Source organism: Thermobia domestica, chromosome 14 (assembly GCF_964235325.1).
Source record: "Thermobia domestica chromosome 14, izTheDome1.hap1.1, whole genome shotgun sequence".
NCBI lineage: Eukaryota > Metazoa > Arthropoda > Insecta > Zygentoma > Lepismatidae > Thermobia > Thermobia domestica.
This window is the reverse complement of record NC_137467.1, coordinates 37,093,984-37,166,072: the sequence shown is the minus strand read 5'-3', so window position 1 is coordinate 37,166,072 and position 72,089 is coordinate 37,093,984. Positions and strand designations below refer to the sequence as shown.

At 38.9% G+C, this 72,089-nt stretch overlaps 1 protein-coding gene across 1 annotated transcript; it reads right to left on the bottom strand.

The window, feature by feature from the left end:
* Positions 1–47,909: 47,909 nt before the first annotated feature.
* LOC145669785 (uncharacterized) lies at positions 47,910–63,558 on the bottom strand. The gene is made up of 2 exons (XM_081738127.1): positions 62,196–63,558; positions 47,910–48,103 (listed from the first exon to the last, which is right to left on the bottom strand). The coding sequence occupies exons 1-2, from the start codon at positions 63,556–63,558 to the stop codon at positions 47,910–47,912; spliced, it is 1,557 nt and encodes a 518-aa protein (XP_081594253.1).
* Between the last annotated feature and the right edge of the window lie 8,531 nt (positions 63,559–72,089).

Genomic DNA, 72,089 nt, shown 5'->3' with positions numbered 1-72,089 from the left:
CTCTAGCCCGACCCTGAGTTTACGTAACGATCTGATTTTTTGTTTTTTTAAAAAAGCTACGTAATTAATGTGCGTATATAATACTTCAAAAATTAACTGCGTCATTACTGTTTGGCCTAGAGTCATGATTTAAAACGTTGTCTTCTTTAGAATAACGAGCGCTTTTCAACTCTATCACTCACATATCCAGACCACACATCTGAACCCGGAAAATCGGGAATTTTTCTGAAAAAGTCATTTCCGAGAACACTTGCACCCCTCGGGCCCGGTCCTAGTTTCACGTAGGGATCTAAAAAAATGATAAATGATACAGAGGTACACACAATGCGTATGCAAAGTTTCAATTTGTTATCTTGAAAACTAAGAGCGTGAAAAATTTTTGAAATTTGCCTTAGGAAAAAAAGTCACGCCTCTCCGCGCCATTAAGTTGACCATTTGCTTCCAAAACGCACCTGGGTTGTTCTTTCGTCCATACTTGATTTGATCAATAAAGAATGGCTTAAATACCTGGTACAGAAACTAAATAAGTGGCCAAACACGATACTACGACATGATATATAAATATACCATATATCCTAAAAGGGCTAAACGAGTCGGAGCAGGAGCGCAGCAGGGAGGCCAGGTAGCGAAGGGGTTAGTCCGTAGGGATTAGGAGCGTGAGCGACGGAGCTATACGCATAAACGATAAGTAATTACTGTCAGTGCACAGCATATTGAAATGAATTTTATTTGGTAGATCCGTCGGCAGTGGTGGATCTAGGCCAGGGCAACCTAGGATCCCCCAGTTTTTTGTGATAAACATAATTTTAGCTATTATTTATATATTTTTGGAAGCTTGTAGTCATATCATGATATAGCTACCATAGTCTTCGATTCTGGCTGTCCCCCCTGCTTTCACCTTCTAGATCCGCCCCTGACCATCGTCTTATATATAGCAGAAGAAGAAGTTCAGCAATTATTTGTAAAAATATTACAATTTTAGTAATTTGTCTTCACATTATGTTAGTTTAGTTTAGTTTATTTAATGTTAGGTTATGGTAGTGTAGAGGTCTAGCATAATTTTCGAAAAAATGATAGAATTTCGGGTAAGTGATTTTGCAGAACAAGTGATTTTGGGTATATTTTAGTTTCTCTCCCAATCTTGCAAATATAAGATCTGAAGTGTTACTTACTTCACAAAACATAGCAGAGCGAGCGAAGGGGGTTAGAAGCCCCGTAGGGGTGTTTAGCTATAGTTCCTACGAGCGTTCTGCACAAAGTGCACTCTTACAGAATTTTGCTTACTTCTACTAACGTTAGGGTAGTTTCGGATAGTTCAGGTTAGCTTACATTAGATTTGAGGCATTACTCGAACAGACGGTTCTACCAAATTTTGAGATATTTCTTACATTTTCAGGTTATGTCAAATCTTTACATTTATTTTAGCAAAGCATGCACGAAATGATGCCGTTACCACTTACAAAGTGACTTCAGGAGGGCTTAGTATAAATACAATTTGGACATGCAGCATAAAAACTACAGTACATAAAACACGTACGAATATGTGCTAGGATTCCATTAAAAAGCACGAATGCAATCTAACCGAGTCAAGGCAGGAGCGCAGTAGGGAGGCACGAGTGTCAGTGAGGGGGTGTATCCGCAGGGAGCAGGCGCGTCAGCGATGAAGAGTATACGCATAAATGAGTTTAGTGGAATAGCATACTTTTCATTTGAGTATGCTGTGCACTGACATTAACTACTTATATTTATACTCTCATTTATTCACAAAAGGTGTTTCACATCGTATTTTACCTATAGATTTTCTATCTGGTAGAACCGTCTGCTCGCGTGAACCCAGATTTGGTTACGTTATTTTGGTCTAACTACTTGCATTTCTCCTGTAAATGTTGTGTTTTTTACGTGCTTCTGGACCCTTCTGCTAAACATAACCCGAACTGTCGGTTCGAGTGAACCTAAAACTAATAACATTATGAGTGTTTACGTCTCGCGGCCCCCCCAATGTCCCGCCCCCCAACATTGGAATTGGAGGCTCTCCAATAATCCGATTTGAAAAGTTCTTTTTGCAGATAAGTGTGATTATTTGTGTCCGACTGCCACAAAGGAAAGTGAGATGAAATTAGTTTCTCTTGTTTTTTTCCATTTTTAATGAAAATCAAGATGTGCGACTGTGTGTGACGAAACCTGATGTGAAATCTTATTTTCTCCTCTCCCCTAGGCCCTAGCACACGAAGAGTATATAGACTATCCAATGTCAGAAGAACCCATCTTTTCAGAAAATGCGCATTTCATCTATTTGTAGCATCAGCCTAGACATCTACTCATGCTTCGTAAGCCAACTCTATGGCCTATGGAACCCGAAGGTTCAATGCCGTGTTCACAAAAGCTCTCCATTGACTTCTATCCTTAGCCAACTGGATCCAGTTTCTACTTTGCATTCCATTTTTGCGAGATCCATCTTAATATTGTCTTCCCATCTGCGCATACGTCTTCCTAATGGTCGTTTTCCGACTGGTCTTAACGCTAACACTTTGAAAGCGTTCATACTTTCTTCCATCCTGTCTGTATGTCCTGCCCACCTAAGCCTCCTAGACTTGATGACCCTAACAATGTTTGGTAAGCCGTATAATTTATGTAGTTCCTCGTTATGAAGTTTTCGCCATTCCCCATTTCCGTTTCTCTTGGATCCGAATATTCGTCTGAGGAGTTTGTTCTTAAATACTTTCAGTCTATGTCCCTCAGAGTAAGCTACCATGTTTCGAAACCGTACAGAACAACAGGCATGATTATAGTTTTATATATTTTAAGCTTCAAGTTCCTCGACAGAATTCACCACGTCAAGAGATTTTGAACCGAATAATAACACGAATTCAATATTTATAGTCGATATTTAATTTCTTTGTAAATATGATTTTCGTCTGTTAATATTGATCCTAGATTTTTAAAAGTGTCCACTTTATCAAAAGTATTATTTAATATTTTAACGCATTCATAATTTGCCGTGTTACGGTCCCGACGCACTTCCATGTATTTAGTTTTCTCTGCATTTCTTTCTATTGTTCTCATATCATCCCCTATTAAATTTATATCATCAGCGTACGCATAACCTGGTGAACTCCATTCAACTCTAGACGCTGGTTGTTATCTTTGATTTTCCTTATAGCGTATTCCAGGGCAAAGCTGAATAATAATGGCGATAACGCATCTCCTTGTTTCAGGCTATTTTTGACGTGAAAGCTCGTGGCTAAATATTTTCCTAACCGGACTTTACTTCGGGATTCATTTAAACATGCCTTAATTAATCTAATTAACTTTTTCGGTATTCCAAATTCTGTAAGAACGTTGTACAATAAGTAAGTCCTAACCGAGTCGTAAGCCTTTCTAAAATCAATAAATATTTAATGTACCGGGCTACTGTATTCCCACTTCTTTTCGAGTATTTGGCGGATGGTAAATATTTGGTCGATAGTTGATCGATTTCGTCTAGATCTGCACTCATAATCTCCAATAATTTCATCTGCGCATGGGGCCAATCTTGCTAATAGAATGTTTGAAAGGATTTTATAGGATGTTGACAGAAGAGAGATGCCTTGGTAATTATTACAATCAGTTGTGTCGCCTTTCTTGTGGATTGGAACAATGATTGATTCTTTCCACACTTGTGGCAATTCTTCCTTGTTGTAGATAAGAAGGATGAGTTTGTGTATCTTCTTCCACAATTTTTCGCCCCCAGCTAAAATTAACTCAGCCGGAATTTCGTTCACAATCGGAGATTTGTGTTTCTTTAATTTCTTTATAGCGATTTCTACTTCTATTTGGTTGGGTTCTGGAATATACGATTCTGTGGTACGTATCTCCCTTTCTCCCCGCACATTAGTTTTTGGCTGCGTGTTAAGCAAATCGTCAAAGAAATCTTTCCATCTATTTAAAATGCTATCTGTATCAGTGATAACTGTTAAATGAGCTTTCTTTAATATAAGCACGAAATTGATAGCCTTTCTTAAATTCGTTGATCCCTTTACACATGTCCCGAATTTTTTTTAATTTTTACTATTATCTTCAAGTTGCTTAATTTTGACTCTCAAAAAATTGCCTTTCTTTGTTCTAAAAGTTTTAGAAGTTTCCGCCTGATGTCTATGAAATTTTGTGTAGATGTCATTCGTATTTTATAGCAAACGTAATTTTGCCTGTTTTCTCTTCTTTGCTAGTTCGAACCATGGTTTGTTCCTACGAATTTCCACGTTTCCCAATTTTTCTTTTGAGAGAGGATGCTTCGTAAGCAAAGAAAATAATTCAATTGCTGGAATATTTTTCTCCATAATCTTAAGGTTACATCTGTTAACTAAAGAGTATATGACATGCGTCAGTTTTCTGTAACGATCCCTGTAATGTTATTGAGATTATCATTATTTTGCTCAAATACGAGTATTGTTGCGTCATACATAATTGACACTTTTTCTTCATAGTTTTGGAGAAGTCATTATTTATATTATTATATTAGTCTAAAACAATTTTGACGTTGATCTTTGTGGATGCCTAATTAGAAACATACAAATTATAAATATGCATGTATTCAGATTTAAGAATGTGTTCACGGCAGCGATATGTAGTACTTATATGTACTACTATTTCATCTACATCGTCTAATATATAATATACTCTATAGCAGAAATCAGAAATCACCTCAGAAATCAGATTCATCTACCGTAACATGACTTTCATCTCCCTTCTCTAGAATAAGCCTCAAATCTATGTCCATCATCCAATGTTGAAGACAACGAATGGCGTATTTAGGATTTTGTTTCGAGGGGCTATGTCCAACACAAGGAAAGAAGTGGGCAATTGCCCACCTGAGTTTAAGAATTACATATATTTTAATTTGTGCATAAATATGCAGACCGATAAATCCTATATATATGATACAAAAATTCAGGAGTGAATCTAACCCTTTATTCTATTTACACAAGAAAAAGGAAGCATGCTCTTGGCCTTCCTAATTTCCCGGGCTAATTATTCCCCCGTTTTGATTTTTTTAAATTCAAACATTTCCTTCTTTTAAAAATAACTAAACGATATAATTTTTCCTTTGTTATAATAACTAAAGTCCTGTCATGTTGATATCCGCGGAAGTTGGTGTGGAACACCAGTTTCGGTGTCAACTCCTCTTAGTTTTGGTGTTACTCATGACGGCCGACTTCAGTCACAACTGACAACGGTCGATAATGTATAATAAGCGAAATGAAAGAAAGTAACATCAAGAAAAAGAAACAGAAAAGTAGAAAGGACGAAAGAAAGAAAAATGGACGCAGTTTTTACATGAAATGAAATTTGACAAATGCAGTGTTATTTCTGAACAAAGAGCATAAGAAAATGGGAAGTCAATGACATTCTTAGAAATGGTAAGAAGGATTATTGTTGTGCGTGGAATCTGAAAAACAAACAAATTTATCTCAGGGTGAGTTTGAGCCCAGTCTGATAATCCCCTAAATATGCCACTGAAGACAATTCTGTTCCCCTGATTCTCCACAGCATTGTTTCTCAACTTCATAAATATTTTGAGTATCGCTTGGGAACGGTCTCCCCCCCCTCCCATGTTGAAGACAGATTTGCGCCGATGGTCCTTAGGATACAAAATAAAAGCAAAAATCACTAAAACTATTGAATACTAGTCCACTAATAAATTCGGCTTCGTACGATTCTTTGATGATGTCTACTTTACTTTCTTTGGTGCCAAGAGGAGGGGCAGAAAAATGGTTTATTTCTGTTTGTTATTTTGAATTTCATAAATATATCTGGACCAAAATCTTTTAAGTGTTTAAGGCCCCTAAGGACCTTAATCTAACTCTGTTGTGTTGTATCAACATTTTTTTCGGTATACACGTGTAGATCTCTCTCGTGCCTCTAGCCCGTGAATACAGCTATAACCGCTACCAGGTTATATAAGTATTTTTGTGGATGCTCTGTATATTTCGTAAAGATAGTGATTATTATTTTCGATTTATACTTTATTCTGCGACGCATACAAGTTCTTTTTTCAGTGGGAATTGCTTCTTTCCCACACAACTGGACAAAGAAGTCTTTCATTGCTTTTTCATATATATATTTAAAACATTGCTTTTGGTGAGAACATTTTAGTTAGTGACGAACCATTTCAGTTTTTCTCCCTGAGTTATTATATGCACAGTATATATTCTATAGTTATTGGGAACTGAATTAAGTGCTTTCTTTAATCGCTTATGAAACATTGCAATAGTTTAGAGAAATACTGGCTTACCAGATGTTCAAGTGACCAAAGTGACGCCAGTCACATTGGTTTTGCAGTACCTTATCTGTACTTTCTCACGCCCGAGTTATCAGTGCCTCGTGCATCGTAGCCGGTGGACTAAAATTAACATAAATTGTTTTCTATATTCTGATTGTATGTGCATACAGGTGAATTAACTAAGTGATTTTTGGAATGTACTGCCAACACTCTTCAGTCGAACATTGCAACCAGTACCTTGAGCTTTGGTGCTCAGGGAGTTTGACTCCGGTATTGTTTGCAGCCACCACGCACGTTGCGTCGGGAATCAAGTATGATTTTGTGTTAAGGGGCATAAGCTATTAGCCGGCGAAGGACGTTTTATTACGGCTAGCCCCAACTAGTGAAGTCCCAGGTCCGCAGATCTTGTGCGTACGTGTCAGTTATATACGCGTCCTCCAACATCAGCATTCTACTTTCTTTTTTTTTTTAATTTGCTGAAAACTCATCTTTAAGCTTCAGGAATGTTTGGCGCAGCAAATGGATTCCTATGTGGAATTATCCAGGCAACTTTTCCCCCAGTGCTAATCCCCCAAGTGCGTCAATGGTGTGAGAGAAGCATTCGCAGTGAAATCTGAATTATAATCTTTTATATATATATATATATATATATATATATATATATATATAAAGGGCTACAGTGCATTAGAAAGGCAAAGTGTGGTTTTAGTGATGAAAATTATTATACATATTCAGTGTTCAGTGTTGTGTTCCTTCCTCTTCGTCATTTTTTCATATAATAATATTCTAATAAATAAGTATAGTGTTATTTAATCCAGTGTGTTTTCGTTGTTTGTATGAGTGATGTTTGTGTGCGTTATGGTCTGGATGATCGTCTGATCGTTCGTGGGGTTTTCGAGATATCCGAACCTCTCGGCGCCTAATGCTCGTCTCATCATTGAGACCGACGAGCGATTTGGGAACAGTTTGTAACTCTTCTTGGAGAGGTCCTTCATCGTCCTATCCACATAAGTTCAGATATCAGGAAAATACTTATTGGTAGGACCACGAACAACGAACAGCGACCAGATTACACGGAGTGGTTACAAATAAATGTCTGCCCAAACAGAGACCTCGAACTCAAATTGGTTACACAGCCTGGGACGAAGAACTGGATTAGTTTCCGGTGAGAGGCCATGTACTTTGAATGCTATCTGAAGCTGGAGGGTTACGTTTGGTATAGCCTCGGTATAGCTGAAAACAACGTTAATTTACGAACAAATCAACCAGAGACTAACGTGGAATGGTCAATGTAGAGCAGGGGTGTAGCCAGCAGGTTTGTGTAGGGGGTCCGTCGTTTTTTAGGGGGGGCCAGCTACAATGTACAAAGCCAAAAAAATGTTGCTGCTAGTGTTTTCGAGGCCTGAAAGAAAGGAAAATTTTGGTTTTCTTCTGGAAAACTAAAAACACTATTTTAGCTTATTATTATTATTATTATTATTATTATTATTATTATTATTATTATTATTAATATCCATAAATTATATTCAAGATAGTTTTTATTATGCTTAATCAAGAACTACTGCCCGGGACCAAACGCTATACTTTTGTGCATAACTATAAAGGTAACCAAAAAAGTTCTGTCTTTTTTCGTGGAAGTTTTGTGTTCAATTGGACCTCACACCGTAAGTTGAATGTGAGTGGAGATAAGGCGAACGTCAGTTGTTGGTGTGGGTATATCCAACATACTAAATGGTTGTGGGAATTCAGATACACAGTGAACTTACATAAAGTCAGAGGGAACATGGGACATCCACAGAGCGTCATAAGAGCATGTATGCTAAACGAGTTCAAATGGAGGTCAAACGCCGCTGTAGCGGGACAGAAGATATTCCAGGCCTTTGTTGAGGATGTCGTGACGACGCGGACATTGCAGCGATGGTTTAACAAGTTTAAGGACGATGACGAAACACCCGAAAAAATCACGTGCCGGAAGACCAACACATGTACAAAGAGGAACTGGGACTACAATTCAGTGTGTGGAGAAACCATTCGGTACGGTAGCACATCCATCAACTTGTGAAGCACTACAAGTTGGGTCAATGGGTCTCACATATTTTGACTCCGGGCCAGAAGGAAACGCGGCAGTCGACTGTGTTTATTTACTGTTTCGGAGCCATTTCTGAATAGGGCGTTGACATGTGATAAAAAGTGTGTCCTATACGAAGCTCCACGGCGCCGTCATCACTGGTTAGCATCCCATGAACCGATTTCAAAACAGCAGAAACCAGCACTGTGCCAGAATAAGGTCCTTCTGTGTGTTTGGTGTATCGTGCATCGGGAACTGCTACCAGCTGGTCAGAGTATCAATGCAACTGTGTAGTGTCAGCAGTTGAGCTGTGCTCAACAAAAACTCAAAACTCTGGAGCCATCGCTACTGAATTGTAAATTGGTCCTCGTTTACGGGACAACGCTAAGTCCCACGTGGTTAAGATGACTCAGGACACCATTTTCCGCCTTGGATGGGAAGCAATATTGCAACCACTATATTCCCCGGGTATTGTACCGTCCGATTATCACCTGTTCCATTCTTTGAACAATCACCTTAAAGGGCGCCAGTTCAAATCCCTAGTAAAAGTCCAAAATGCACCTGATACTTTCTTCGTTTCACGACCCACCAAATTCTACCGCGATGGATTCCATGGCCTTCCAGAACGTTTTCAGAAGGTCGTCGATGCTGATGGGGACTATTTTTGATCTTCCAGGTTAGGTGGCATATCAATGTTCGAAGGTGGTGGGTGAAAAAGCGACAAAACTTTTTTTTGGTTACCTTTAAATTTAAGACCTTGTATACAGAACCTATCTACACAAAATTGATTTTCTTTGAAATTTCACTTAATTTCTTTACGGCTTCCTGACAAAAATATTTATTATTCGTGAAAAAAAAAGTATATTTTATTACACTAAGTAGAAATAAAAGAGAGAGCGAGTGAAATCCAAATTGAATAAAAGCATTGTTTCTCACCAAATTTTCCATCCTCTATGTCTTTTAAAACACTTGTTAAAACATATAAAAATATACTTGTTAAAGCATATAAATCGCAGTAAATTATGTAATCTGCTGTCACAAAAAAAGTATCCTATTTTTCGATCGGTATAAGGAAGAGATACTATACTATTTTTCGATCGGTATGGAAAAAAACAATATTTCTCCTTACTATTTTACCATAAATTATTAATTGTCAATAAAATTTGTTACTTTTAAATGAATGAAGCGAGAGAATTTTACTATGATGTTTAAAAGCTGATCATTTGGGGGGAGGGCAGGAAACCATTTGGGGGGGTCCGGCCCCGATGGCCCCCCCTTGGCTACACCCCTGATGTAGAGGCTACCATCTCTCCAAGCACCTGGGTGCAACCTTTTCTTCCCCTTCAAATTTATCATCCTATTCTCTCAATTAATCATTCCCCCACCTTTTTTGTATACGACGTCGATCCAATGCCGAAAAAGCGAATGTGCTAACTTTGACTTTGAGTAATAAGCATTTTAATATTCAAGTTACCATCGGCGCAAATCTGTCTTCAACATTGTGGGGGGACGGGTAAGACCGTTCTCATATTATAACGCGAAGAAAACTGACTGTAATAATTATCGAGGCATCTCTCTTCTGTCAACATCCTATAAAATCCTTTCAAACATTCTATTAGCAAGATTTACCCCATACGAAGATGAAATTATTGGGGATTATCAGTGCGGATTTAGACGAAATCGATCAACTACCGACCAAATATTTACCATTCGCCAAATACTCGAAAAGAAGTGGGAATACAATACCCCGGTACATCAACTATTTATTGATTTTAGAAACACTTACGACTCGGTTAGGAGAGAAACATTGTACAACATTCTTACAGAATTTGGAATACCGAAAAAGCTAATTAGAATTAAAGCATGTTTAAATGAATCCCAAAGTGGAGTCCGGGTAGGAAAATTTTTGTCCACGAGCTTTCACGTCGAGAATGGCCTGAAACAAGGAGATGCGTTGTCGCCATTATTATTCAACTTTGTCCTGGAATACGCTATAAGGAAAATCAAAGATAGCAACCAGGGCCTACAGTTGAACGGTATTCTCCAGGTTATGGCATATGCTGATGATGTAAATTTAATAGGGGATGATAAGAGAACAATAGAAGGAAATGCAGAGGTCTTATTAAACGCTTGCAGGGACATGGGTTTAGAAGTAAATGCAGAGAAAACTATATACATGGAAGTGCGTCGGGACCGTAATACGGCAAATTATGAATGCATTAAAATATTAAATAATACTTTTGATAAAGTGGATAGTTTCAAATATCTAGGATCAATATTAACAGACAAAAATCATATTCACGAAGAAATTAAAAGTCGACTAAAAGGAGAGAATTCGTGTTATTATTCACTTCAAAATCTCTTGTCGTCGCAAATTCTGTAAAATATATAAAATGATAATCATGCCTGTTGTTCTGTATGGTTCCGAAACATTGTCGCTTACTCTGAGGGAAGAACATAGACTGAAAGTATTTGAGAACAAGGTCCTGAGATAAATATTCGGACCCAACAGGAACGGGAATGTGGAATGGCGGAAATTTCACAACGAGGAACTACCCCAGACAGCATGTTTGCTTACCGCAAGCTTGCCTGTCGCTTTTATTTGATTTTATTTCGCTTTGGCTTATACACAAAAGCTTATTTCTGCTTAGCGCAAACTGTAGTGCGGGCAACCCACGCTTCACTTGCGAGACGCTTTTCTTTAGATTGAAGTAAAAAGCCAGCGCGCGTTCGATTTTCAGTTGTTCTCAAAAACCACGTGGCGCTGACCTCTTAACTTTCGGCGACAAGGTAGTGTTCGCGTTGTTTATCGTCTTGTTAGCATTCAGCTTGAATAAAGGACAAACTTAATTATTTTTTTTTTAATTGTGCCGTCTAGTACTCTAGTACTCTAGTCCCACGTACCTATAATGTCGCTCTTTATTTCCTCATATTTCGGTAACCATGAGGCATAACGAATTACCGGTATAGTATTTATGTATAAAGCATAAATGTGAACATAGATGGCAGCAGATTTGAGCCTACTTATTTCGCGAAAGAATACAGAACTGTTGCAGATATTTTAATATAAACTTCAAGTTTAACTTACAGTATAAACTTTATCTGAACGCTGTGTTTTAAGTATAAACGTTTTTCTGCGTTTTTATATAAAAAGGTAGCAATTTCAAGTACTCGCGGCTAATATAACAATGTATTAATATTTGTAAGAAGCAACGGCGCATTGCTTGCATAGGAACTGGCCACCTGGAATCTCTAACCAGGTAAAAAAATAGGGTATCCGTAGCTAGCGGAGAAAAATAAGCAAGTCCTTTAGTGTGTCCATCCCTATTGGTTTATTTTAGTCGCGAACATCTATTACGGTTGGATTACTTGGCTCTTTGAGTTCAAGGAAACAACCGTCGAATTGATTATAAGCCTCCACGGAGGTAAACAGACGTGATTGATCCTAAATTGACGACCTTGCATTTCCTTTGGCTTTTCGAGTTTTTTGATTCTCTCCTCTTCGGAGGTAGAGCCACCGAAAATCAGTTGACGACCTTGGCATCTCTACCGGCTAAAGAATATATTTCTACTTACTCTTTCATTGCAAAGAAATAGGTCCTTTCTATGATGGCCACGGGACTCCACCCAGGTTTACCTGCTCAGGTTCTCGATCCACCAGCTAGTGAGAAACGCAAAGCTCGCAGAAGAAATTCTACTGCATCAAATTCTTCCTGCAACACCGAATCGTGTTCGGTACGCTCGCGTTCTCGATCACCACTTGTGTGCGATACTTTTGTGCAACCAGGTACACCTCCATCAAAACGCCATCACACAAATCGAGACACCGATGATGTCCATAGCGATAACGATCAGGACTTCCCAACCCTTGAGTCTACTCTGAAACCGAAGTGGTATCCATTCAAACTCACAAACTATGATACTAAATTCGAAAATCCAAAACTTTTGCTCCAGCAGATCACTAAATATCTTCGAAGGGAAGCTGTATCGGAAATTATCAAAACCCGGAATGGCATTATTATTCGATCTACTGATCCTCGATTTGCAACCATCATTCGCAATAAGTTCTCTTACGAGATTTTCGGCAAGCAAGCCAAGCTTGAAAAGCTACAACCACCAACTGCTAAACGACCTCCGCCGCCCAGGAAAGCACCTTTCTTATCTGTAGTTATCCGTGGCGTCGACCCTATCATCCAAGACGGCGAAGTCGAGGAAGAACTAAAGCTAGAAGGCATTGACATCCATAAGTGCATGCGTATTCGCAATAACCAAGGCCCGACTTACATGGTGAGAGTCCTAACGAATTCGCAAGATGCGATTGACACACTACTCTCCAACGGCGCATACATCTTTAAGAAACGCCACCGTGTAGAACCTTCTCGAACTGCACAACCCTTACCGATTCGATGTGAGAGGTGTCAAACATATAACGACCATCCTACAGCTAATCGTAAGACAGCTTTGAAATGTGGCTATTGCTCTGGTCCCCATGCTACTAATCAGTGTACAAATTTGAAAACGCCACCTGTTTGCTCTGCCTGTCCTGAGAGTCATCCGACATACAGCTTTAAATGTAAATCACGCCCAGCACCTGACACCACAAAACCAAGTCTAGTTGTTCCAGTTCGGCTTCATACAGCACAACAAACTCAAATGCCTCCTACACAAACGCAACAAACTGTAACTGTAGCTCAGCTACTCTCCTTCATAACCATCGCTCTTCAAAACATACATCCCTTTGATAGGCCACATGTTCTTCAACAAATCCAATATGCTGCCAGAAATGTTTTTCATATTAACCTCAATGCTACATACACCGGACAATCTGTTTATTTCCACGCTGCCCCCTTCGAAACAGCAGTCTAAGCATAAAGTGATCATGGAACTTGTGTTTATATTTCTTAATATCCGATCGCTACTAACGCACAAGCTTTTGTTCGAGCATCTTCTTCTTGAAGAAAAAGCTAACGCATTTTTATTGAATGAAACGTATCTTACATCCAAGCAAAGCTGTAAGATACCACAGTATCAACTTCTACGTCAGGATAACACTGTTCCAGCACAACGCGCAAATGGCGGCGTAGCTATTGGGTATCCTGTTACTCTTGCCATCCGACAACATTTTCTCACATTTCGACTTCCGGAATACCTTATAGTCACGACCTATTTTCGCCAACTGTATGTCACTCTTGCAACCATCTATATACGTCCAGGTCACCCTATCCCACTTAACTTCTTTCATTATATCTCCAATAACTTCCGTAACTATATCATTATGGCAGATATTAACATTCATAGTCGGCCAGAGCGAGAGAAACAACAGTTCATTAACTTCATTGAAACAAACACGACAGGCATCATTCATCAACTTCCAGCACACACACGACCCATCTCACAAACCACCCCAGACATTGTGATTTCCTCTGCCTCTATTCATAATCGCTGTAATGTTACAGTTCTGGGGAATCTGGGTAGCGATCATTTACCAATCAAGTTAACAATCACATGTTTAAAATCTTCTCAAACCCTATCCAGTCATACTGCTCGACGTATCCTGCGTTTCGATAAAGCAAACTGGGAAGCTTATAGAACTGATATAGCTACTGCGTTGGCGGAAACTCCTAGTCCAGAAACCGAAGAAGCACTTTATACTACACTAGATACTATCAACACAGCACTTCAAAATGCCGGGAATAAACACATCCCTACTACCAAGCTTACTTCTCCAAGCCGTCCTCCGTTACCTCCGCAATACTTACCTCTCATACGACGTTCCAGAGCCCTTTACAAAGAATATATCCATACCAGAAACGAAGAAGCTCTTCGTCATCATCGTCAACTTCAACGCACCGTCTCCAATTACCTTAAAGCTTATAAATTACGCAACTGGGTAAAAGCCTGTAATTCCTTAGCCGAAACAGCTCATCCAACACAATACTGGAAGCGCTTCCGTCAGCTCACAGGACAATCCACTCGTACTTCATATCCGTTAATAGATAAAGATTCCCCACTACAAGGTGACAAGGATAAAGCCGACGCTTTTGCAACGTATCTCCAGGGAATCTTTACTCCATTACCACCTGCATACTCTCAGCGTCTTCATCCGGTTGAGAAACTTAATTTTGACACCTTTTGTCTTCAACCTGACATCTCTCATACTTTCCCGCACAAGACTGCTCTTACAAAACCAATTACAGTAACGGATATAACTCGAACTGTCCAGAACAAGAAAAATACTGCACCTGGTTTCGATGGGATCACTTATCGCCATATTAAAGAAGCGCCTTATCAGCTGCTTTGCCTCCTTTCTCTCATTTATACATTCATCCTGCGGACAGGCTTTGTTCCTTGTGAGTGGAAGACTTCCAAAACACTGATGTTCCTAAAACCACACAAACCACCAAATACTGTTTCTTCTTACCGGCCCATTCAACTTACTTCTGTGTATTGCAAAATTCTTGAAAGAATACTTGTTCGACGCCTTCATTCTTATCTAACAGAACGTAATATAATCCCTCTGCATCAAGCTGGTTTCCGGCCCGGTTTTAGTATCAATGATCAGTTACTTCGTCTGTCTAATATTATTACCAATCAGTTTAATACACAATTTCCATCTTGTCTAGTGCTCTTCGACCTGGAAAAGGCATTCGATAAGGTATGGCATGCAGCTCTCATATATAAACTTATCCGTCTGACACTTCCCATATCATATATCAGGTTTATCTATAATTTTCTTCACAACCGTATTGCTTATGTTGCTCTTAATGACACTCTCTCGCACCCGATATTTATTCTTTCTGGAGTACCACAAGGGTCTGCCTTATCACCTTTGCTGTATCTTCTATATGTAGCAGATATGCCACCATTGCCACCAAACACACATATCTTTCAGTATGCAGACGACACTGCATTTCTTACATTAGGCCGGACTATTCACCGTATAAGTACTGAAATTAATGCAGCAATTCAAACTTTTCTCACCTGGTGTACGAAGTGGCGTCTGAAACTCAACCCAGATAAAACACAAGCAATAGTCTTTCTCCCGCCAAAACGCAGATCACGGGTACATCGAAATCCTTCACTACTGAATATCCAAGTAGATAACATGCGGGTTCATCCAGCTAAACAGGTAACGTATCTGGGAATTATTTTTGACCACCACCTCACTTGGCGCCCTCACCTTCAGAATGTAATACAGAAAGCATATAACAGGATTAACCTCCTCAAACGCCTCACGGGTACTACTTGGGGACCACGAGCAAATACCATTCTTAATACCTACAAAGTTTTCTTACGACCAGTCCTGACCTACGGATTCACTGCATGGATAGCCGCACTCCAGCGTCATTATGAAAAACTGACGATACTAGAACGACATGCCATACGAATAGCCTACAGAATAAAACTTCCTAGTCCTACTCAAGATCTTTACGACATTATGCCTTTTCCACATCTTCTGTTCCATCTTGAAGCTTTACGGACGAAGTATATTACTAACCGATTCGAGTCCCGGCATCCGTTACTCCTCACCACAATGCAAGCAGACATCCCGTTCAATCCACCTCGCAAATTACAGGATACACCTTTGTCGCTACTCTTTGCACTTTACCGCTATACCCTACCTCCTGATCATCCGGATTTAGACGCAGTTGCAGCATTTTCATCATCCGTCGTTCCTCATTACATAGCCCCTTCACCCTCTGCACAATAACAACCTTATATCTTACCAGGGCACCGTTGGTCTTCATCACGTCCACAGTTGGACAGAACATAGCATTCATTTGGTACACTATCACATCTGTGTTGTGTTGAGACAATGCACTTCATGCTCCTCTTTTCATTTACTTCTTCTACTTTTCTTGTTTTACCATGAACAAATAAAATAGAACCTGAATAAAATGATGATTAACTCCCCGTGTAACCAAATTGCACTTAGACCGTCTATTGTACTTGTATTAGCAGCACCAATACGTATTATAACCTATGCCAAAGAGAGGGCGTAACCCTCTAATGGCTGGGAGTAGGAACTTATTTTATAAGGATGAAGCAATTAGATGAATAACAATTTCAAATGTTACCCTATTCCCGTACCCAAAAAAAAAATGCTTGCATACTGGCCACCTGGAATCTCTAACCAGGTAAAAAAATAGGGTATCCGTAGCTGGCGGAGAAAAATAAGCAAGTCATTTAGTGTGTCCATCCCCATTGATTAAATCGCGAACTTCATTAATACGGTTGGATTACTTACCTCTCTGAGGATTAAGGAAACAACCGTCCAATTGGTTTTAAGCCTCTACGGAGGCTAATACTCCTAATTGATTATTACTGTTGACGAACTTGCTATTCTCTTGGTTAACGATTTGTTTTCGATATTCTCCTCTTCGGAGGCTGATAACACTAAAACTAGTTGACGACTTTGGCATATCTACCGGATAACGATTTATATTAGAGCTTCCTCTTCGGAGGAGTAGGCACCTTAAATAAATTCACCCTTAGAGTCCTCATATTATGTTGTCTAAGCTCTAAGCACGGGCGTTCTGTCGTAAGCGAATTTAATGCTCGTTTGCTTTTTACAGTTAATAGTTTTAACGCTATTAAATTTACAGTATTAATCTTGACACTTTAAGAGATCTAGTGAAGTATGAACTTTTTAGATTGTCAATATATTTTGAAAATGACTCAAAGAATAAAGTATGGAAGGGGACTCGTTTGAGAAACCGAGTCCCTTGCAGCAAAGCGATGGCGCAAGCAGTGATATTACTTCAATTGGTACAGGAGACAGTAGGGGTGGGGATCGGCCGTTTCAGTGTTGTATTCTGGACCAATTATTCATGCTATCATTTGGATTCCTTAATTTTCAAGAAAAGCAACAAATAATAACCAGTGGTAGAACAACTCCAAGCATTTCCATTTAGACAAAAATGAAAGATTATATACATAATATCAAAACGGATTATTTTGCTTTTTCGAAATAGTTAACTGCATGTAAGACAAGTAATAAACTGTATTGCTGGCCTTGTATTCTGTTCCACATAGAAAAGGACGTGTGGAATAATGATGGCTTTTGTGACATGAACAATTTTCACAAACCCAAGTTGCTCCAAGAAAAATGTTATTCACACCTGTCCACAATAACTAAATTGAAAACTTTCGGGAAACCAGAATTGATTTTCAATTGCGCAAGCAATGCAGAAGTTGATTCAAACCGAGAACTAATGAACCGATTGATTTATTCCTCTTGTTTTATGGCTAAACAAGAGCTATCATTTAGAAGTCATGACAAACAGAAAGATTCTGTCAATTAGGGAAATTATATTGAAGTAATTCAGTTACTTTCTAAGTACGACATTAAACGGACTTGCAGGGGCGCCTGAAGAAAATTTTCTAGGGAGGGGCCCATCTCCATGGTTGCTATGTTGCGTCTGGTGTTTCTGGTATTTAATATACGTGGTTTGCTATATTACGTATACATTTCCGTGAGCCAGAGGAAGGTCCGGGCCCCACCCTGCCCTCTCGTTCGGGCGCCCATGTTGACTTGTCATATTCACAGCATGAGAGTGTTTAAAGGAACATCAAACAGAATTCAGAATTATATTATTAAATGTGTTGGTGAGTAATTCTGGATAAAATTAAGTCAGAAATAAACAATACACTTCATACAGCAATAATGTTCGACAAAACTACGGACATCGCAAAGATCTCTCAACATTCAATCGATACGTGAAAGACGGCAATTAATGAAAGATTTATTTGTTTTGCAGATGTTACTAGTGATTGCACTGCGACTGCTTTAAGTGAGCATGCTTTCCAAATTCTCTCTCATTTTAATTGTAAGCAAAAGCTTGTAGCACTAGGCTATGGATGGAGCTGCCACATTTTCTGGACATTTGAACGGTTTACGATCTTTTGTGAAAAGGTGTTTGAGTGCACTCACCATACACTGCTATCATCACAGACTCAATCTCGTTGTTCCACAGTCTGTTAATCACACCAAGAAATGTAAAATATTTTTTAGAATAAGTGGCATTCCAAATTTCTTTTCATATTCATCGAAACGCTGTAACGCGCTTGCTGAATCAGAAGTAACTAAGCGATTTCCAACGGTTGCCACTATAAGACGGAATTACAATTCCAAAATTGTGAATGCAGTAAATGAAAATCAAATAGAACTCTTACGGTGTTCTGAGAACATTGTAGAAGATTCAGATAATTGCGACATCGAAGCTTTCATGACTACAAAAAAGAAAAAAAGAAAAAATGTGTGTTATCATTGAAGGATTTCATTTTGCATTTCTACTAAAAGTTTTCAGTCATTTTTTTCTTTTCGCGCACGGATATACTATTCAACATTCTTTAAAGTAAAACCTTGGATGTGAAATATTGCATCCAAAAAGTACAAAAGATGGTATCTCAACTTAGAAATGCAAGAAACGATTTTGAAGACTTATAGAAAAATAGAATTGGATGACAACGGAAACCTTCTAATAAAAGACGTAAAGTAGGTGACTTAACAGATTCAGAAATTAAATACGTGCGTCTCTTCAATGACATTATTGATACTGTGATTTCAAGATCTCAGTGATTTACAATTTCTTGAGCTGTTAGATTTAAAGAATTTTCAGTGCTTGAAATCTCGATTTCCTGATTGCTTGTTTTTGACCCTTAAATCAATTTACGGGAGTTTTTTTTTTTTTTTTAATTTTAACAATTTGCGGAGTGAATTAATATAGGTTTATAGACTCTTAGATTTTTCAAATAAAACTGTGACTGAAATTATCCATTGTTTGAAAGAAAGAGGCTTGGTTGAAGAAGCGTTTACAGAAACATATGAATTGTGTTATTTGGTGTCAACAATACTACTCAGGACCTCCACTCTACAGCACACATTCTCTTCGAACCTAGTCCCCTGTGAGAAAAGTCACGGCACGCCACTGCTGGCGCCATCTCCCAGCTTAGTTATTAAGATGGCTTCTCAGAAGCCAGCAGCAAAGTCAGATAAAAAAGTACAATCACCCCGGATTCCAGGTCTCAGGGGCAAAATAGCAAAACCAACTTACAAACCAGAAGATTTTCTAGTGCCTTTAGGCAAAAAGAAGCAAGTAGCCGCCCCAGCGAAATTGAAATCCACTACACTTAAGCAGCCCAGTGCTTCACAACCATCCACTTCGAGTAAGCCTGAAGACATGGACTTCACGGTAGTAGGAACGCTGAAGCGACGTAGGTCTTCTTTAGCAAACATCAAGACAGAACACCTCACTAATAGTGTCTCCGACTATCCACCTCTTCCACTCAGTAATAAGTTCGAGGTCTTGTCCCCAGCACAATCAGATAATGCTAGTACAAGCACTAAAGCTGCCACGACCAAACAGCCACCCAGTTTCAAGCCTCCTCCGATTTTCATTTACGGAATTACCAACACCTATACATTTATTAAGACTTTGTCACGAGCATTGAAGGAGCCCCCTCTAGCTCAGTCAACTAAGGAGCGCATTCGGATTCAAACGGCAAACAATGACGACTACAATTCTATCAAGGCTTACTGTGATCAAACGAAAACTGAGTATGCCACAGGGGTAGCAAAAAATGAAAGGCCTATTAAGGTGGTTGTCCGAAAACTGCCTATTGACACTGACTTAGACGATCTGAAGGATGAATTCATCCGACTGGGCTACAAACCAACAAGCGTTCATCAAATGTCTCGCAAAAGCAAGACAGATAACAAGAAAATTATGATGCCACTGTTTTTGATTGTTCTGGAACGAAGTGCAGCTATTAAAGAGATCTATGCTATCAACAACCTACTTCATTACAAAGTCCAAATAGAACCATATAAGCCTCCCTCGGTGCTACAGTGTTACAGATGCCAACGCTCGGGGCATTCACAGGACACCTGCCAAGCGTATCCGCGCTGTCTCAAATGTGGTCAATTTCATTTTACCCAGTCCTGCAGTAAATCCGACTCCTCCAAACCCGCCACTTGCGCAAATTGTCAGGGACATCACCCGGCAAATTACCGTGGATGTCCAGTATTCAAATCCTATTCTGAGGCTCTTAAATTGCCGGCACAGCAGCCGAGAAAACTTCAAGATAAAGCGGAGAAAACTGTCAACAAACCAGCAGCAGAGACAATTCCCGATCCCCCTATTATTAATGTCCAACCTATGGCTACGGACAATGAAGACGCTGCAGCCCCTCCTGCTTCCCACATCCAATCAGCTTCTGCCGAAAAACAGGAGAGCCCCAAAGAAGACCTGGACCTAAAGTCTATTCTTTCATTCCTTAAGGGGTTACATTTCCACAAAATCATAACACATATTAAACGTGGTATTACCCGTTTCCGTCAAGCAGCAGACTCAGCTTCCAAGGCTGCAGCAGTAATAGAAACAATAGCAGAAATGGTTGACGATGGCTGTTCCTAACTCCAGCGTCCTACATCATACACTTATCCTTGCTACATGGAATGCAGATGGTCTCGAGGGGCAGAAACAAACGCTAATTAGATTTCTCACACACCATAGAGTTGATGTCATGTTTGTGCAAGAAACACACTTTACTGCTCGGATCACTACTTGGCGACTACCCAATTACATTGTCTATCGGCAGGATAGAGTGGGCAGACAGAAAGGAGGATTACTACTTATAATCAAAAAGGCTTTCCCAGTCAGGTTGGTTACAATACCACCCCTACTTACTTTGGAGGCACTTGCCGTTGAACTAATAACTCCAGGCGTTCCATTAATATTGGTTACCGGGTACAGGTCCCCGGCCACACAACTACAGCCCACAGACTTCGATGTCATCGCAAACTTAGGGCCAAAGGTCATTTTAGCTGGAGATCTTAATGCTAAACATGGAGAATGGAACTCGATTACTTCAAACAGTGCTGGAGACGATTCACAGCAATACCTCCTCACGTCCAACTTCAACATCAGTGCTCCGCCAGACCAAACTCATCATCCAAAGTTCGGCGGACAACCCGATGTGCTTGACGTCGCTCTTTGTAAAGACGTATCCTTTACTGTCCATCCTTATGTCATCTCAGACTTAGACTCTGACCATGATCCAGTCATTTTTCACATCTCACACCGCAGCATTGCCCATTGTGCCCCTATTTTTAAGCAAATAGAAACCGATTGGGATATCTTTAAACAAAAACTAAACACTATGATCGATCTCCGAGATCGGCCAGCTACTATTGAGGACATCGATCAAGCGGTTTCTCACATCACATTAGCACTTCGAACAGCAGAGGCAGCGAGCTCCACTACCAAAATCTCTCCAACGCACACAGGACAATGTGACAGTCTACATCTGCAGATCTATCTCCATTTAAAACGTTGGGCTAGACGCCGATGGCAGCACACACTACATCCAGCATACAAAACATTATGGAATAAACTGCGTGCGAAGCTCAAGATGCTCACACAGCGACAAAATCAACAGTACTGGGAAAATACTTTTCGAAATATCACAGCAAATGATCGAAAAATTTGGACATTCTCTAAATCCTTTCAGCGTGCTACAAATGCTTCCAGAGCTAGAGTCCTTCAAGGCCCACAAGGACTGACTCAAGACCCACAGTCGCAAGCGGACATTTTCGCTGACTCCCTGGAAGAACAGTTCCAGCCTAACAGATCACGTCTTGATCCCTATCTCAAACAGCACATCCGAACCACACTACATAGCCTAACTACACAAAACCCTATACATGACATCATCTTAGTTACACCTCGAGAAATAGAAAGACACATCAAATGTCTGCCAGCGAAGACAGCATCCGGGCCCGACAGGATTCGATCTGATATCCTAAAACATCCAACCAGAAAACTACTGGTCTTCCTAACCTATTTATTCAATGCCATCTTTCACTTATGCTATTTCCCGAAGACCTGGAAGGAAGCTCGTATTATCACAATCCCCAAGCCCGGGAAGAATCCACTTCTCCCGGAAAACTATAGGCCAATAAGTCTTCTGTCACACCTAAGTAAACTCTTTGAACGTGTGTTTCTTTGGAGGCTGAAACAGCATGTAGCTACTAGGGACCTTTTACCATTTCATCAGTTCGGGTTTCGTGCACAACATAGCACTACTACACAACTCGTGCGAGTAGTGGATCATTTAACAGTGGCTTTCAACAGAAAACAACACACCCTTGGAGTCTACCTGGATGTCTCAAAAGCCTTTGATAAAGTATGGTTAGCTGGACTTTTATATAAACTATACACGCAAGGTTTTTCAGATCGTCTTCTGCATTTACTGCGTTCCTACCTCATTGGCAGAAAATTCCATGTGTCTGTTGACGGTGTTAAATCCACGTCTAGACCTATCAAAGCAGGTGTTCCACAAGGCGCTGTACTTTCACCGCTTTTATATAATCTGTACACAGCAGATATCATGAGCTTACCCCATTGCTTTATTGCAACATACGCCGACGATACTGCCTTTTTCACGACCAGTAGCTCACTTGCACAGTGTTACATATACATGCAACGACAACTCATAGCTTTTCAAGAATGGGCAAGACGTTGGAGAATCAAAATTAATGCAGACAAAAGCTGTGCTGTCATCCACAGTCGGAGACGCATCCGGGTCCATCGAAATCTAAACTATGAGAACACACGCATTCCTCATGCTACGCACGCCAAATATTTGGGTGTAACTTTAGATCGTAGTCTAACGTTCGCCGCACACATTAGAGACATAAAACAGAGAGCATTACGGAAAATCTCAGCGTTGTACCCCATCTTGCGCTGTAGCTCCCTTTCTCATGAGGTCCGAGTTCACATCTTCAAAATGATAATCCTGTCTACCATCTCTTATGCATGCCCTGCCTGGCAACATGCTTCCCATAGTCAAGTACAAACTCTCGAAAGTGTGCAAACTCGAGCTGGTCGTATAATCACTGGTCACGACAGATATACACGAAACAGCCAGATCCTGGAAGACTTAGAGCTACCCACTGTCAGAGACGTTCTACGGCATCTCCACAATAAGTTCTGGCGTACTTTACCTAGACATATAAATCCAGCTATAGCTAATATCGGCACCGAATGCGCACTGCGGAACGTCCATCGAACACCACGCATTTAAAATCTCTCCAGAACTGGTAAAGAAGTCATAATCAGCTACTCTGCGACAGTTGCAGATGTAGTCTCCCATACATACCAAAACAATAGTAACATCCAACAAACCACCAGCACATCTTGGTATATTCTTTATAACATATTACTCATGGAGTCAGGGGCTCCGGCCCGATACTCTACACATAACCACAAAATTACCGTGACCGTGAATTACCGTGACCGTGACCGTTGCTTGCATACTGGCCACCTGGAATCTCTAACCAGGTAAAAAAAATAGGGTATCCGTTGCTGGCGGAGAAAAATAAGCAAGTCACTAGTATTTCCATCCCATTGGTTGAATCGCGAACTTCTAAATACGGTTGGATTACTTGCCTCCTTGAGGTTCAAGGATACAACCGTCGAGTTGATTTTAAGCCTCCACGGAGGCTAACACACCAAACTGGTCTTACCTATTGACGACGCTGCTATTGTTATTGGTTTTTCGGTTTATTTGGTATCTCCTGATCGGGCTTAGCCCACCAGACGGCTTTCACTATGGCGGACTCTGGCGTAGACACTGGCAAATCCATAACCGGTCGACACAAGTTACCTGGCCTCATTTCAGGACCTTCCGTGTTCGACTAAGGTGGAAAAACGAAAAGAGCGTTCAAAAGACCTAACTGCTCGTACCAGGAGCGCATCTCAAAGTTCCATTAACTCTGTTGCATCACTCTCTTCAAGAATCCAAGGTAGCTATGCTACTCATTTGCAGCTTTCACCACCTAGTAAAAAACCACATAAGACTTTGGATATTGAGATAGGTACCAACAACATGGAAACCGAACCATCTGCTGCTTCTGATTATTCCAGTCCACCATCTGCAACAACTTATTCATTTCTTTTGACGAAATTCGACACTAAATTTGCGAACGAGAAACATATCGCCATACAACTTCGCAAATATCTCCCTCGAGCTTCGTTAAAAGAAATTATCAAGACTAGAAATGGATACATCTTTAAAACAGAGGATCCTAATTTACTCAGCACTATTAAGAACAAAGTGCCTATTGATACGTTTGGCAAAGATGCTCAACTTAGCAGCCTTAATGCATCTAAACAAAAACAAATGCCTCCTCCAAGACGTACACCACTGCTATCAGTGGTTATTCGGGGTGTCGATCCTTCCTACACCGATGAGGAGATTCAAGAAGAACTAACCTACGAAGGACACACTCTCCAGAAAGTTCTGAGAATCCGTAACGCTTCAGGCCCTACATTCATGGTTCGAGTTTTAACATCATCGCAAAACACCATAGATAGTCTGCTGACAAATGGCGCATATATATATAACAGGAAGCATCGTGTCGAACCCTCTCGCTCCTCTGCACCAATGCCTGTTCGTTGTGAAAAATGTCAGGCTTACAATCAGCACACTACCGCCAACTGTACTAACACCAACGTCTGTGGTTACTGCACTGGCGAGCATTTAACACGTGCCTGTCCAAATCTAGAACGGCCACCTACTTGTTCTACTTGTCACGAAGCACATCCGACATAAGTTATCAATGCAAAGGGAAACCTGCTCCTGAAGTAAATCACCCAGAATATGTAGTACCATTGCGCACACATAATTATTCCGGAATGTTCCTCCTACTATGGACTCACCTATAACAGTGCGAAATCTTCTTTCTTTCCTCACGCTTACCTTACAAAATATCCAACCATTTCATCGCTCTCACGTCTTACAGCAAATTACTCACGCAGCAAGAGAGATTTTTCATGTTAACTTCTATGCAACTTATTCAGGACAAAATGTATACTTTCATACCTCTCGCTTGGAAACCACTGTTTAGCTTTGTCTGTTTCATCATGGCTTTAACGTTTATATTCCTTAACATTCGTTCACTTCACAAAAACAAACCTTTATTCGAAGCGTTACTACTAGAGGAAAGAGCCACAGTCTTTATTCTTAATGAAACCTTCCTTACTCCATCCATCTCTTGCCAGTTTCCTGGCTACACACTGATCAGACAGGATAGCTCCCTTCCGCTCAAACGAGCCAATGGGGGAAAAGCTGTGGGTTTTCCACATCGTGTTCCATCTCGCAGACATAATTGCAATTTACCTGGTCTTCCTGAGTACCTACTACTTACATTATACTTCCGTAAGGTAGCCATCACTGTAGCCACTATTTACATCAGACCCGGCCATCCACTACCTACATCCTTTGTTCGGTATATTTCCGATAACTATAAACGTTTTATAATCATGGCCGATTTCAACATGCATAGTAGATCAGAGCGAGACAGAACTACATTCCGAAACTTCATTACAACTCATACGCTTGGTATCATTCACAATCTGCCTAAACATACAAGACCTATCTCACAAACTACCCCGGACATCGTCATTACTTCAGCTAATCTAGTCTCCCAAGTACATATTGATATTCTTGATCCAGTCGGCAGTGACCATGTTCCAGTTAAACTTCAGCTTCGTATAACTACTATCAATTCCTGTAATCATTTCCAGCGCACTAGTCTCCGCTTTGACAAGGCAAACTGGGTTCAGTATCAAGCTCATCTAATGACAGCAATAGAGCCATTAGAAACACCCACCACGGAAGATGAACTCTATGCTCGTATCGACACTATCACAACTTCAATCCAGGAGGCAAGTTCTCTCTTCATACCAGTTTCTACCTCCATACCGTACCAGCCTGCATTACCTCCGCAATACCTTACATTCGTTACCCGCTCTCGACAATTTTATCGAGATTATCGAAGGACTGGCAATCCTGAATCATTTCGTTATTATCAACAACTTCAGCGGATGGTCAGAAACTACATATGTGCTTACAAACTACGCTGTTGGGTTAAAACATGCAATTCATTATCTGATACCAATCATCCCACAAAGTATTGGAAACGTTTTAACACTCTTTGTGGAAAGTACACAAAAACACCTTACCCACTATTACAAGGGGAATCTCGAATTCAATCAGATACAGACAAAGCCAACGCTTTCGCTGATTTTCTTCAAACAATATTCACACCTAACAGGTCTCCTCCTACTTATCGCCATCCATCAGACGCAGTCAATACGTCATCTCCTTCCTTACAGCCTCATCTACACCATAATCTTCCACTTAATCAACCTTTGACAGAACCAATTACAGTTCAGGACATCATCACTGTTGTTCGAAATAAACGTAATAGTGCACCAGGATTCGATAATATCACTTACCGACATATCAAAGAAAGTCCGCTTTCATTGCTTATTCTGCTTGCCAGCATCTTTACCTTCATACTTCGAACAGGCTATTTCCCTATCCAGTGGAAGACTTCAAAGACGTTAATGTTTCCAAAACCTCACAAACCACCTGAAAGTGTATCATCGTATCGTCCAATACAATTAACGTCTACCTTCAGTAAAATCTTAGAACGCATACTTGTCCGACGTCTACATACATACATCGACAGACGCCACCTTCTTCCCATCCATCAAGCAGGATTTAGACCAGGCTATTCTATCAACGACCAACTGCTTCGCTTATCCACTATGGTCACACATCATTATAATTCCGTCAAGCCATCATGTCTTGTACTGTTTGATCTAGAGAAAGCGTTTGACAAAGTTTGGCACTTAGCACTTATCTATAAATTAATACGGCACCGTTTTCCTCTCACATATATCCGTCTGATTTACAACTTCTTAGTGGGACGCCTTTCCTATGTTTCTATTAACAACTGCCTATCACACCCTATTTTTCTGCTATCCGGAGTTCCTCAAGGATTGGCTTTATCGCCACTTCTATACATTCTCTACGTTGCTGATATGCCTCCACTACCAGATAAAGTCCATCTTTTTCAGTACGCCGATGACACTGCATTCCTTGCTTTGGGATCGACTATCCAATCAATAAACAAATCTTTGCAAACAGCTATTGACGATTTCCTCCGCTGGTGTGATAAATGGCAACTTACAATTAATGCCACGAAAACCCAGGCGATTGTATTCATTCCCTCTAAGAAAACCTCACGAGTCCGTCGAAATCCCAACCGCCTCACACTTCATGTCAACCATACACCTATACAGGCACGCTCAACAGTGACCTATCTGGGCATTACGTTCGATAGACATCTAACATGGAAACCACATCTTCAAACAGTCACCACCAAGGCTTACAATAGACTAAATCTTCTAAAGAGGTTAACCGGAACAACATGGGGTTTGAAACCTACTACAGTATTAAATACCTACAAAGCTTTCCTACGACCGACTCTAACATACGGTCACACTGCTTGGATAGCTGCTGCACGCTCTTTCTACGAAAAGCTCTTAATCTTAGAAAGACATGCACTACGTATTGCATTTCGCATTAAGTTACCTAGCCCAACAGCAGAATTATACAACCGCATTGAGTTTCCATCTCTACAGTTTCATCTTGAAAAGTTACGTCTCACCTACATACACAATCGTTATGAAGCACACCATCCTCTACTTCTGACTACTATGCATCATATGGCACTCCACCCATCAGCATTTCGATATTTCCATCCACCGCTATCACTCCTGTATACTCTGTACTGCTACAGTCTCAGCTACCTCCTGCTACCTCCTGATGCAGTAGACCTGGAGTTACTTGCTGGCTATCAAATTCCTGACCATCTTCCGCTCATCTTTCCATCCTATATTGCACAATAACTCCATCCACAACTCCATATAACCTATATAATGACAACTAAGTTGCATCTTGTACATCATGTAATTGCTCTGCCACCCTTTCCCTGCCTGATGTTAAGGCCCGCACAGGTACTAAGTCTTTGATCGCTGTAACAAGCTTTAATAAAGAACTCTGAGACCCTCTCAAAGTCATGCACATCTACTGTTGTCATACTTCAGTTCCCTAAGAGAGGGCATAACCCTCTAACAGGGTTCTAGCCGAAACGGCTAGTCACTTACCAAAAAAAAAGCGTTGCTTGTAAACAAACGCAACACTGCTCCTGGACTGGACAGCATTACCTATCGCTAGATCAAAGAGAGTCCGTTCTCCCTTCTATACCTTTTGTCGGCCATCTATACGTTCATCCTACGTACTGGTTACTTTCCCGCTCAATGGAAAACCTCCAAGACGCTAATGTTTCTGAAACCACAGAAACCTACCGCCGACACAAAGTCATACCGTCCAATCCAACTCACATCTACATTTAGTAAAATACTCGAACGCATCATAGTTAAACGCTTGCATATCTTTCTGTTATCTAGAAACATACTCCCCTTTCAACAAGCTGGCTTTCGTCCATATTATAGTATCAACGATCAACTTCTCAGGCTCAGTAATTACATTACCAATCACTACAATACTTCACGCCCTTCCTGCTTAGTTCTCTTTGATCTCGAAAAGGCATTCGATAAGGTATGGCATCCTGCACTGATCTACAAACTCAATAAGCTTAAACTTCCCATATCTTACATCCGATTCATCTTTAACTTTATTACCTGTCGCCTGGCCTACGTTTGCATTAACTCCACCTTATCTTTTCCTATATTCATCCACTCTAGTGTTCCTCAGGGCTCTGCACTCTCTCCCCTTCTTTATATTTTGTTTGTCGTTGATTTTCCCCCTCTTCCAACAAATGTCCACTTGTTCCAGTACGCCGACGATACTGCCCTACTGGCCACGTATAAAACTGTTCATCCGCTCAATATCTATATGCAACAAGCCATAGATACATTCGTCACGTGGTGTCATCGCTGGCGCTTGAAAATTAATGCGTCTAAAACTCAAACCATAGTCTTCCTTCCACCTCACGCTCGCTCCCGTATCCAGCGCAACCCTACTCTTCTCCATCTTTCAGTTGACGACACACCCTTAGTACCTACAAAAACAGTTAAATATCTTGGAATTACATTTGATCATCACCTCACCTGGAAGCCTCACTTAAAAGACATTAGTAATAAAGCGTATATTCGCCTCAACTTACTGAAGCGTCTAACAGGCACTACTTGGGGACTTAACGCCGACACGCTTCTGAAAACGTACAAAGTTTTCCTTCGTCCAATCCTCACATTTGGTTTCACTGCCTGGCTGTCTGCTTCCTCTCAGTATTACGAAAAACTCAAAGTTCTTGAACGCCATGCCTTACGAATTGCCTATCGAGTTAAGCTTGCCAGTCCCACCCGAGAACTCTATGAGCGACTCAGTTTTCCCCACATCTTATACCATCTTGAAGCCCTTCGCACCAAATATATCTGCCGCCACCTTGCGCTCGATCAACCCCTTCTCCAGGATACTTTTGAAGCACATGCTCGCAGTCCCCCTCCATTCCTTACACCGGCTATTCCTACTCCTCTCGCTTTGCTGTTCACTCTTTACCGCTTTACTCTTCCTCCAGACCACCCAGATTTTGCTTACTACCAGCCATATTGCTCCGATGACTTTCTTCCTTACATTTGGCCTTACACTTTCTCTCATCAATGCCTAGTGTCGCCCCTAGGCGAGAAGCTAACCTGCATCTGTCTATCTAACACTTACCCCTGTGATGTGATGTGAAAGTGCACTTCATTCTCATCCCTTCCATTCTACCCTTCGTCATGATTATGATCAAAAGATCATAATGACCGAATGATGTAATATACTTAATAAAGCCGATGGTAAATGTAAATATATATAAACCCCTAAGCTCCCAAAAACAAATGTTTACAACCCATTCATGTTCAGCTCACAACTCTTCCCCTACAGAGGGCGTAACCCTCTTCGGGTAGTAGCTCACCGATGGTGGGCCGGTAAAAAAAAAAGCTTGTCAGAACTAAACAGTAACAATTATGCTTATTTTGATGTTTTGCAGAAGCGGATCGGAGACTTGGGTGTTTTCACGGTTGTGCATTTGCTTCAATAATTGGGAAGGCGAGCGGAAAATATATTGTAGCATAGATTTACTCAGACGGTTAAATTATACTGATTTCATACTGTTTTATCTAAATTCGCTTACTGCGAGCTTCCATATAACTTGTTTGGCGTGTTTTCGCTTGCAATAAGCTTAATAAAGCTTGTCATTGATGAGAATACGCTTATACTTGGCTTGCGTTTGAGATAATTTGACTTGTGTTTAACTTGTGAAGAGAAGCTTGCCGCAAGCCTTGCCCAGATGTAACTAACTAGCTTGCTCCAAGCTTGCAGCAAGCTAATTGGCTTGCATAGTATAGCTTGCGGCAAGCTAATTGAGCAAGTTTGTGTCAACTGCAGCAAGCTTAAATTGCTGTCTGGGACATAATTTATACATATTACCAAACATGTTAGGGAAATCAAGTAGGTTAGGTTAGGTTTAGGTAGGTAGGTTATGTAGCTAGGATGGAAGAAAGTAGAAACGCTTTCAAAGTCTTGACTGAAAGACCAATCGGAAAACGACCATTAGGAAGACCTAGGCGCAGATGAGAGGACAATATTAAGATGGATCACGCATTAATAGGAATACAAAGTAGAAACTGGATACAAAGTAGAAACTGGATCCAGTTGGCTAAGGATAGAAGTGAGTGCAGAGCTTTTGTGAACGCGGCATTGAACCTCCGGGTTCCATAGGCCATTAGTTAGCTTACGAAGCATGAGTAGATGCCTAGGCTGATACTACAAATAGATAAAATGGGCATTTACTGAAAAGATGGGTTCTACTGACATTGGATAGTCTATATACTCTTCGTGTGCTAGGGTCTAGGGGAGAGGAGGAGATAAGATTTCACATTAGATTACGTCATGCACAGTCGCACCCCTTCATTTTCATTAAAAATGGAAGTCAAGAGAAACCAACTACATCTCACTTTCTTTTGTGGAAGTGGGACACAAATCATCACACTTATCTGCAAAAAGCAGTTTTCAAATCGAATTATTAAGAGAACTTCCAGTTCCAATGTTGGGGGGATATGTCCCCTCCATTTCCCCGAAATTTGTGCCCGTACCTACAGCTGAGACAACTTTCCAGCATGAGAAGAGGGGCATATCCTCCTCTTGCATTTGTTCAATTTGTGCCTCAGTAGCGGAAGTGGAATTAATACATATTGATGAGACTACTAAACGCACTATAGCACGAAGTTCAGTTTGAAATACTACAGAATACGATTCTTTCTTTTAAGAAAATGGAAAAGCCAAGATAAATCAATTTCATCTTACATTCCTTTGTGGCAGTCGGACACAAATCATCACACTTATCCCAAAAAGCACTCTTCACGTCAGATTATTGGAGGGGACAGTTCCCCCAGGTCCAAGATTGGGGGGGACATGTCCTCCTCGTCCCCCCTGGGATTTGCACCAGTGCAAGTTACGTCGAAAAATCAGTATATAGACTTACGTTCATGTTTTAGGAATTGACTATAATTTGTAACGTACTCATATTTCATAAATGGGACTTTGATATAGGAATCTGTGTCCCAAGTAACATGAAACTGCACTTAGGTAAAAACAGCAAAATTTGCACATTCGTGGTTTTGTCATTGGATCGACGATAGTTAACAAAATAAAATAAAAATCAGATAGCATATAAAGTAAAGCGAGGTTGGATTTTTAGTTTTTGTGTAGTTCAAAAGAAGACACGCGATGGCAGCACATGGCGTAAATGTTTGTTTTAGGGAAACCTGATTATAGGTTTCAAAACTTTGAACAATATTTTTCAGAATCGTCTTTCCTGTAAAACCTGTATTTAAACAGTTTATTCAAACTACAGATATTTGAAAATATTTGCATTTGCTAGGCATGAAATTGCAAATAATCACAGGTAATAAGTTATATTACATGAGTTAGGCTATAACCAAGCTGGAACCAGTGTACTTAATATCGAAATATGGCGTTTCGTTCTTAATTTTTACTTAATTTTTAGAGAAGGAAATGATGGGTGTTTTATGCCTTTCCTTCATTATTTAAGTTTATGGAGATTGTAAATTAGGTATTGGGGTGCTAAAACGTAATAACGCAGTTTTGTAATAATTCATGTGAAGTATACATAATGGTTAATTTTCTTCTTTCCTTTCCAGTTTTCCTCGCCAAAGATAGAGAATTTATATATGGTGGGGTAGTATCCTGATCAGAGGTGACTACTTTGACCTCACCTCACTCAACCTCAGGCTCACAAACTCATTTCCACCTTACGTTCACCTCACAAGTCTGCCTCGCGCTCACATCATTAGTCTGACCTCACGCTCTCAACATCATTCTAACCTCACGCTTACTACTTCGTGAGCTTGAGGTCGAGTGAGCGTGAGTTCGGAATTCGTGACCGCCGATTTCGTGACTTTGGGCACAACTCTTCCCGCTAGCATATTGACTAGCACGCGCACCTTTGGCGCACAGGGTAGGATTTGCAATATTTTGATGTATCAATCGATAGTTTGAAATGTCGGGATTTTTCGATGTCGATTTTTCGATAGTTTTTAGTATTTGGATAGTTTTCGACGTTTTCTTGTTTTCAATATCAAGGTATACAGATACCACTTTCTCAACATAACGAAAACTATTTACATAACACGACCTAGACTTTCAATACTTCAACGTTCTGTGTTGAATTGTTGTTGGGAGTTCTAACAAAGATAGGGTTGGAATGGAAAGATAGAAGACTCATAAGAAACTTATACATGAACCAACAAGTAAGTGTTAGGATAGGGGAAGAACTGACGGAAGAGAGTGCAATTGGAAGGGGAGTTCGACAAGGATGCTGCCTCTCGCCAACACTATTTAATGTCTATCTAGAAGAGATAGTGAAAAAGAGCCTACATGATGATGATGGCATTTCGGTAGGAGGTAGAATGATTAGATGCATAAGATTTGCAGACGATATGGCGCTTCTTGCAGAATCTGAAAAGAAAATCAATAAAATGTTAGAAAAAATGAGAAAGGGTTTTGAGGAATATGGGATGAAAATAAATGTTAGAAAGACAAAAGCCATGGTGATTTGAACGAAGGGGTCTGTGTCAAATATAAAAGTAGGAGGGGAGAAAATAGAAAAAGTGAATAGTTTTCGATACCTGGGTAGTATTCTTAGTAATGACATGAAGTGCGAACGTGAAATAAAAGCAAGGATAGGAATGGCGAAAGAAGCCTTTAGGAGGAAGAAAAGTCTGTTTTGTGGGATCTTGAATAAAGAGTTGAGAAAAAGACTCATAAAATGCTTCGTGTGGAGTGTTGTACTGTATGGGGCGGAAACGTGGACATTACGTAAAGGTGACGAAAATCGACTGGAAGCGTTCGAAATGTGGGTGTGGAGAAGAATGGAAAGAATTAGTTGGGTCGAGCGGAAAACGAATGAGAGAGTGTTAGAAATGGTGGGTGAGAAAAGAACACTTTTAGATATTATTAGGAAGAGGAAGAGAAACTGGTTGGGACATTGCATAAGAAGAGATTGTATCATGAGGGACGTCCTAGAGGGTATGGTGGCGAGAAAGAGAGGGAGGGGGCGAAGGAGACTACAATTAATGGATGATATTAAAACAGAAAGATCATACGCGAAGACGAAAAGGTTAGCGGAGGACCGTGGAGCATGGAAGCTTCTCACAAGTAAACCTTACGTTTGGGTGAATCGAGTTGCTGACGGAGACACATATGAGAAAGTAGTACTAAATGTGTTCAGTATTTCAGTGAAGTTATAGGTGCGAAGCTCCAGGGGTTTAGGAGATATAGCTACCAGAACATTACATGGAAGTACAGAATAGTCTTCATACAGTTGGAGGTAAAAGCTCTATAAGACCTCTTGTAACGACAAAAGATGAATAACAAATATATGGGTACATATTAGAACTAGGGGGAAGTCATATAGTAAGGGTATACCTGACGGCGGCCATCTTGAAATCCGCCATTTTGAATTAAGGTTAAGTTTTTAAAATAGGAATAGGGTCATGTGATACATGATTTAAGACTCGAATTTAATCAGAAGAACAATGGTGACGTTAATTTTGATTTACGCGCAATTGATAAAAAGTTACAGGGAAATTAAATATTGTTGCAGCATATGTATTAGTCCTTTACCCCATCTTGTAAATTTGGTGTTAATGATAATAATTAAATAAAAAGCAAGTGGATAAATATTAGGTCTATGGTAAGAGTTGCCTTGATGGTGGCCATGTTCAAATCCGCCATTTTGAATCAGACAAAAGTTTTAAACAAAACGCATAACAGTGACATCTTATTAATAGCAAATTTGCCATAAATCCAACGGTATACCCATTTTTGCTTTATCATTATTCAGCACAAAATTAAATGGGAATAGAGTAATGCAATAGATGACTTCGGGCTAGAAGTTAATCAAAAATAGAATGTTGGCGTTACAATGTTAGTTGTTTGATGCTGTACTTGCACGCCATTTCGTTGTTTTTCTTGTATCCTGTTCACATCTATTTCTCGTTCGCTATTTAAAACTTTGTCTGATTCAAAATGGCGGATTTGAACATGGCCGCCATCAAGGCAACTCTTACCATAGACCTAATATTTATCCACCTGCTTTTTATTTAATTATTATCATTAACACAAAATTTACAAGATGGGGTAAAGGACTAATACATATGCTGCAACAATATTTAATTTCCCTGTAACTTTTTACCAATTGCCCGTAAATCAAAATTAACGTCACCATTGTTCTTCTGATTAAATTCGAGTCTTAAATCATGTATCACATGACCCTATTCCTATTTTAAAAACTTAACCTTAATTCAAAATGGCGGATTTCAAGATGGCCGCCGTCAGATATACCCTTACTGTATGACTTCTTCCTAGTCCTAATATGTATCTATATATTTGCTATTCACCTTTTGTCGTTCCAAGAGGTCTTATAGAGCTTTTACCTCCAACTGTATGAAGACTATTCTGTACTTCCATGTGATGTTCTGGTAGCTGTATCTCCTAAACCCCTGGAGCTTCGCACCTATAACTTCACTGAAATACTGACCACATTTAGTACTACTTTCTCATATGTGTCTCCGTCAGCAACTCGATTCACCCAAACGTAAGGTTTACTTGTCAGCTGCGGCAAGTGACCTGCCAATAAAGGCAGAATACCTATGATGATGATGATGACAATATTGTAATATTAGTTCGACTTTGCCTATACGACTTTTGCTTCACACGCGAACTACTAAATGCAAGTGAATTATTGAATCCCGTCTCCTGGGAAATAGCTAAAATAATTATTTCGAAAATTTCGTTAATGAAGATGATTTACCCATGATAGAGGTAGAAATTAGCCACTTTCGGTTTAACATTAATTACTATAGAGCAAAGACAGTAACATATAGCGAGACGTGGTTTGTTGCAATTGATCCAGCGTCGCAAGAAGACCTTTCATCTCCATCTTTAACAATGTACTAAAATTGGAAGTGATATAAATTTACTACAACTTTCAGTCTCAGTATTGGTCTACATAGATCAAAAACTATATAAAGAAAGATAATGATTTTTTTTAAAGAATCTTCACTCTTAACCTTCTATTCAAACTGAAAATGGCTCAAATCAACCAGGTCCGCTTCTAACGTTGATCACTCTAAAGTAAAAACTGGAATAAAGATAAGCGTTTTTTTTTTTCAATTAACTAAACATCCCCAAAACATTTTCAGTTACCATCCTTATCTTTCCACCGAAATCGAAATGATAGAAGTACATTACAACTTGCGGATTCAATTCACATTGCAAAAAAATGTAACAACTAGCGAGAAGTAGGTTTTGGAATGTAGTTAGGCATCTAACAATAGTTGTCATCTCTCGTAACCCTTCATTCTAATTGAAATCTTTGAGTTCAACTTCCCACGGTTAAGCCGGTTAGGCCAAAACGGACGGTGATGACGAAATAATGGATGAAATTGTGGGAGAACTCCGAGAAAGCCCACGCACAGGATATTTGTCCACCCCAAAGTCCACTTGGCGGGGGCTGGGATCGAACCCGGGTCCCTACGCACCAGAGATGAACGTTCTACCACTGAGCCACCGCGGCTCCCAAAAAAGTCAAAATTCAATAATGATAAAAATAATAATAATAATAATTAAAGCTCTCCAACAAATAATTGATTTTGCAAATTTATGGCTCGAATCATTGGTCGAAGCTAAGTGAAATTTTAACCTATACTTGCAGTAGACATTTGCATAGAGGCTGGTCCATATGATGCCCTTCGCCTCCTTCCCTAAATTCTCTTTCGCATGTGACCCTCGAGATCTGCCACCTCACCAATCTCTATCTAGATAAATTTCAACAGTCCAAACAGTTATTCTGGTCACTTTAGAGACACTCTCGGTAGTATCAATATTAATACTATTACGTACAGTCGAAAATTCGAAGCGAATTCCTTCTATTATTGAACTAGCTCGTATGCTAAAACTTGTAATACTGCCCGTGCTTACGAGTTTCTTTATTTTCTATTGCGCAACGAATGTATATTAATAGTTGACAGCTATATTAGTAATAATACGTAAAGTTCACCAAAGCATTTATTCCCTTTCTTTAAAAAAACGAGAGAACTAAACAAAATTTTGGCCCAGTCGCCACCGCAGTAACTCACCGCGGAAGAGAAGAAAAACGCGTTTTACAAATCCGTGTGGACAGAGGAGTACACAAAGACAACAGAAGTTCATATCGTCCGGATTAATAGGGTTCCGCAACGAACTTAGCAACAGCTAAGAAAATATATAGTTCTCTTAATACCAACTATAGAAATAACTGTAAACACTGAAATGGAATTTACAGAACACTATATTATAACACTAGAGATACATGAATTCAAACAAATTATTACGGATCATGATAAGTATAATAGAATCGAACCTGCGACGTTGAAAATAAAGACAATTCTGTTCCATAATGCACGCAGTGTCCTCATATATCATCCTTCGACGCATTACAGTGTTTGATAGCAGGTGTCAAGTAAATCGTAATTTGCTTTATTTTAAGTAAATTTAGTGCTTAACTAGTAGTATTTAGTTCTAGTAGTGTGTTTGCAGGTATTTCAGGTTTTAGATTAGGTTTCTATGGATGTATTTTATTTTATTTTATTTTATTTTATTTTATTTTATTTTATTTTATTTTATTTATTCATTTATTTATTTATTTTGCAGATGTTCCTCGAGATATCAAAATTCCAAGCATCATCAATCATTTCTCTTCACCACAGGTACGTATTCTCTTCTTCCATTTCTTAATTTCCATGTATTATCGTAGATTTTAATTATTATACTATATAATTATCATTTATTTTATAACAAATTAAATTGTATCTTATAATCCGTCATTAAATAGTATATATTATTAACTATTCATTAAAATTATTACTCGTTTATTCAACTATTATTACCATACTTTACTTTCCAGAGACAAAGTTGAGTTGATGCTGTCTTTTTTTTAATTTTTTTTTACTCGTGGAGAAATGTGAACCTATGTAAACTTTACCTATGCACTTATACGAGAATTCCATTACATTAACGTGAATAGATCGCTAGCATACAATTACGATATCAATAGTTGGCATTTTTAAAATGGTTACTGTATCTTATAATCAATAAGCTGCAATGACTATTGCTTGCAGATATTATGTTTACTTTATTAATATCGATTTTTATAATCAACAAATGATATGATTGTATTGTAAATAAATAATTGAAAATGTTGAAGATAAAAGGTTGATATAACAAATTACGTGCATTATCATTTCTACTGGCTGAGTGGGGTTTTGGTTGATAAGAAACTCCCAAATCATAACGTTCCTAGTGACAATACATTGTGTCCACTATATCGCCCCACAAACAACCAAATGCAATTAAAATGTAATTTTCCTTGTTTTACCTGGATTTGTAGTTGCTCAAGTCGAATATTATTAGTAAATACTAATTTTCTCAAAGATAACAAACTTTTATATTGTTATTAGATATCTTGAATAATCCTTTTTTTAAAGTAAACTTCTTCCTATATATCTTTTTTTCTCTTCTCCAGCAAGTACCCTAATTTTAATCTTTTTCACGAACTTGAATTTTTTTAAAAATTAATATGTCTATATGAAAATTTGGGTACAGATTGAGAGTAAGGGGAATATTGCGTAACTTTTCATAAGCGTAAAGAAATTAAAATTAAATCAATTATTACAACAGAAGATATAAACATAATGAAGAAAGCGACTCAACAAACAAAATCTAAAATTAACCAAATAAACTGTAGTGCCTATCTGTCATGTGGGGCACTACAGTCCTTATTTTGTATGTTTACATGTATTAATTCTATTATTACATGTTGCTGTTATTTAACTCGTTCATCCGCTAACAGTAGCTTACTGTTTAGTTAGAATCGGGACATTCTGAATCTGCGCACTACAATGTACTGGCGCTAACGGCTCGGAATTTGCAGCCGGTTTTCTTCGTCTTCTTCGACATGATATATATAACAATTTTAGATTAAGATAAAAAGTTTCAATATGTAACATGTACAAATACATTCGATGTAAATTAAGTAATCAACATGTAACTTTAATATTATAATTTCGTGAAATATTAGAAGTATTAATATTGGTTTTCTGTGTGTGAAATGTAATTGTAGACATGAAGTACTAATCATTATAATCCAAAATCCATGATAATTCTGCGACTGGATCTATATTCTTTCTTCCACCAGATCTATAATAAACATGTCAGAATAAAATGTCTTAATATATTAAAAACAATACTCGTTATAACTATTCTGTATTTATATGTCCAGACAAATGGTCAAGGCTTTTAACCCTATTTGTAATATTATTCTGTACTGCTGACTAATGATATCTCAGTGTACGACAAAACAGAGAATATATGAAATACTATTATATAAAAATAATTAATTGGGTTATGAAATTCTAGAATTTGTTTTGTATTAATTATGAGTAATATTATATGCTTGGGAATCGTCTCTTGTGGAAGCAGAGCTCTAGATGATGAATTGGCCTCAGAATGTATATCATGATAAAATGTATGTTAATATATGAAGTACGTTACCTAATTGTCTATGCAGTTGCAGATGTGATCTGACCAATGTCAACCTTTGGAATAAATATCTAAAATAGCCACGAATAATAAACGAAAGTGTGAATTATATTGTTATATTTAATTCTATTTATAACACATTGTATTCCATCATTCCTGATGATATATGTCTATCTTCCCTTTTCATTCTTTCGATGGCTTTCCTACATCATGCACCTTACAGCAATCTGTAGTCCGATGATCATCCCTCTGCGTAGAGTCACGTGTTTGTGTAATACGAGAATGGCAACACGTGATTAAGCGTATGCAAAAAAGGAACAATACAAACTACTATTAATCATTCTCTGTAAATTTACATAAAAATGAATTTGTAACAATTCAAATCTTTCTTTACAGGATACAAAGTGAAAATGCACTAAAATTTGTACAAAATCGAATATAGTTATAAAGTATTTTTTTCTATATGATTATTTTGTATTGTTAAAATTTTGTACATCAACCAGGGGGGGGGGGAAGCCCAAACGCTTTTGTGCCTAGAGGTGGCAAAACATTAAATCCGGCCCTGGTCGAACACTAAAAATAAATCAATTATCGATGTTTATCCGACTAATATTACATAAATGGTATAAGTTATCTCCGTTTTTGATAAAATATAGATGAAATATAGTTTTAGGAACATACGTGAGTTAGATGCATCCTTCTAAATTGTTCCGCTCTCTGAACAACGATTAAAGGTTTATACGAAAATGAGTTAAATGGTCGAGGACTGGCACATTTGCCCTAGTAATGCAAAACATTTATTTATGCCTGTTCTGCATAGTTATATTTATACAAACAAAATACTTGCTAACTATATGAATTTTATTTCCATTCTAAATACTCATCAAGATGTAATAATGTCTCTCATACTCGTCCAGAAAATATGTAAATTCTATTTTCTATTTGAAGCAGGCAGGAGTGTCCACAGGCTGGTTTTAGGGCGTTGGTCGCACCCGTTAGACTTTTTTCTGGGGGGCCAGGCATATTTGCTTTCAAAATGACAGAATCGCACTTTTAATTATACTATAATTTTCCTTTCAAGAACGGCAACTGTGAAGGTGAATGAATGTATTCTCTGTGGCTTGAACGGATAAAATTATGACGGAAGGTGGAAGGAAATACAGTATAGACTCATCCTGTTTAGAAGGAATAGACAAGGGCTACTAAGTTAAGTAGCCTACAATGTATTCGACATGCAAATCAGTGTGGAAACTCATTGGGAAGGGGGAATCTTGCTAAGAATTTAAGCACTGTGTTTTGGAGGCGAATAGTATATTTGGGGGGGATTGCTCCCAAGAAGTTGGAGAGATTGGCTTCCTCGAGGGCGGGGAGGGCTGGAATTCTTATATGGTTAACTGCTAGTCCAAGATTCAAGATTTCCCTTGTCTCTATAAAATTTGTAAATAGCCTACAAAATCCCTATTAAACAATAACAAGCGAAATCACAAGAGAAAACTATAGTTAAAGGGACAAAGGAAAATATTCATACCAGTTTCGGCGGTAATGTAGCTTTAAAACTATAGGTAAGTACAAAACAATTTAATTTAATTGGTTATTTTGTGATACTAAATGATTAATTATTCTTAACCGGATTTCGAGGCCAAATACTCCAGTGTGGCTGACAAAAATCAAGACATTCCATGATTATTTCCTACTTGCTTCTAAGAAATACCTGATCACAAAGTAGCGGACACCAGTTGGCCAAAAAAGATAAAAAGTAGCGGACCAATGACACTCCCTGACTACCTATGGTCGTTTCACATCAGCTGTTATCTTCAGATAGAGAAAAAGAAGCTTTTGTGTAGAGAACAAAAAATCTAGTGTTTTCGAATTACAATATATTTCTCTCTGCTATTGCAAGAACCAGGTGTCTACTTTGATCCAACCTCACTCAACCTCAACGTCACAAACTTATTTCGATCTCACACTCGCTCGACCTCACGCTCACATCATCAGTCTGACCTAACCTCACGCTCATAAACTCATTTCGCCCTCACGCTCCCAAACTCATTTCGACCTCACGCTCACTCGACCTCACGCTTACCTCACCGGTCTGACCTCACGCTTACCTCACCAGTCTGACCTCACGCTCACATAACCAGCCTGACTTCACGCTCACTCAACCTCACGCTCACATCACCATCCTAACCTTACGCTCACTCAATCTCACGCTCACAACTTCATTCTAACCTCACGCTCACATCATTCTAACCTCACGCTCACTTCGTGAGGTTGAGGTCGAGTGAGCGTGAGTTCCTAACTCCTGAGCGCCGACCTCATGAGTTTGGACACCTATGATCCTGATTACAGATACACATTTGAGCGTAGTTGGTTGTAGGTCCATACTAGTGGTGGCTCCAGCGTCCCATAAGAGGAAAGTTTGATCGATTTTATTTTATTTTGAGTTTCGAGTCCCATTCAGCAGCGAGGCTAGGCCTATATGAAACGTTCACCTACAGCTTAACTTGCAATCCGAACTACATGAATTCAGGCCAAAAGTGCGTACACTAAACCCCTTAGCCAGGAGCAAGCTCGGGAAGTTACATTACGGATGGGGGCCGAACCGCATCCAGTCTGAGTCCTTCAGTAACATTTGAATTTGAAGTTTTTCTTTAAATTCTTATGTGCTACAAATATTTAAAAAAAAAAAAAAAAACGTTTCCCATTGCTTAAACAGTGTACATTTTACATAATTGTGGATCTTCTTAAACATTTTACTCAGCACGGGAAAGAAAAAAATGTGGGTAACTGTTTGCATTCCAACATTGCTCAACATTATTCGAGTTCTATTTTCAATTGTCTACGGCACGGGAAAATACGGGTTCAAGTTTGGACGAAATTTCGTATGGTTTGGAAGCCACGGTAAGCTGTAGGTCAATGTCTCATTTAACATTGGTGCTGAAAGAAATGCCAAATGCAATTCTATCAATTTCTCAATCGATTTTGTAAAAATCATTTACAACATACACACTTATCACCAGGGTATTTTTAAACGGATACGAGGGGCCGCGGTGGCTCAGTGGTAGAGCGTTCACCTCTCGTGCTAGGGGTCTCGGGTTCAAACCCTGCTCCCGCCAAGTGAATTTTGTGGTGGACAACACCGTGTGCGTGGGTTTTCTTGGGGTTCTCCCGTTTCCTCCCACTTTCTTCATTCCACCATTTCATTCATCTCTCATCATCACCGTCTCCTTTAGCCTAACCAGCATAACCGTGGGACGTAAAACTCAAAAAAGAAAAAATAAATAAATAAAAAATAAACGGATACGAAAAGGACTCGAAGTAATTGTGGAGCTATGCTTATCCACCTCATGATAAAACGCAATCTCCCCAAATAAACCATTCTTCTATCCAAAAAAGTAATACAGAAGGCGCCCCCCAAAAATAGCAAATTCCTAAACTAATTTCCATGCCAACTACATAGAGGAAAGTAAGTGAATACCGCGCAGGAGGGTAATACCGCGCTTCAAAGTTTCTCTTTGATATCCCAGAGCGTAATATTTGTAATGGCAAATGAGAGGTAGGGAACAAGGAGTGAAACAATATTACACGTAACAGTTGGCTTTGCGCTCCATAATAAAAGACAAGTGGGAAGGTGCTTATAATTTGAGGAGAGACATTAAAACATTGTGTGTTGGATGTGTTTTGAAGAAGAATGAAATTATGTTGGTAACGCACATAGAATACTCCGTTCTTTTAGAATAATAAAAAAAAAAAACAACTACGCGACAATATTACCATGTTCTATTTTTAATTGCTTTTTTTGTGTGTGTGAAGATGCATATGGGATAATGGCGTGCAATGTATTTCATTAGTGTGCGGTTTCCCTCTCATTGTTTTCTAGGGGGCAAAATTTTCTTGCTCTGTTATTTTCTCAGATGCCTAGAAAGTACTTAACCCTTAACGGTTCACTATCTTTTCTGTCTGTTTCCGGCACTGCTTGCAAAATAATATATCTACAGACTACCTTCCGCGTAAAATTTACCAGAGTTGTCACAAGGAGGCAATAGATTCTCTGGATCGCGGAAAGCATGTACACAAATAACCACAAGGAACAATACCTAAAAATAATAGTCTTCAAACGCAATAGGCAAGATCAAAACATGTGTAGCCAAATGGTAACGAAAACTCGTTAAGGGTTAAAGAAAGACAAACGTAAAAGCTCGACAGAAGAAACATTGTGCAAATAGACATGACAATAGTTTGTGTTGATGTTTGCAATATACTCTATTTCAAGTTTTACTTCAAGTATTTCATTCCAAGTATAGTATTTCAAGTTTATTGTCTTTGTTTTCAGTACTTCAAGTTTATAGTACGTAGTAGATGATTAAATACATAAACATATATATTGGTTCCTATATTACATTATTCCATTTAATGTTAGAAAATTATCTGCGCACTATTACCCTACGGGGGTGGTGAATACCGCGCATTTGCCTCACTCACTTTCTCGCTTGTTTTTTCGTGACGTAATACAGTTGATATAATAGCCTATACATACCTTTAAAGTTAAAGGATGTCCTGAGTTCTTAGTCATTTTAATCCCAAAATGTCTGCGTAATTTGCGATTAAATCTTAAGTGCGCGGTATTCACCCACTTTCCTCGACCTGGTTAACTGTAATTTCCTCTCTCTACTTTTTAAGCAGAATCAGTTTATAATTTCTTACGTCTCTCGCTAAAATTATGTCCTTTCAATCAAAGGATAAATGAAACGAAATGTTTCAGTTTATCATCTTCATAGTTAAGCCGTGTAGGATAAGGGGGGAGCAATGATGAGAATTTATGAAATAGTGAAATGAAGAAAGTAGGAGGAAACGGTATAATCACTAGGAAACTCATGCACATGGTGTTTGTCCACCATAGAGCCTGCCTGGCGCTAACACTTACCGGACCACATACCCCATGCTTTCAACGGAAAGAGAATAAGCTCTTTAATATGCCAATTAATTATTTAAAATTGCTTTTTGTTTTACGTTATCTCTCACATTTAGCTTTCTTAAAATCATCACCATAGTATAATTAAAATTCGATTGTGCCTTTTCAATGAAAAAGTATTCTCTTCTCCAACAAACAAAAAAATCATGGGCATAACCTACTCCCCGAAAGATGTTTTTGAACACTCCCGAGCCTATGTAGAATACGAACATTAGTCCAGATTGCTTAGATGAAAGACAAAAGGAAAGAAAAAGAAAACTTCGAAAAAATTCCGAGGAAGTTGTTTTTGTGCAGATCTTATATGATATCCTCAATATATCCTGAAAGTTATCCTTGCCTTGGACCGTGAATTTTGTGTTTTAGGGGCTTAAGAGGCGAAATTTTAATTTCGTCTAAGAAAATAGTTATGAGGAAAATTGTAGTTTACAAAATTCTACACAGAAGATTCCTTTAGTCTTCTTTTCTGTAGAATCAATCTATTCTAATATCATAGGCGCAAATTGACCTCAAAGTTGGGAGGGGGGACAGGCAAGACCGTTTCCTTATTTTCTTTTTTTAACCGATGTTCAAAATATTTATGGAATTGAAAAACAATGCTGTGAAAATCAGGGGAGCAGAGATGTCTTCAACATTGGGAGGCGGTCAGATTTGATGCTTATTCTGGAGAGGGGGAGAGATGAGACTCATATTATGGTAGATGAATCTGATTTCTGAGGTGAAGTTGTATGTTATATAACAGGAGATATAGGTGAACTACTGGTACATGTTAGTATTACAAATCAGTGTCGTGAACACATTCTGAAATCTGCATACATGTATATTTATAATCGGTATGTTTCAACATAGAAAAAAAACATATCAAATCGGATTATTGGGGAGGACAGTCCCACTCAGTTTCAAGATTGGAGGGGACATGTCGCCCTCAATCGAGGGGATTTGCGCCAGTGTCTAGGATACGGATTGGCTTTTGTCAAAACACAAAATAGGGTACCAATTTACTAACTGTGACACTAAAATATTGAAAAAATAAACATCAAAAGAAAAAAGATTCGAAATAAAAAATTAATATTTTGGAGGAGGAAAGTTCACCTGTGATGAAATTAGCTGCTTCCGCTGCCTTTGGGATGGAATGAATACAACTTTGAAAACTCAGATAGTGATGCCCATTTTTATTGCAGTTTCGGATCCTACGAGGAAAAATAAATTTTATTTGAAACATCTTTTTCAATTTGTGTTAGATGGCGCTCTAATAAGTGTGTAACGTTATTTCTTCCGTTATAATCCCTGATTCCAAATATATATTGGTTATATGTATACTACGTAAGATTATGATGAAATCACATCTCGAGTGCACACTTTACAATATATATTTCGTACTATATTTATCGAATTTGTCACATTGAAATAATATACATCCAATTCTAACAATATGTTTCTTGGTTCTATATATTTCTACCTCACCATATCAACCAGATAAACAAGTCATAGCAACAAAAACAAGAAAAATCTTGATATAATAAAAATATTTAAATTATATCTTTATATACTTTTTTCTTCTTCTTCCTAATAGCTTGTCCCTTTAAATGGCACTTTTGCTCGTAAATAGAAACGATGCTTAGAAGTACATACAAAATATACACTATCGTTGTATAATGGCTCCCGAACTACAGGACTTCTTTAAATTGATTACAATTAAAGAAAGAATCCTGGACCGTTAAACATTTCACATACATAGTTACCTTATTTTCTTACTAGCGTTTATATACATAAAAGTTACAATTCATGAAATAATATACTTTCATCTTATCTCAATATCATTCTCATATTTATCCAATACTCTATTTTATTTTAATTCTATAAGATTATCGATAAGAAAGACATATTCAAAATATGATAAGTGGAGTGATTATTTTTAGGTCCTAAATAGATTCTTTATTTCAATACCATTTATGTTTGATAACAATAAATTTGGTGCATGTTAAAATACAACATTACCTATTTCATTTATTTGGCCACAGATAGCATAAGTGATAGACAACATTTGTATTAATGCATAGATATGATTTCATAGAATGTGAACAAAGTAAAAATTACGACGAAATCATAACCTAAATAGATTTAAAATAGGTTTGTTAATAGATTGGAAATCATGCTTAATTCTCATGCGTTCCTTGCAATCGTTAATATAACTGTACAGAATTCAAACGAACTACGAATTACAAATGAAATAATAACAATATTCGAAGTGAAACAAAACATAAACTAATTGGATTTGTTTTGACGGACGCCATAAATTTAGCTTAAGTGACTACCAAAAGATTCGGTTAAGTTGCATTGAATAGCACAATCTTGAGTACAGTCCTGTATGCTATTTACTTCACCAGTTCCTTGATTTCTATTTTGAAAATTTCTGCCACCTATGTAATTACTGTGAAATCTGGAATTACGCGTAAAATTAGAGCGATAGTTTACATTATTCCTAAAAGCGGTACGATTATTACTTCTGTTTCTTCTATACTAGGCTCGATCGCATTGCCATTATGAGAAAATTCAACATTACCTCTCGTATTACGACTACAATCTTCTCTAACATTCATATTTCGTACAGAAATATGATCAGCTTGGTTTCTGTTAGTATTACCTTGCAATCTAGACTGACTCTCATAATTTTGAACTATCATTATTAAGAGATTGAAATTAATACACTGCGAAGAGATCAATACTTGCTGTAGCCTAAACGGTAATAATATTTTTATTGATGCAATAATGCGTGATTATTTCTGATGTGGATTGATCTGCTTCAAGTCATTATATGCTGAAATTACAAAATCTGTAAGACTATTGTCTACTTTAGGATCAAAACTTCGGTCTCTAATTTGAGCATCCCTGTCTGCTAATATAAAATGGTTTTTAAAATTTGCTAACAGCATACTTTTAAAATCTGAATAATTGCGCAACTACCTCTGATCGATTTATACCATACCGCACAAGGTGGTAACAATATATGTGGCAATATTTTGAGGAAATTACCTTTATCTATACCAATTAGTTCACATTCTTCTTCAAATTTTTCTAAAAAAAATACTCGCTGGGATGTAAACCGTTCTACCACTGAATTTAGTTAAGGATCTGATTTCACTAAATTTCACGCGATTGCATTTAGCACTAAAATACCTTAGATGTTTAGATTTTACGTGTGTATGGTTCCTTTAACGTAGTCTTATGTCTTCGTCCTCGATATTAGAGATGGTGTCCTCCCTTTCAGAATAACCTTCTGATGGGTTGCTATCTTCTTCACAGGGTATTGATTCATTTCTCCTATGTTCCTCATACACTACGTTAAGGGCTGGAACAGAATTACACTTTGCAGTACTGATTTTCTCTTTGATGGCCTGCACCTCTTCTTGCAGTCTCCGAATTTGATTTGCATGTTCGTTGACCTGCGTTTCTACTGCATCAACGGTACTTCTCAGCACTGCAAAGCTATGGATAATTTGCACTATCCTATTATCGGTTATTTCTAGATTGGTATTTATCTGCTGCGTTACTTGCTCCAATTTAGAATCCATCTGTTGTCCTATTTGTTAGATTACTTGTTCTAGTCTCGAATCCAAATTTTGTGATACTTGTTCCAATCTGATAGCCAATTTGGAATCCATCTGCTGTTCTATTTGTAGTGTCACTTGCTCCAATCTGGAATCCATCTGTTGTGTCATGAAATTCATCTGCTGTCCTAGCTGTCGTAAAAGATCAATCACGTCCGTTGAAGTTTCAGTTGCTGGAATAATGACATCTTCAACTCCTGTAGTGGTATTCACTTATAGTTCATCTATATATTTTTTTCTTTTATTACGTAGTAAAATGGAATTCGTGATATTGAGATAGTTCACTAAAAGTTCTGACAAATCCGAAGGTTCCACGGTTTTGGCGCCATATAAATATGAAATTTATTTCTTCCAATACAATCCCTGATTCCAAATATATATTGATTATTTATATACTACGTAAGTTTATGATGGATTCACACCTCAAGTATACAATTCAGAATATATATTTTGTACTATATATATCAAATTTGTCAAATTGAAATAATACACATCAAATTCTAACAATATGGTATTTTGTTCTACATATTTCTACATTGCCATATCAACCAGATAAAAAAGGTGTCATAGCAACGAAAACAAAAAAAAATCTCGATATAATACAAAATATTTAAATTATATCTCTATATACTTTCTTCTTCTTCTTAATAGCTTGTGCCATTTAAATAGCACTTTTGTCCGTAAATAGAAACGATACTTAGAAGAACATACAAAATATACATTATCGTTGTAAGCGAAAATATTTCAAATATATTTTTTATAAATTTAAAAACAAACTAATATAATAGTAGCACAAAAAGCGATTTCTCACAGAAAAAATCGACAGTAATTAAAATTAAAAAACTGAGTACAATAAATCACGATGAGCCCGTATTAATTCCCGGGCCACCTGATACATAAGTTATTTGCATAACGTCCGCACAAATATAATCGAGCCTATCACCAATATGTTTAAAAATTCCGTTAACTAAGGTTTCAGCAATAATTTCGTCCATTTTCGATTGTTTTACCACTTGCCACCCCTCCATAAAGGGTTAAAAGTGGATCTGAAAAGGTAGGGGACGGTAGTTGGCGGTATAACGTCACGCCTATCTTTGTCTATTGTAATTTTTTGGAATTGGAAGACGCCGTACATATTTTTGGATGTGGGAGGACGGCGTCCTACTTGTTACCCACTTTTACCCCTGCCTATATAGAGATGTGGCTGAACTTGGATTTAAATAATATCAAAACTATTACTATTCATCCCAGCGGCCCCCAATACAGCAATACTATGAGTCAACACTAATATTAGTTGTTCTCCATCATTATTACGTTACACACTTCTCACGCTTCCCCATACTATTGTTTTCTTATCGACACAGTATTTTTTTTTCATATTGTAAGACATATGTTCATGGTCTCTTGTTTTTGAAAATGAGTTTAGAAACCATGTTTCATCTTCGTAACACTTGAGAAAAATCAAATATTTCAGTTTAACTTCCCACGTTATACCGTTTTAGGCTAAGGGAGACGATGATTAAGGCAAGTGAATGAGGAAGGAATAATTGGTGGAATGCGAAAATGGGAGGAACTGGGAGTACCTCGAGAAAACCCCCGGACACGATATTTATCCAGCACAAACTTACTTAGCCGGAAATCGAACTAGCGACCCCATGCACCAGAGGATAACGCTCTACCCCTTGAACTCCGTGCCCTCCGTCTAACATGAGGAGCCTCGTGAAATACTCTTTGTTTGGCATAAATCTTAAACATCCTCTTTTCTTTGAAACCTTCTCCCTTTCCTTTAGAATACGTACGGAAGCAAAAACTTTTGAAAAACTTACAGTCCCTTCCAAACTCTAGACTTTTCAATGCAGTTACTTAGTACTATGCCAAGCATCTGGCCTTGACTTATATACTGGACTATTAAGCAAACAGATATTCACTTTTACATATAAGAATATGTTGTGCGGTGTACGCTTTTTACCTAGGTATATTCAGAAAAAATCAGTTTATATGTTTGAAATAACTGATTCTACGAAAGAAAAGTCTAAGGATATTTTTTGTGTAGAATTTTATAAGCTACAACTCATAACACTTTTTCTCGAAAACTTGATAATTTTCGTGATAATTGCATACAACTAGAATTCCCGCTTTTATACCACGGAACAAACAAAAATACCCTTTTCTCAAGTTAATGGCACTTTAAAGAATATTCTGACGACACGAAAATAAGGTTCCACACAAAATTCCAGCTTATTAACACTAGAAGCACGAAGCAGTCATTTTGACTGCTTCAAGAAACATAATTTCGTATCACTTCTGTAATATTTTCGCTAAGGCTCTGAAATTCATTGACTTTTAATATTTTTGTGCCCACTTGTTGATAGCATTAATAATAAATTGATGCTTCTTTTTACAGGGGCGCTATTGTCAGTTATACCTAGAAGCACGAAGCAGTCATTTTGACTGCCTTATAAAGAGTATAGGAAATTAGTGTTTTTGTTTGCATGTTACATATGACAGTTTTAAATATTTATTATTTGAAAACAAAAGAAAAATTGACACCTTTATTCATTGTAATTTGAGAGAGAAAAATTTATGATAACTTATTGTTTTATTAGGTATATTGCGATACATAGTTCCAACTATAACTTCATTTTTTTGTAATATGAGATATCTCTCAGTGTTTTATGGTCGAAAAACAAATTAGTTTAGATACATGTGCCCAATATCTACATGTTAGTGTGCACTTGAAGTTGTTTGAGCTGAACCGTGTACATTGACATTTTACGATGAGAACTCAAGAAATACTTCGAGCTTTACATAATCTCTTGGAAGATGAGTCTGAGGATTCGAGTGAAGGGTATGGAAACTGGAGTGATTTTGAACCTGAAGAGAACATTAAATATTCAAGTGATGAAGGAAGGGAAGACAGCGATGGTTATGACAACGCCAGTAGTGGTGACAGTTTTATTGCTCAAGATGGAACATTGTAGAAAAAAATTGGATTTGATACAAGGTTACGTTGACTGGGCATCTAAGCAGAATTTTGTTCGCGAAGTTCCAGGACTGACAAATGTTGCCAAGTGGCAAATGTCTGAGGAAAAATGTAGTAGTGCTTTTCGTTTACTATATGATAAATTTATGATGAGGCATATCCTAAAATGCGCCATTTCTGCAGTCAGCAACATGGAATTTTAACTCTTCAAAACTACAGTCTTATTTGGCCCTTATTATTTATGGAGGTGTTTCAGCATTGCCCAGTAGGCTCTTGTGGGAAAGATCAAGAGAACCACAATTTATAGGAAAATAATGAGTAGGGATAGGTTCTGTGAAACGAAACGGTACCTGATACTTGATGAAAAGGCACAAGATCTGCATGACGTCAAGGGAACAAACTCGAGACGGAACTGTGGGATGAGTTTATTGAGAACAGCATAAAATGTTACAAACCACCTGACAACGTGAACTTGACGAGCAACATTATCCTACGAAAGTCAGAATTCGATTTCTGCAATATATGCCAAATAAACCCGATAAATTTGGCATCAAAATCTGGTTACTAGCCGACGTACAATCAGTCTACCGTCAATGGCTTTCCATATGTGGGCAATTATTGGTAGCGTCATGCTGGGACACAGTTAGGTTAAATTCTAGTGTCTAGTTTGATAAATTCTTTTATTGGAAAAGGAATAAATGTGACAAATGTAATAACTTCTTCACAACAAGGAAACTAGCTGAAAGACCTGTATCACTGTGATGCTTACCTCCATCAGAGTGGTAATGAATTAGTTGTCCACAAATATAAAAGCAACAAAAGTGTCTGTGTGCTTAGTTCCATGCGTGAGTCAGTGTCAATTTCCAGCACACTATAAGAAAAAATAGCGAAACTATAATGTATTACAATCAGATGAAGTTTAGTGTAGACATCGTTGATCAAATGGTGAAGAAACACAAAGTGAGTTGTGCGTATTGATTCCTGGAAGATGTACAGAGAAGCTACTGGAAATAAAATCAGTAGGTGGCAATATCTCTAACGTTTTTCCGAAGATTTGATTGTAATGTGACTGCCCTTCCACCCGCAAGCGAAAAAATGTCAAGGACGATTGTGTAAAAAAAGAAAAGAAAACAGATGACATATGCTACAAATGTCGAAAGTATGTTTCTGGAAAGTGTGTACTGCAGAGATCCGAAAGCCAATTATCTGCTCCAAGTGTAGGTGACTTTGTGATGGTTTTCTCCTAAGAAGGTATTATATTTTCGAAAGATATCATAGCAAATATTATTTTAAAATCAAATTTAAAACCTAAGAGGGACACTAATCTTACGTTTCTTTCATTATTTTAGAAATACTGATATCAAATATATTAATAAATATTTTAATATTACATATTAATGCCCTTGATGTTCATAAATAAAAGCAATAAAATACATAATATGCTTTGTAGGCTTACTTCTAGATAAGTCTCATTGAGAATGTCAATAAAATAGTCATCCTGTGTCACCGTACTTTTCTAATTTAGTCAAAAACCGAAAGCAGTCAATTTGACTGCTTCGTGCTTCTAGGGGGTTCAAATTTTCCGTGCTTCTAGTGTTAAGAATGCTTTCCATGTTAAAACTCTAATTTTACTGGGTCGAAATGAAAGTTGTGATGCGACTTTGCTATGCGGTAAAGCGATGTGGTTAAGGAGACGCCTTACAGCACCAGTACTTGACAATTAGACTGATGTGAATGATCACAAAGAGATTTTAACACCGTGGCCATTTCATTTCCTACTAGCGTTTATGTGGAAGTTGGAGCTCCGTCTTCAAACACTATCAAGTTTGTGTTACGCTTTAGTTTCTTTTCACAAATGTTTTTCATGTTTATTTTCTAGTTGTTAGTTTGTTAACTTGAAATCTCGCATTTTAAATTTCACTCACTTCCGTATCCACTACAGTTGTGAAATGTTCCATATCTATCTGTCTCTCTCTCTCTCTCTTTCTCTCTCTCTCTATATGATATTCTCAATTTTTCTTTTCCTTTTTCTACAACGTGGCTCTACCAATCTCGTCTGTGTTCCCATGGATTTGCAATAAAGAAAGCAGTCAACTTGACTACTAACCCACCTTCACGTACATATGCGGGACAGCATTTTAGAACCTTCCCTTCTTTTTCTATTAACTACATACGGTGATAAGAGGGACAAAAGGGGGGCAGTTAACACTCCACTTTTCTAAAGTGACACATTTTTTAAAAAGTGAGACTACGTGAAACTCTTGAAGGTTTCTATTTTCAATATTTCAAACGAAAAGCATCATTTCTAAGGAATAGGTATTAAGAAGAGATTTGGCGAAAACTGGATCTGATGTCTTGATGTTAATGTCTTCCTGAGTATTGATGAGTTTTGTGATTTTAGTGCGTGGAACACATTCGACGAGTCAGAGATAGAGAATTTTCAGATCTTGATACTTGGGATCATAGTTTGTGAGTAGAAAACAATGTATCTAAGACTTCGTGGTGCGTGCCATAGAGTCATGGTCATGTGGTAGTCTGATTATGAGTGTGAAGATTCACTGAGACTATGATGACGTTTGGCCATTATAGCATGAGCTTGATTATCAATTTGAGAGTCGTGAATGGGTGGATCAATATCATTAGAACGTTTTGTGCGGGCCTTCCGCGTGGCTGACGAAGCAACCGAAATGGAAGAGGCCGCGGGAACTGTTGGTAATTCAGAAAAACCTGTGGCCATGATAATACAAACAAAGATAACCAACAAAAAGTGTTTACAAAAGGTAGGTGCACAGGTAAAGACCAGTCATTCGGATAGTGGCCAGGTGGAGAGAAGCCCCAGTGTAAAATCTGCAGCATCAAGTTGCACTTTACTAGAATAGTCTTATAACTGTTGCTTGATGTTTGCTTTGAGCAGCTCCCAGAATCAGGAAAGGATGTTCGTATGTACCCTATACTAGTTCAAATCGAATTCACGCCGTTATCTCATGTTTAATAAATACAAAAATTTGAAGTATGTTTAGTTTGAGAAAAATAATTAAATGCATCTTTTACAAACAATATGTTTCTAGAAAATATATTCAAAATTTATTTCACTTTTAATTACGTTCCTTAAAAACAAATATTAATTTGTTGATATTTGATTATTGATGAATAATAAAAGAAAGATTACTTTGAATTGAAAAATTATTCTGGTAAACCCTATATTTTTTATTCCAGTTACTGGACAGGAAATTGAACTCTTCATAAATGAATTATCACCAAAAACAACATCTGGTATAGATGTATTATCAGCATTTGTATTCAAACATTCGAAATCAAATATATTAAAACGTTGCCAATATATCTTTAACCTAAGCTTAGAAACAGATGTATTTCCTGGTGATGTCAAGACTACTGTAATAAAATCAATATGTAAAAGGTTCTCAAAGGCTGATCCTTATACCTATAGACCTATATCAATCCTCAGTATGCGATATACAAGTTACAGAGATTGTTTGTAAAAACGCTGATAAAGCTGGAAAAGTAATTGCAGTTTTCTTAGACCTAGCTAAAGCATTCGACACAATATTACACAAAATTCTCTTAAACAAACTAGAAAAATGTGGAATAAAGTGCATATCGGGATTTTGGTTTAGCAGTTGTTTGAAAGATAGAAAACAGACAGTCCAAATAGGTTATTTCCAAAGCAATTATTCATATGTAAAATAAGGAGTTCCACAAGGAACTGTATTAGGTCCAATATAATTTTTAATTTATATAAACGATTTGTTCAATTTAAAAATGGAGGTCAATATACAATCATTTGCTGATGACACCTCACTTATATCTATTGGTAAAACATGGACAGATATATTCAAGAAAACTGAAACAGAAATGAAAAAAGTAATTTAATTTCTTGATAATCACCAGTTAGTATTAAATACTGAAAAAACGGATACATAACGTTTTCGCCAACTTTAACAGGACAGCCGGAAAACATATCACTGCAATATCTTTATTGTTAAAATACTGAAAAATGTAATTGTAGGCCAATTATTAGTGAAAATAAAGTAAAATATTTATTTATATTTATTGATAAGCATCTAAAATAGTCTTCTCACATTACACATATCACCACAAAATTAAGAAAATTGTATATGAATTTGCTCAATTACCATACATTGTAAGCATAAAAATATTACGTACTGTATATTATGCTCATGTAATGAGTATATTTATATAATACATTAATCTGGGATGCTGTTTGCCTTACTCATTTAAAACCTTTGATGGTTCAGCAACATAATATTGTAAGAATATGTTTAAAAAAGGACTTGAAAGTAGACTAGACAGATTCTATAACCAATTTTCAGTATTACCACTTTCAAAATTATATTTATAGAGGTAGTTAATGAATACTTTAAATCATATCCCCGTACCTATACTGCTTCTATGAAAATTGTTGCGTCAATACTACAGGATTCTGAAAGATGGATATTTAGATAGCGTACATATTAGTTCCTAAGTGTAGTATTGGCCCGACTACTATAGGTACCACAGTTTTCCAGCTTAGTTTAAAGTTCATTTTATCATGTTTTCTGCAGCCTTTAACTCTGAAAGGAAACATTTCTGCACACAGATTGGTCTATAATAGGGTTGTGTTGATCATGAACGATTCGATCATATGAACGAATCATGTCGTGAATCAAACGAATTATGATTCTTTCCACAAATTAATCGATTCTTCTAATGAATCATTTGTACTTTTCACTGAATTGCTTGCCGTGATCGAAATGACTTGAGAATCACAAACTGCCAGCTTGTGTGAGAGAATTGGTAGGATTGCTTCTGTATATGCGCTTGCAGTTCACGAGAAGTAAAAAGGAAAGAAAAGCATACGCGTGCTGCTTGTCCCTGCTTTCGTAAATGCGTGCGGTTTTTTTTCTTTCTTCTTGCGTGGTAGGATTGCTACCTACGAAGGAAGAAAGCTACGTTACTAGAAAGAGATTACTTTCAAAATAAACTTTTCTGTTGCTTGCTTCTCGTTGTGAGGTACTGACAGTGTTGCACAATTAGACGTAATACAATTTCGTAGTTAATACTAACATACTCTTGATGAGAATTTATCCATTTTATTAAGATACTGTACTTAAATTGGATAAAATTATTTTTATCACTTTCAACTGCACTAGCCAGAAAGGTCAATTTTAATGTTTTATAATCAACTCAATGTAATCTATTATATTCCATTTAAGTACAGTATTTACACACAAAAAGTGCACTCTGAAATATTTGTAATGTATGTAATGGATTTTACAAATGTATATATAGAAAGACGAATATAGATTCTTTATGGGAAGACAGTGTATTCCATCTTTCAGTAAAATCAATTGTCCACATGGAACAAGGCTTAGTGGTATCTACTTTTCGCTGTACTACTATTGAAATAGACGTGAAGATATACAAATGGTTTTCCCAGCTTCCATGTAAACAAAGCTATGTTGGAGACCCGGGATCTATTCTTGGCAGGAGCTCATGTGGTTCCGATTCCATGTTAATCAGTAAGTCCACGTTTCATATAGCCTTGCTGCTAAAAAGATTGATAAACTCAAAATCAACTCAAATTTAATAGACGAACAATGATGATTTTAGATTTGGCCGGAGAGAAAATCCTCGGGACTAAGAAGTTTCCCCTGGTGCACTTCTCAAATTGGGTTCAATTGGGGTTACTAGTATTTTCGCAACTCGTATATGTTCATCTCTTGCTTATTGAGATAGTGATGGCTCAGTGGTAAATCGTTCACTTCTGGAGGAAGGGGTCCATGGTTTTCTCCTATTTGCGCCAAATGGTATTTATGGTGGAAAAACACCACATTTGTGGGTTTTCTCTGGGTTTTTTCGTTTTCGCTCACTTCCTTCATTTCATCATTTCATTTATTCTCATCATTATCGTTTCCTTTAGTCTACACGATGGTAACCATGGAACGTAAAACTTTAAGATTTCATTTCATTTCTCGTTTACTCAAAGTCTTCCCGAGGTAAATCTTTTAAAATGATCACAATAATATTAAATATAAGTTGACATCTCAACTCTCTTCCTTCTCTAGCTCAAACGAATTCAAAAAGATCATTAACAATTGTTGTCAGTCAAGAATAAAATAGAACACATTTTAGAATGTAATAGGATAAAATATAAACCTTGCAATTTAACGATCAGCGTTTATGTCCATTAATCTAAGGAAAATGAATGATTAAAGCAAGTAAATGGCGATGAAAGAATCGGTGGAATGAGAGTGTGGGAGGAAACAGGAGTACCCCCAACAAAACACAAGGACTAGGAGTGGATCAAACCAGGGACTGCACGCACCAGAGACAAGAGCTTTACCAGTGAGTCACGGTGACTCCCAGGATATAATTGAATGGATTGCAAGAAACAATTTACTCTAATTATTCATCCGCCTCTTCTTTACCCTATAGGGCATAACTGTAAGACATAACAACAGAAGAAATCCATTAATATGATGTGTACTTTAAAAATTTATATGACCTGGGATAATAATACTCACCAGAAGAGATATAGAAGTATAGACCCCTTGTCAAATGCTTTCTGTATTTAAAACCAAAAGCATGAGTGTCGCCTATACATTGCACTTAGAGATCTATATTTTTCTCCATATTAATTCTTATGCAGTGTTTCTTCTAGGCCTGCTTTTTAGGAGGCGCTGCCATCCCCCCGGAGCTCTGAGAGTGTCCCTTAGAGCGGACCAAAATAGTACATTTATAATATAATATTAAATAGAATAGTATGAGCAGTGCCTCCCCCGGAATGCTTAGTGTGCCTTTTCGGAATATTATTTCTGAAACAAACACTCTTCTTATGGAGTAGGCCTATATTTCAATAAAGTATTTCCTCGTAAAGTGAAGTTGGCAGAAATAAACGTGGAGGTTGCAAAAGTTGTGGTCTTTGCCTAAGCGCTAATATGAAAACAAGATGCATAAATAACAACAATCGGAATAAAGAAACAGCATATTATTGAAACTTCAATATAGCACTAAAGCTTTCGAGTTCTCGAGCCACTCCACTCACCCCAATGCAACGCTGGCCGTGTTATGTGGCAAAGATGATACACGATATTGCATTTCCTCACAGGGAATATATTAAATTGGGAAGAAATGAAGTGCAGTAGCTCAAGCGAGCCGTATGATCGAATAATTACCACTCAATTCATATGATCGAATAACTCAGGGTGCTAATTACTGGGGGGGATGAGGGGGATTTCCCCCCTCAATCACATTTTGTCCCCCCCAAAGAAGTCAGCTGAAGTATCCCCACCGGGGATGCTCGCTTTCCCCCTCAAACTATGCTTAGTATAACTCCAAATTTCACTGATTTTTGTTATTTCTTGTAAATTTAATCTTCTAGCTGTATTTCGAAATGATCGATGTAAACTGTTCAATTTTGGCCATTTCTACTTACCACCTAATTACCCACTATTTTCAACGTTGTTTAGTAGAACTATATTATTATGACTACGGTTGTTACTTGCAACTGTACCTTCGTATCCTTCAGTTCGTCATCGTTTGTGAATTTGAATGTACTAATTGCGTACAACAAAACCACATATAGATTTATAAATGTTCTTAGCGGTTGGCCAAGAAGAAGTAAACAAATAGCTTCTTCTACCATACTTGGCGAAGTTCGGATATGTCATATTCATCCTCTATATTTGTATCGATTATCATCTTATTTTAATTTTTGTTATAACATATTATTTCATTTTCCAGTGTACTCTTTGTTAGCACATGGTCTTCCTTCCCTAGTAGGTTGTGTGTATGCAACTCAAAAGTTGCATTTAATTTGTGATAATTAGCATAGTAATCACTGCTTTTACAGTTTACGGAAATCAACTTTTGAAACTGTACTCAAAATCTGAGATATAGGTATTCTCTCGTAAGTATATGTTAACGTACACGCTGGGGGATACGCTCCTAGGGAGCAGACGTGTTAGTGAAGGTGATTTTTAGGTGAATAAGCGGATAATTCAAGATTTGTTTCAGCATTTGTTATTTCCATGTCTGCCATTTTCCGTGTCTGTATAAGCATTTCAACTGGAGCGGGTTTTTTAAAAGTTAACCCTTCATTTTTTCATCTTTTCGCTGTACAGTTTGCTGTCCACGCAATTAATGTTGTCTGAAAAACTTCAGTGTAATGTTTTACTTTATTTGAATAACGTAGCCCATAGTGAATCAACTCATCTTCAACCTAACAGTAAAGAAATTTTTAAGTGTTGACTTTCCGTGCCCATCACGGAATCGATATTTGGAGAAAAAAAAGTCGTGATGAGCACAGCTTTAGCGGGAAGTAGAAGCACAAGCTCGAAATTTGAATTGAGATATTTTAAATATTTGGCCTTCGATTTGACCTTGATGTGAGAAATCGGGACGAGCAACAATCCATTTCTTATTTGATAGGCTAATATCTAGATTTTCTTTAAAAAAAATGTCCGGTTTAAATGATAATTTTAGTGGTTTTCACAAGACTGAAGTAGGTTTCTTTTCGCAACCTGTATGTATTAATGCAAAGTGGAAGCTTTCAATATGAGTGGAAAAATTAACATATGCTTCTGATCATGGCTATCGCTCGATCCGAATTATTAACTAAATAAACCTTAGAGAGCTACGGGGACAAGAGTGAGTACAACATTAAAACACGTTCAGAAAGGTTTAGTGGGGTGTGTGTATGTCAGACAATATATATGTGCATAGTTATTGTCGGTAGATTTATTAAATTAATATATCTCTTATTTATTACGGATGTCACACACACACACACACACACACACACACACATATATATATATATATATATATATATATATATATATATATATATATATATATATATATATATATATATATGAGGGGTAAGGCATTTATTGTCTCATTTTGAAATTTGAACCTTCAGACAATGGACTTTGGCCTAATTCTACCCCCCCCCCCAATATAGATTCGCACACTGGAATAACTCATGTGCGCAAAAAAGATGAGCAGAAACATAACTGATTCAAAGAGTGAATCATTCCCAACCAATTCACTTGCGCGAAAGGAATGCGCTAACGACCAATTCATATCAACGAATTAAATGATCGAATCATTTTAGTGAATAAGAGTAAATGTATCGATTCTCGGAAATGAATCGATTTGCCCATCATCACCAGCTACGAGCAAAACTATACTTACTACCAGGATGATACTCAACCATACATGATTCTTCTGCATTTCATGAGGCAAACTTGGACATATTTAATGCGAACAATGTAAAGTTTATTTTAAACCTGAACATCCTAATGCACACACAATCAATCTTAATTTGAATGATGAAGCAAGGGTATAAATCACCCACAATTTGCTTCTCAAAAAAATAAAACACTATTCACAACGGTGTATAAAGGTTATACTACTTAATTTTTTTTTTTAGTGCTAGCCGAAGGCTAGCTCCCTTGCGAGGGTTACGCCCTCTATCCGGGGTGAGGAGTGCAGAGACTGGGGAAGGAAGGATATTGGAGGTGGTCTATGGGAAGTAAGAGTAAGCGGAAAGAATCATTTATTTTATTTAGATCATAATTTCAGTTTACTGCTTTTATTGCATTTTATTCAATTTCATTGGACATTATGAACTTTGTTCATAATCATGAGGACAGGGAAAAAAATGACAATGAAGTGCATATGACAGGACAACACAAGGATATGTTAGTGAGACGAATGCAGATTATCTTCTTGTCCAGGGGCTGCTCTGGACAGTAATGTAGACAAGTGGAGCCCTGTTAGCACAATAGGTTACGGTGCAGCATATGTAGGTGATATATGAAATGGAAGGTGATCAGAAGAATAAGCTGAAGCGACAAAATGATCTGGATGGTCTGGTGGAATGGTTTTGAGATATAAAGAGAAGAGTAGGGATAGAGGGCAAGTAGAAAATTGATATCCTAAATCATAGTGGCGATCGGCATCCATAGTATCTAGAAGTAATGGATGACGTTGCTGAAACCGGTTTGTGATGAACTTTAGTCGCAACTGTTCAAAATGACGGAGAATGGTAGGAAAAGAGATACGGTCGTAAAGCTCCTGTGTCGGACTGGGAAGCTTGATCCTATAAGCCAGACGAAATGCGTGCCTTTCAAGAACTTGTAATTTCTGATAGAAAAAATGTAGTGCAGCAACCCAAGCGGGATGACCATAAGTTAGAACTGGACGTAAGAATACCTTATACGTATTAAGGATTGTAGTGGGTTGCAATCCCCATGTGGTACCAACTAGACGTTTTAGTAAATTGAGCCGAGCATACGCTTTACGAATGATTGCGTGAAGATGCGGCCGCCAAGTTAAGTGATGATCGATTATGATACCAAGATAGGTAACCTCTTTAGTAGGTGATATTCGTGTGCCGTGAACCTCTAGATTAAGTAGATCGGGGTTTTTCTGAACCCGAGAACGTTTTCGAGGTGGTATGAAAACGATAGCTTGGGTCTTAGTCGAGTTAATATGAAGGCGCCACTGAGTACACCATCGGAGGAAAGAATCTATTGCTAGGCGGAGAGCAGAATTGATTTGTTGAATAGTTCTGGCCGTGCAAAGAAAGGCAGTATCATCTGCATATTGAAAAGTACGAACATTGGGAGGAAGGGTTGGCATATCAGCTACAAACAGAAGGTATAGAAGAGGCGAGAGAGCGGAGCCTTGAGGTACACCAGAATGTTTAAAGATCGGATGTGATGAGGAACTATTGATGGTAACATAAGATAGGCGGTTAGAAAGAAAATGGAAAATGAAGCGAAGGTAGCAGAGTGGAAGCCTAAAACGGTGAAGTTTGAACATGAGGGCTAAATGCCACACTTTATCAAAAGCCTTCTCTAGGTAAAAAAGAATGAGGCATGAAGGCCGAGCAGTGTTATAATGATTTGTGATTAGGTTGAGAAGTCTGAGCAATTGATCATTGATGCTGAAATTTGGTCTGAAACCAGCTTGGTGTACAGGCAAGAGATTATATTGAGAAAGATGGTGATGTAGTCTGATGACAATGATGCGCTCAAGAATTTTGCTAAATACGGAGGTTAATTGTATTGGACGGTAAGAAGCAACAGAATCTGGAGGTTCGTTGGGCTTAAGAAACATGAGAGTGGAAGAAGTCTTCCAGTCACAGGGGATGTAGCCAGTCCGGAGAATAAAAGAATATATATATGAAAGGAGCAGAAGAAGACAATAAGGAGCCTCTTTGATATGACGATAAGTTATGTGGTCGATACCAGGAGCTGTGTTGCGCTTGCGGTTTACGACGGTGGCGATATCAGATGTAGAAATTGGAGCAGTGAGAGGATTGTGGTCTGGAAGAATGTGTGCTGCACTGGGTTGTAGATATGGAGATGATAAGTTCAAGCGATCAGTAGGATGTCTTTGAACAAAATCAGATGGGAATGGGGTGAAGGTAGTCTGCAGGTGGTCTGCAAAGGCGTTCGCTTTCTCTTCGTCTGTGTGTAATGGTTGGTTATTTACTAACAGCGGATATGGTGTGCGAGTAAGCTTCCCAGTCAACATATGAAATCGCTTCCAATACTTAGTAGGGTGTGAAGTTTCAGCTAAGTTGTTACACGTCTTCACCCAGTTGCGAAGTTTATGTGCCTTGACGTAGTTACGCACAGTGCGCTGAAGTTGGCGATGATGACGAAGAGCTTCTAGGTTACCAGTGCGCTGATATTCGCGAAAGAATTCGCGAGAACGATGTATGAGAGGTAGGTAGTTTGGCGGTAAACGTGGTTGGTACCTGGTTATTTCAGTTGTGGGTATATGAAGGTCAGAAGCGTGATGAATGGAATGAGTGATTTCAGAGACCCGTGCGTAGAGATCATCTTCGGTAGCAGGAGGCTCGATGGTAACCAAATCTTCAGCAATAGTTGTGCGATAGTCATCCCACTTGGTTTGATCAAATCGTATAACACGACGAGGTTCAGGGAGCAAACGAAGAGTAGGAGCCTGCGGTTGATCGATATGAAGTTTGATAGGAAGGTGATCACTACCTATGGAATCGCGCACTTCAAGAGTGCAACGCTGGAAGAGATTGCCAGAAGAAATAACTACGTCAGGTGTGGTATTCGTGATGGGTCTGGTTGCTTTAGGTATATCAAAAACATGGCCGGTGGTATGAGTAGTAATGAAGTCAAGGAAGCTTTGCTTCTGATTATCTGGACGGCTGTGAATATTGATGTCGGCCATTATGATATAATATTTAAAGTTATTGGAGATGTAAAGAAAGAATGAGCGTGGGATGGGGTGTCCAGGGCGTACATATATGGTAGCTACGGTAACGTAAAGGGAGTGGAAGTACAACGTCGTAATGAGATACTCTGGAACATTAGTCAATGCAGGATGATATTGACGGTGACTAATCGAAGGATGGAAGCCAATGGCCACTCCCCCATTTGCTCGGCGTGCTGCGATGGTAGAATCAGAACGGAGTAGGGTGTATCGAGGTATCCTGAACGTCATAGATGGAGTAAGAAGAGTTTCGTTCAGAAGGAAGGCCTGAATAGTTTCTTCGAGAAGTAGCTGTTCGAAGAGAGTGTACTGGGAAGCAAGTGATCGAATATTAAGAAACAGTAAAGAAATACCCATGATTAAGGTGCAGCAGTAGTGTTGGAAGTGGCGGAGGAGACATGTAATTCCTCAAGAGGGGTGGCGTGAAAATAAACATGAGGGCCAGAGTAAGTAGCTTGAAAAGAATATTTATATATTATGCGGGCTGCATGATTGACCACCTGGAGGATATGCTGACGTAGAAACGGGTGAATGTTCTGCAAAGCGATGGTAAAGAATGAAAGGAGTTGCTGTACGGAAATTCCTTCATCAAGAGGTTGTGGTGCTACATGTTGTTGAACTTCTGGTAGGACGGGTCGCAACGGAACAGTGAGCTCCGGATTTAAAGGTTCAGCCGTTGGCCGTGCTTTGCAGCGATAGCTATATGTTGGGTGTTGTTCCGGGCACGTAGAGCATTGAGGTGGCTTCGTCAGGTTAGTGCAAGCTTTTGTTTCGTGGTTTCCGCTGCAGTACCCACACTTGCTTGGCTGGGTGCATTTCGATGTTGGATGTGAATTGTATGCTTGGCAGCGCTCACACCTCAATGGTAAAGGTGGTGGCGATTTCGATGGTTCTACTCGATGTTTCTTTTTATAGATGAGGGCACCATGAGTGAGAAGGTCATCAATAGTAGTTTGAGAGTTGGTTAATATTCGTACCATGTAGGTAGCTCCTTGATCGTTTTTAATACGAATGCATTTTAGAATGGAGTGTCCCTCAAGAGTAAGTTCTTCCATGACCTCGTCGTCGGTTAGAGAAGGGTCAACCCCTCTAATGACAACTGAGAGAGCCGGGGTTTTACGTGGTGGCGGTGCTTGTCGAAATGTCTTGGATTCCAGGCGCTTCATACTGGCGTGCTTACCAAAGATTTCAAAGCTGCACTTATTTCTCACATTAGTTAAAAAAGTAGAATCGTAAGATTTGAAAATTATTCCGTTACGAGTGCGAACTATCTGTGCTACAGAAGCGCGTGGCAGATATTTTACCAGTTGTTGGAAGGCTAGTTTTGTATTGTCAAACTTGGTGTCAAAATTGGTCAGTAAAAATGAATAGAGACATGGTTTGGAGGTATCCTGAAGAGATGGGAATTCTTTGTCATCGTCTAGATTCATTGAACTAATAGACTGTTCGGAGTCACTAACAGTGTGATGGCGTTTAAATGGCGGCTGATGAGAAGTGCTGTTAGTTTTGTCGGGAGTGCGAGAGCGGGATCTACCGGTATCCTTGCCTTGAGATGATGCTTTCTGCTTGCGGTCGGCTCCCTTGCCCACCGAGGTAGGTTCTAGAGACGGACCCGGAGCTTGCGGTGGTAGTCCCGGATGGCCACCTGAGGCCATCCCTTGAGATGTTAGACGACTCTGACAATGAAGATGAGAGGAAATGCAATGAAATGAGGTGCTAGGGGAGGCCCACTGTGGCTCTCACTTGAGGCAGCTACTTAATTTTTTTTATTTTTATTGCTAGCCGCAGCTAGCACCCACCCAAAGGGTTACGCCCTTTATTTGGGATGCGGAGTTGACAGGAACTTTAGGTGTTGGACCATTGTCGTCAGGCAAAGGAGATTTTATTAACTTTATTACATCTGAACTTCGGTAGCATTTGAGCACATTATGGCCTTTAACCATAATCATTAGGTCTGGAAAAGGGAAATGTACACTAGCGAGCAATTCAACATGACACTGGAGAGAGCAGAGCATCGGTGAAAAATGAAAATGAAACTATGAGGTGCACTTGACATCACAACACAATACAGAGAAGAGGGTTAGTGAGACGAATGAATGTTATCTTCTGTCCAGGGGCTGCTCTGGACGCAATGGAGACGAGGGGAGCCCTGTTAGTGCGGGAAAGTCACTGTGCAACATGAGATGGAGAGTTGAAGTGTGGGGGGAGCGCAATGAGGAAGTCTTCAAGAAGTTGAAAGTCGGGACTATTTGGTGGGAGAACATAGTGGAACAGAGTAAACAGCAAAGAGAGTGGAGAATGCCGGAGAATTGTTGAAGGTTTGCGGAGGGTGGCTTCGTGATGCATAGCATCAAAGAGCAATGGATGGTGAGTCTGGAATCGCTTCGTAATGTACCTGAGTCTGAGGTCTTCTAGGTGATAGAGAACGTGTGGAAAAGGTGTTCTATCATATAAGTCCCGGGTAGGGCTGGGTAATTTAATTCGGAAGGCAAGGCGTAGGGCGTGGCGCTCAAGAATTTGGAGTCGGCGGTAGTATGCCTCGGGTGCGGAAAGCCAGGCTGTAAAGCCATAAGTCAAAACGGGACGTAAAAATGCCTTGTAGGTGTTAAGTAGGATTTTAGGTTTCAGTCCCCAAGTAGTCCCAGTTAGGCGTCGAAGTAAGTTCAGTCGGTTGGTCGCTTTTAGAGCAAGACTTTTCAGATGCGCAGACCATTTCAGATGTGAATCAAAGATGATGCCCAGGTACTTGACTGTGGGACTAGCAGCAAGTGGTGTACCTGCAATCTCAATATTAAGGTTGAATGGATTGCGATGGACCCGACTGCGTTTGCCTGGTGGTAGAAAGATAATGGCTTGAGTTTTATTGGCGTTAAGTTTGAGTCGCCACGTATCACACCACTCAAGGAAAGCATCTATGGCAGTTTGAAGAATGTGGTTGATGCGTTGAATGGTATTTGCCGTTGCCAGTAAAGCCGTATCATCCGCATATTGGAAAAGGCTGACATTTGGATGGAGAGAAGGGAAGTCAGCTACATATAGTAAGTAAAGAAGCGGGGACAGAGCAGAGCCTTGAGGAACACCAGAATGGATAAATACAGGGTGAGAGTGAACATTATTAATGGAAACGTAGGTCAGGCGACTTGAAAGAAAATGGTAGATGAAGCGAATATAACACAGTGGCAGTCGAAAAGAAAAGAGTTTATAGAGAAGGCCAAGATGCCAAACTTTATCGAAAGCCTTTTCTAAATCGAAAAGGACAAGACAGGAAGGCTTAGATTGATTAAACTGGGCAGTGATGTACGTGGTCAGGCGGAGTAGTTGATCATTAATACTGTAATTCGGACGGAATCCGGCTTGATGAAAGGGAATTAGGTTATGATCAGCGAGATGTATGTGTAGGCGAGAGATAAGTATCCGTTCGAGTATTTTACTGAAAACAAGGGTGAGTTGAATCGGGCGATAAGAAGACACAGATGAAGCTGGTTTGTTCGGTTTCAGAAACATTAGAGTTTTAGATGTTTTCCAGTCGTTAGGGATGAAACCAGTACGGAGGATGAACGTGAAGATAAGAGACATGAGATAATGGAGGATGTATGGCCATTCTTTGATATGGCGATACGTAATAGAATCTAGCCCGGGAGCGGTGGTGCGTCTACGAGCGACGGTGGTAATAATGTCGGTGACTGTAACAGGTGCTGTCAATGGTGAATTGTCGGGTAGAAGATGATCAACATGAGGTTGGAGTGATGGTGAGTTGAGATTGAGCCGTTCAGTAGGATGAGTGCGAGCTGAGAGGGCAGGTCCAAGAGGCGTGAAGACACCTTCAAGTTGATCAGCGAAGGCATTGGCTTTGTCCAGGTCAGAGTGTAATGGCGTATCATTGACAATGAGTGGATATGAAGGGCGAGTGGTGTTACCAGTGAGCTGATGAAAGCGTTTCCAGTACTTAGTTGGATGCGCTGTATCAGAGAGGGTATTGCAGGTTTTTATCCAGCTTCTGGTCTTGTATGCTACAAGATAATTATGCACTGCCCGTTGGTATTGACGATGTTGACGAAGCGATTCCAGATTGCCCGTGCGAGTGAAATCTCGATAAAGCTGGCGGGAACGACGTATTAAAGGTAAGTATTGTGGCGGTAGTTTTGGTCTATAGGGATCAATTGTAGTCTGAGGGATATACTGCAAGGACGCCTGATGAATACTATCAGTGATCTCATCAATAGTGGCGTATAGTTCAGACTCTGAAGTTGGAGCGGATAAAGGTGTTAACCTGTTGGAAAGGTATTCCCTATAGTTAGGCCAACGGGCACGGTCGAAACGAGCCACTATGCGGGGAGTTGTAGGCGGAGCGGGTTGAAGTGGACCCGTATTTTGAAGAGTAGCTTTAATTGGGATATGGTCACTCCCTAGCGGGTCAAGCACAGAAAGAGTGAGCTTGGAAAGAATATTGGGTGATGTTATGACTATATCCGGAGTTGTATTTGAAGCCGGTCGAGTTGGTTTAGGAATGGGATGAATAAATCCCGTCGTTTGAGTCTGAATATAATTGCAAAAGGTGCGTTTTTGATTATCTGAGCGGCTATGGTAATTAATGTCGGCCATTATGATATAGGTCCGGAAATTGTCAGAAATATATTGGAAGAAACTTAGAGGAATAGGATGGCCTGGTCGTATGTATATGGTAGCAACAGTGACGTAGCATTGTTTGAAATATAGAGTAGCGATAAGATGTTCTGGCAGTGTTGTATCTATGTGAAATAGAGCGCGGAAAACCAATAGCGACGCCACCATTAGCACGTCGAGTGGGAATGGTATTATCGTGTCGAAGAAGGAAATAGGATGAGAGTTTGCATGAGATTTTAGGAGTAAGAAATGTTTCGTTGAGAAGAAAACAATGAACGTGTTCCTCCACAAGTAGTTGCTCAAACAAAGGCTTGTTTTTTGGTAAAGATCGAATGTTCAGAAAAAGAAAATGTACTGCCATAATGAAAAATAACGTGAATAGATGGGGAAAGAAGTTAGACTGCAGACTCATGGACTGTAGAATGAAAATGAGCGTAGTTGTTGGAGTAGGTGCCGGTGAAGTTGACATGTAGGATAGTTTTAGCAGCGAGTTGTACTTGTTGGAGGATATGTTGACGAAGAAATGGATGTATGTTCTGCAGGGTAACAGTGAGAAATGATAAAAATTTGTCGATTGTGATCGGTTGTTGTGCAGAACTAGGAGGCGGAGTACTAGAATCTGTGTTATGAATGCGTATAGGTACAGTGAGCTCTGGTTTTAGCACCTCTGCAGCGGGTTTGGCCTTACATTTATAGCTGTATGTAGGATGCTGATCTGGGCAGGTCGAGCATTGCGGTGGATTACTGAGATTGGGACAAGACTTGGTAGAATGGGGACCTGCACAGTACCCGCATTTGAAAGGGTTCCTGCAGTCGTTACTGTGATGGGAGTTATAAGCTTGACATCGCTCACAACGTACAGGAAGAGGCGGAGGTGAGTGAGACGGTTCCACCCTATGTCTTTTCAGGTATATGTAAGCACCATTGCTAAGAAGGTCATCCACGGTCTCTTGACTGTTTGTGAGAACTCGGACCTTATAAGTAGGTCCGGATGCGTTCTTTATGCGAAGGCATTTCAGGATTGAATGACCGTCTAGCTTAAGTTCATCAGCGACCTCGGCATCCGTGAACTGGGGATCTACTCCTCGTATTACAACAGAGAGAGCTGGAGGCTTGCGAGGAGGTGGAGGCTGCTTCGCCTGATTGGATGAGAGCTTTTGGAGGTTTGCCGAGGGGCCAAAGATCTCGAACGAGTAGGTGTTACGGAGAGTGGTTGCCATGTTAGGATCTGTCGATCGGATAATAATACCGTTCTTGGTAGGTATTAGCTGTTTAACATCCGATCGTGGTACGTACTTCAGGAGACGTAAGTAAATCTGCTTTAAATCATGATACTTAACGTCGTAGTTGGTAAGAAGAAAAGAATGGACTACTGGTTTAGATGATCTTCCAGGAATCTCGATATCCATATTGTTAGACTCAGACGAGGACTCACTCAGTGTATGATGACGTTTGGTTGGAGGTGTCATCTGGAGTGCAGCAGAAAAGGTAACAGCTGGTGTAGAGTGAGCCGTTGGACTGCTTGGCTCTGACTCTTGGCGGGCTTTTCGTTTGTCGATCTTTGCCGCCGTCAGAGAAGGTCCCTGAGGAACAACAGGGGGTAGTCCAGTATGACCAGTACCTTGTCCAGAAGCCATAGCGAAGGTCGTCTAGGTTTGAAGAAGACCACCCGTTTGGATAGTGGTCTAGGTGGGCCAAAGAGGCTATCAACCTGCGTGGGTATCTGATGAGTTGGGCTAGATCAGTCTCTCAACCGATATACACAGATATCAAGCTTCAGTGACCAGGATAGAGGACAGGAGCTTACAAAAATCGTCACTATGCTCTAGTGGCGCTTCAGAGCAGAGCAAAGCTAAGCTCTGGGAAAGTATGTGTATTTAAATTTTTTTTTACAGGCTAGCCTGAAGGGCTAGCTGCCTTTCAGAGGGTTACGCCCTCTTTTAGGAACGAGATTAGTAGGTAACAATGGAATAAGTATGTTGGATGGGCTAAGTGATTTTAATCTTTATTAACAGCAACATTTTCATAAATAAATAATTATGAACGTGAAGACTTAGGGAACATTAATCCTTAACATTAGGTGTAGGTATAAACACAAAGGAGAAAAGAATACAGTATATTGTAAAATTTAAATTATAACAAAATGATATCAGTGGTTAGGTATAGCATTCATGATCGGTACAAGTATAGCAATGGGCGTGAGAGATGTGGTGAGGTGCATACAAAGGACAAAACATGGGTGATGTTAATTAGACAAATGAGGTTATCTTCAGCCTAGGGGCTACTCTAGGCAATGATGAAGACGAATGAGGCCCATGTTAGTAAATAATGGTAATCACTGTGCTGGAAATGATGGATGAATGAGAGAAAGATGTTCATGAATGACGTAATCTGTGATGATAAGTAAGGCGGGATCTAACGGTGGAAGGGTATAGTTATATAGTGTGAAGAGAAGCGAAAGTGGAGGATGATAATAACGGTGAGGTGTTGGATGAAGTGCTAAATATCGCATTGTAGCCTGTAGTAAAGGATGTCGTGTTTCGAAGCGTTTGGTGATAAATGTTAGCCGCAGCTTTTCAAGGTAATATTGTAAAGTCGGAAAAGTGATTTTGCGGTAGAGATCCTGTGTAGGACTTGGCAGCTTAATGCGGAACGCTGTACGGAAAGCATGGCGTTCTAGAACTAGAAGCTTATTGTAGAACTTAGTTGGGGCAGCTATCCAAGCAGTAAACCCGTAGGTAATGACAGGTCGTAAGAAAACCTTGTAGGTATTTAGGATGGTGTGTGCTTTAAGGCCCCAGGTGGTACCAGTCAATCGTTTCAGGAGATTGAGTCTATTATAAGCTTTAGTGGTGATGGTTTTCAGGTGTTGCGACCAAGTAAGGTGGTGATCATAGGTAATTCCTAGATATGTGACAGTGTTACTGATTTGAATAGGCACCCCATCAACATACAGAGAGAGATTGCGTGGGTTTCGGCGGACTTTGGAAGTTCTTCTAGGTGGTAAGAATACGATGGCTTGTGTTTTAGCTGCGTTAATAGTAAGCCGCCACTGAGCGCACCAGGTGTAAAAGCGATCGATAGCTGTTTGTAAGATAATGTTAAGCTGCTGGATAGTGGTTCCAAGTGCGAGAAGCGCCGTATCATCCGCATATTGGAAAAGATGGACCTTATCTGGAAGTCGGGGCATATCAGCTACATACAGAAGGTATAGTAAAGGAGAAAGGGCTGACCCTTGTGGTACTCCAGAGAATAGAAAGATAGGATGTGACAAACTGCCTCGTACTGAGATATAGGTGATACGATTTGTGATGAAATGGTAAATAAGACGAATGTAGGAGATAGGAAGCTGAAATTGCAGAAGTTTGTATATGAGCCCATGGTGCCAGACTTTATCAAATGCTTTCTCCAAGTCAAATAATACTAAGCAGGAAGGATGAGCTGAATTATAATGCTGAGTAATGAGCGTTGTGAGTCGAAGTAGTTGATCATGTATAGAGAAGGCTGGCCGAAAACCTGCTTGTGTGACTGGAAGTAGGCTGTGATCTGAAATGTAAATATGTAATCGTTTAACCAGGATACGTTCCAGGATCTTACTGAATGTGGAAGTGAGTTGTATAGGTCTATAGGATGCAACATTCTGGGGAGGTTTATGTGGTTTAGGAAACATTAGCGTCTTAGATGTTTTCCAAGCTAAAGGAAAGAAGCCAGTGCGCAATATGAATGTATAGATATTTGCAAGTAGAAGTAATAGTGAAATAGGACATTCCTTGATGTGTCGATACGTCACGTTATCTAGGCCAGGTGCAGTATTTCTTTTATTATGGAGAACTTGAGATATTTCTTGAGTGGTGATTGGGGCGGACACAGCAATATTAGGGGGTAAAATATGAGTAGTATTTGGTTGGAGTTGTGGTGATGAAATATTGAGTCTGTCTGCGGGATGAGGTGCTTTCTCACTTGGCGGTGTGAAAGTTCCTTGTAGGTGATCTGCAAAAGCATTCGCTTTATCGCTATCGGTACTAACAGGTGTGTCACCCAATAAAGTAGGATAGGGTGTAGTAGAGAATTTGCCGCACAGTGCATTGAAGCGAGCCCAGAATTTAGTAGTATGTGTTGTTTCAGACAGAGTGTTGCACGTCTTCACCCAGCATCGGAGCTTATAAGCTTTGATGTAATTGTGCACTGTACGTTGAAGTTGTTTGTGATGTCGGAGTGCTTCTGGGTTGCGAGTGTGGAGATAGTCTCGATAGAGCTGACGGGAA

What these genes read in the sequence shown, in the direction of transcription:
- LOC145669785 (XM_081738127.1), bottom strand. Translation starts at nt 63,558, where the DNA reads ATGGGTATTTCTTTACTGTTTCTTAATATTCGATCACTTGCTTCCCAG. An exon ending in CAAGCGCAACACAGCTCCTG is followed by an intron (nt 48,104 to 62,195) that starts GTATCGACCACA and finishes TCATTATTCCAG; the next exon opens with CAACTGAAACTTCAACGGAC.